General features: G+C 46.3%; 1 protein-coding gene, 1 long non-coding RNA gene and 4 pseudogenes across 7 annotated transcripts; 3 read left to right on the top strand and 3 right to left on the bottom strand.

Moving 5' to 3' along the window:
• Positions 1-7,840: 7,840 nt before the first annotated feature.
• LOC147974302 (putative disease resistance protein RGA4) lies at positions 7,841-8,593 on the bottom strand (annotated as a pseudogene).
• A 7,548-nt stretch (positions 8,594-16,141) lies between these two features.
• LOC125553294 (cytochrome P450 89A2-like) lies at positions 16,142-18,570 on the top strand (annotated as a pseudogene).
• A 7,473-nt stretch (positions 18,571-26,043) lies between these two features.
• Positions 26,044-31,543, bottom strand: LOC147974303 (putative disease resistance RPP13-like protein 3). Its single transcript, XM_087517394.1, has 4 exons — positions 31,159-31,543; positions 30,245-30,460; positions 27,276-28,752; positions 26,044-27,009 (listed from the first exon to the last, which is right to left on the bottom strand). The coding sequence occupies exons 1-4, from the start codon at positions 31,422-31,424 to the stop codon at positions 26,116-26,118; spliced, it is 2,853 nt and encodes a 950-aa protein (XP_087373520.1). The 5' UTR covers positions 31,425-31,543; the 3' UTR covers positions 26,044-26,115.
• Positions 31,544-39,420: 7,877 nt separating this feature from the next.
• LOC147974304 (uncharacterized) lies at positions 39,421-40,052 on the top strand (annotated as a pseudogene).
• A 4,921-nt stretch (positions 40,053-44,973) lies between these two features.
• On the top strand, positions 44,974-46,121 carry LOC125550094 (1-aminocyclopropane-1-carboxylate oxidase homolog 1 pseudogene; annotated as a pseudogene).
• Positions 46,122-48,274: 2,153 nt separating this feature from the next.
• On the bottom strand, positions 48,275-51,051 carry LOC125550095 (uncharacterized). 6 transcript variants are annotated; one of them, XR_015600086.1, is made up of 6 exons: positions 50,990-51,051; positions 50,390-50,459; positions 50,215-50,290; positions 49,694-49,768; positions 49,284-49,347; positions 48,275-48,480 (listed from the first exon to the last, which is right to left on the bottom strand). It is a non-coding gene; the product is annotated as an uncharacterized LOC125550095 (long non-coding RNA). The 6 variants fall into 6 exon arrangements; XR_015600085.1 differs by having other exon boundaries at positions 50,408-50,459; positions 50,990-51,045; XR_015600087.1 differs by lacking the exon at positions 50,215-50,290 and having other exon boundaries at positions 50,357-50,459.
• Between the last annotated feature and the right edge of the window lie 21,038 nt (positions 51,052-72,089).

Raw genomic sequence — 72,089 nt, forward strand, 5'->3', positions numbered from 1 at the left:
TCAACAGCAACGCCTTCAGAAAGGGACGACGCTCAAGCGCCACTGTCACCGGATTCAACCACCAAAGGCCGGAATCTGGGGTTTCACCCTCAAGAACAAGTCTGGGCAATGCCTTCAAAAAGGTAACGACCCAAAAACATCATCATTGCCAGGTTAGCCAACAATGGTTAAACATAGGGTTTTCACCCCCGGAGCTCAAGGTAGGGTACTATGAGAAGTACCACCAAATCGAAGTCCATAATGTGTTGCCGCCACCATTTTTTCACACAAACCAGCAACTACATACGTTTGGCTAAATCAACCATCGGCGCAGCACAACCATATCCTGTGCGTCAGGCCGCCGTCCATAGATTGTAACTCATTGTTGAAGGCAAAATGGTCTGAGTAAGAGTCCCGGAAACTCACAAATGAGCCTTTTGGCTACATCCCGTGATGTTGCCAGTATGCGCCGCCGGCAACGTCCACCGAATCTGACGTCTTTGTTGCTCGGAGCACAATTGGACGTGTGAAGTGTGAAGGCTCTACGATGACTCCCCCGCGAAGGAAAACGGCAACGTCGGCATTGTAGTCGTCGATGCCAACCTACACGGCATACGGCTTTCAGCCGCAGGCTCAAACAACTACCGGACTGAACCAAGTTGTACGCCAGGGCCGTTACCAGTATGAGTACATGGTCCACAGATAAACCAGCCGCAGCCGCATACATCTATTTTAGTATGAGTACCAAGATAAATATGATCCACGGATATTTTTTAATGAGTATCAAGATATTTTTTGATGAGAAGTTCCACCACACACCAAGCTTGATCCTCAATAAATGGGAAAAACCCCTTCGCGTCACTTATCAATTCTACAGATTGAACACGGATTGGTAGGCTGCACAACCGCATACCCAACCACTGAGCCAAGGCCCTCTTTGCCTAGTATATACTATTTGAAAGGTATTTATAGACGATCCTATCAAGATGGTCCATGAATTGTTGTTGATAGAAAACCTTGGAAGATTGATTCTCCATGAAAACCCATTATATGAGATATGCAATTGTTTTAGGACACTTGTCGACAATTCATGCGTGCTATAATTTTCTGTTATTTTATCATTACGATATAAAATCATACACTCTAGGTGCCATCATACTGATATTTGTTAACACATACTGTTGAAAAGTCCATATCAATATATCTAAAGATACATAAAGAGTTTCAAACACATGCAAACTACAAATAAGGTACATAATGATATATAATTGCAATTTCCAATGAATTTTTTACTTGTTTCATAGTAAAGGAAGATCCAAATGCAACCAAGGTATTATTAGCAATCTCTCAAACAAAATATCAAAGACCACAAACATAGGTTATGCTATAAAAACATTCTTCATGTGGGGCCAATGTATATGCGAAAATAGACATCAGGATTTTAATATAAAAATTGAAATTTACAACTTAATAGCATGTGGATAATCGTGCAATAGATATACTATAAAAAATAATTAAAATCTTATGTTAACAATTAGTCATAAAAGAAATAAAAAAGTTTGGTATAAATAAACAAACAATGTGGTAGACCTGACCATGAACTCTAGCGCATGAGGTTGGCCTATGCGTCTCCTTAGTGGGCCAACACACACGCAATTGTAAGAGAAAATTCAATTAAGTGTGTCTATGGTTAAATCTAGGACTTAGTAGCCTAGGACTGGGATGCATCCATAATAGGAATTCAACATGCATCTTCCGAGGAAGTCTGAGCCCATGGGCGGTCCCGGGGCATGGGCGGCAGGTCCCTGATGTCACAAAATTAGAACTTTTTTGAAAACCAACTAGCAAACATGCAAAAAAACATTACAAGTCCCTAACCCAACATGTCTCGACACCCGCCCTCTGCACACACATAGGTCCATGTCATAGAAATTTACTAATATAGCAGCCATGCGGGACATGTCTTTAAACCCTTTAGCCTAGAAATCTATCATGAACAAAAAGAGGAAGCTCATTCATCAAAAAGAAAAAAAGGAGGAAGTTCAGATGGACAACACTACCATCTTATATAGTAGTCCCACACAAAACCTCCTGCCTGTAATGTGTTTATCCTGAATTTCGTCCATAAATAGTGCCTCTAATGTGCTCTCTCTCTCACTCTCTCTCCCTCTCTCCCTCTCTCTCTCCCTCTCCCTCTCCAGAACAGTGGGGAAGAACTACTTTCCCCTTATATAGACAAATACTAGAGGGTCAGCTCATAGCAGCCTAGCTAGTTCCTCCCAGTGATTTGCTGGACTGCATCTTTATTATCTGATCTTCTAGCCGATTCCCCTACATCAGTTGATATTCAGAGCAGTTGTTCGAGCCCATGGCCATGGGTTAGATAAATCAGAGTTGAGCTGACTAGCCGGCGGCGGCTTGGGTTGATGCCGCGGGGCTGGACAAGGAGTCTGGGGACGAGGCTCATCCAAGGTACTGGAACATGCACTACTAGGGAAAACCTTATACACAAAACTTTAGCAGTAGAGCGTGTCAAAAAAGCACGCTGTTGCTAAGTAGCAGTAGCACGCCTGTGCAAACCGCGCTGCAGATAAAGTTCTAGCAGTAGCGCGTCTTGTTCTAAACGCGTTACTAATAAAATTCCCACGGCTTAGCCGATAGGCTATACATAGTAGTAGCGACCTATATCGAACCGCGCTACCGCTACTTTCTTTGTAGCAGCGCGTTTTAATCTAAACACGCTACTGCTAAAGGATATAAAATTAAATGGAACACAAATAGAAAGGTAATTGAAAATGAAAGAAATAAAATAAGGCGAAAGGAAAAAAAATAAAATGTGAAGAAAACTAAATGAAAAAGGGGGAAAAAGAGAAAGGAGTAGCAGTAGCATGTATCCCAGAACGCGTTGTAGCTAACGTAGCAGTAGCGCGCTTTCTGGGACGCGCTACTGCTACTTCTGACTTAACCACGGGGTCCGGCCTTCCGCACGGCCACTTCCCCCAAATCCAACTCTCCACTCTCGCCGCCGCGTGCCGTCGCCCGTCGGCCGCCGCGCGCTCTCCGCACACCCTCTACGCTGCCCCCGACCCCAGATTCAACGCCGCCCCCGTCCCCGACCTCAACGCCGCCCCCGACCCCGACCTCGACGCCGCCATGCGCCGCGCGCCCGAGCCCCGACCCCGACCTCGACGCCGCCTGCCCCTCCCTCGTCGCAGGCACCCGAGGTGAGCATGCCTATTCCTCCCTCTCCCCTACCTCTTCCTAGGGTTTCTTTATATTTTAGTTGCATCAAATTAGTTAGGGTTCATGTAAGGGTGGAAACGAATCAGATGCGGATGCGGCTCAAATGAGTTAGGATTCATGTAAGGGTGGAAACGAATCAAATTTCTAAGATGAATCATAAAACGACTAAAATTTGACCACTTATTTCACTTTATAGTTGGATAATTGGAATATCCGCTACCACTTTCCACCCCTAGGATCATCAAATTAGATGGTAATTAGGGCAGTAGTTCCTAGGTACTAATTAGTTAGTAAGAACTAGGTACTAATTAGGTACTAGTTTATTTTTATTTATAGTAAGTTTATTTTTAGTAAGAACTAGTTGAATAGTAAGAACTTGGTGCTATTTTTTTAGTTAAAGCAATTTTTCCCGCATCGACGTGGATGATGCCTATCCCGCATCCTCGTCGTCGAGTCGGCGGAGGACGACACCTGCTTGACCATATGGGTCATGTCCGGGACTGGGCTCCACCGGGGTGGTACTGGGAGGCGCTACCTACCGGGGGGTGCAGGTTGGTGAGGAGCCAGCCTGTCGTTGACCCGAACCTTCTTTGGTGGCGGTCGCGTGGGCTAGTGACGGTCCAGAGGCTCGAGGACCCCGCGGAGGTGGTGCGTCACCGTGTCAATGAGGAGGACGTGCACGTCCGTCGCTACTTGTTTGCGTTGGAGCACAGGTTCTCCAATACCTGGCAGGTTCTCCAGGGATCTCACTGGAGCTATGATCCCGTGATGGTTCCTTCTCTGTGGGTGTCCACCGCCCAGCCGATACCCGTCGTGTGCTAGGGTTTTAGTTGTATTAGTGATGTTATATGTATGACACTATTTGGGATGTATTAGTGATAATATTCGACGATGTACGGACGCATGAGATGATTTACTTTTGCTTATTGAATGCATGCTAATTTGAGTCCTATAAGATATTTTGAAATGTATATCTTGTGTTTCTCAAATAGGATATGTGCTTGCCCAAGTGGCCGGTCATGTTTGCAGGTTACACCTCCGAGTGGCCTATGTTTTGCCGGAGTGTTGATTCATTTCCGGTCCGGCAAATTTCAGGCGCTCGATATGTCCTATTTTAGCAAAGGTCATGCCAGATTTTTCCGTGAATTTTGGCATAACTTGTACCATAATATGTAGGAAATATCGAGTGCCCGGATTTGTGTGTTGAGTATCCTGGTAGTTGTATTCGATCGATTTTCAATTAATGTTTTAACTATGAGCATAGGAAATGTCTGACGACGAAAAGGATTTCGATATTTGCAAATACTGCCAAGACGAGTGCGACCTGTGCGACGAAATCTTCCTAGATGATGATAGGCGCTTCAGCATCAAGCTGGACGAGAACTTCAAAGTGGATACAGTAAGTCACAACGACAAGTCTTTTTTCGTAATTAAACATGACATTTGCTTCATTTGCTTCAACTTATAATTTAAGCATGACATTAAGCATGACAAGTCTTTTTTTTTACTATTCTACTAGTGTATCCCCTGCCAAGCAAGAGTTTTTGTATTGGATAAGATAGGTTTCAGTCGTATTATGGAGGGAAAGAAATTTTACTTGAAGACCGAGCATGGTTATATTTTCAACGTAAAATTATATACAATTCAGACGAATACACCTATTTTGGATGCAAAAGATGGCGATCACTATGTAAGACTTATGCATTTGAGCCTGATATGGTTATCACCTTTGATATTCGTTCGGAAGATGATATTCAAGGTAATACCGACATCTGGGTCGATGTGAAGACGCCTCTAGTTATACCATTATGTAAGTTTCTCAATCATATTTATGTCTTTGATATTGTTTATTCAAAAATAGTTGACAACTAATTTGTATTGTCAGCTTATTTCGGTGCAAGCAAACATGTCCAGCGCTTGGTAGACAGGACCTACTACTGTCCCGGGGCTGAACTAAACTGCGAGGAGCTAAGTCATTATGTTTCATGGCTTGAAGATCTTAATACTGTCAAGACAAATTTTCTTCCTGCACTTAAAAATGTTAGTACTGAAAACGTGCGACCAATAGTGTTCGTAATGAACTACGGTCACATCTATTTAGGAAGGATGGTAAGATTTTTACTATTTGTTCTCAGTGCATCTTTTCCATACATTATTTTTGAAGCCAAACTTCATTGTTAAGTATGTTACCATACGATGTTCTTCAACAGGGACTCCCGATGAATGTTGTGCCGTATGGGATTGAGACTAAACGTACCATGAGTATTATTAGCTTACGGCCAAGATATCCTACAGATTACTTAAGTGCATTCAAGATTAGCGACGTATGCTTAATAATGCAAGACTGAACCAAATATGTGATGGGGGAGCGCAGAGAAGTACTAGGGGGCAACAAACAGATGCCCTACCCACGATTAGGAGACAGGTTCATCTATGCATGCTCCAACTTGATCAAGGAGGAGAGCTACACATGTTTTATGTTATTTTACCTAAGAGAGAGCAGGGGGAGTGATTAGCTAGCTAGAAATGAGTTTGAGGATGATGATGTGCTACACTATTATTATAATGATAAAATAGCTAGTGTTGGTGGTAATGACTATGATGATTACTATTAGCTAGTGTTAGTGGTGATTAAATAAATACTGTTGGTGATAATGACTGTGATGATTATTAAATAGCTTGTGCTGACGGATTATATTTAAGTGGAGGCAACATGTGGTACACATCGAAAGTACTACTAGCCCAAACTAGATCAAGTTTGGATTAGTAGTATACTTTTGACATGCACCACATATTGCCTCCACTTGAACCTAATCCACCTTCATTTGACACACTGTTATGGACATAATGATGTAAACCTCATAACTGGTATTGTACCAATATTTGTAAGATGGCGCATAAATACACTAAAAATAAAAAAAATAAAAAAGAATAGCGATGGAGAGAAAACACGCTGCCAGTAGTTACATTAGCAGTAGCGTGGGAGCTAACAAGCGCTACAGCTATTTGTCCTAGCAGTAGCACTTGCGGGCACGCGTTACTGCTAAGCAATAGCTGTAGCGCCTTATTAATAGCGCGCCTACCCGCGCTACTAGTGAGCACAAAACCAGCGCTACTGCTAGGGTTTTCCTAGTAATGATGTGGGACATCGATGCTGATTTAAGGGATCAGAATCAAGAGTTGAGACGGCAAGTTCAGGATCTAGTGCAGCAAATGGCAGCCATGGAGACACAGATGGCCCAAATTGCTATCACTATAGCTATGCACCAAAGGGATATGCCAGAAGACCAGAGCAGTGGGGATGCTTCGTTTGGCAGCGATGTATCTTCAGCGAGCTCCTTGAGGCGTCCTGAAGTTAACCCCTTTCGTGATAGGCAGCGACACAGATGGATGAATCACGCTACTTCTGAGCGCGAGCACCGGAGGCGGCAGTGCTTTAGAGTTAATTTTCCGGATTTCTCGGGAGGGCGCTCTCCTGATTGGTGGGACTTGTTCCTGCAGTGGCAATGCGACTAAAAGGGCACACATCTGTTTGGTGGAAAAATCTATAAGCAGAGTTGTAGAGTTCATAGCAAGCAGAAGACTGATTCCTGGTGGTTTGCTATGATGGAAAAGAGGCAGAGAGAGTTTGTTCCCTTTAATTATGTGAAATTATATTCCATGATGGATATATTAGTGTCAATTTCATGTTATCAATGTGGGTAAAGTATCGTTATAGCCAAGCTTTGAAATATTTGACTGACCCATGTCCTAAGATAACCTGTATTCAGAAGGAATATAAATTATACACTACCTAAATTAAATGATAGTGGAGAAGTTTAAAGTCATGAATACACCAATATTCCTTAATTAATTGTCAACTAAAGCTCACATCATGCACGCATGTGTATTATGCATTTAATTTTATTAATGTATTTCAATTGTCTCATTTATTATTGTAAACACAAAGACCTCAAGTACATGTATACAATATGAATACTTCGTCTACTCCTGACTATATGTTTTTTAGGACACGACACCGTCCTCACGTTGATACATTGACCATTAAGTTATATGCAGCTTTGTTGCCTCACATTAAGTAATATGCAGGTTTGTTGCCTCACATTACCTTATATAAAAGTATAATGTCAATCCTCTACCAGGTTAATCATTCTTGATACTAGTTAATCAAGTGAAGACATGTACAATGACGAACTATAAAGTATGCAGGGAAACAATAAATTATCCTTAACTTGATTGTAAGACACTGCAGTCAATAATTTGTCTCATATACGTTAACTCGGAATCACAACTTTTTAAGTGAACAAAGATACATACGTAACAGTGCACATGCTACTAAAAGATCTTGAGTTTGAGGTGGTAAAAACCTGATTCTTGAGCAATGACCATGCATCTTCAGGCCCTAACTTGTCAACATGGTGGCAGTGTGCAGCCTTAATGTTTCTTGCAACAGTTTCATGTCTTGTGGTGATGAGGACTCGACTGTCCGGGCCACCATAGCCAAAGGGAGTCATTAGCGGTTTGTCGCATGAATCAACTCCCCACAGATCATCAAGCACAAGAAAGAACTTCTTGTTCTCAATGGCGTTCACAAGAGCATCGACAAGTAGGGCCCTATTTAGAGCCCCACCACAAGTAGGGACCTCAACAACTCAACATCAGTGAAATCATGTGTGATGCTAAGCCATATCTTCTTAGTAAATGTTCCTTTGATAGCTTCGTCATTGAAAATCTTCTTGCTAAGGATAGTATTGCGAATCCCACCCACACCAACAATGGCAACCACCTTGAGGCGACTAGTCTTGTCACCACATGTCTCCCTTGTAAGCACCTCCACAAGTGCTCTTGTGTCCTCCATGATATTCTCGCCAACAACACTTGAACGCTCCATCAATCAATCTGTTTTGCGGTCAGTGGCGAGAGATCGAGCCGTCCTGTGCTCTTCTTAACTTTCCAGTTTGGCAAATTTGAATTTATTGCTCCGCTCACAGATGCTATCTAGATCCTTGTTAAGTGCCTTGATGCGGGTGCCGATGTCATGGGTGTGGAAGGGATTCCGCATGCAGAAGAGGAGAGGGTTAAGGCACCCCAAGTCCTTGGATGGACCCTGCTCCATGGCCTTGAGCTGACATAGGTCGACGATGTCGGTGGCCTGGTACATGGTACGCTTCATTTCCCCATCCAACTCCGCACACTCGTCAGTGATGTCCCTCCTATCAGCATCCGCAAGGAAGTTGTTGAAGTCCCTGATCTTGATACCCAGCTCGTCGATCTCACCGGAGACCCCGATCAGCATGGCCACCTCATCTCTGGCCATGTCGGCGAGCATCTTGGTTACATAAGATGCCAAAGCATTGAGAACCCCCGTCATTTACTTTCAAGGGTTTTGTCACTTGAGTTGGTATTGAAGAGCTACACATACGTGTAAAAAGGAGGTAACAATTGATTGGTGACTCGAAATAAAAGCAAGGCGAGCATCACGAATGCATATCCTAAATTTACATGAGAAATAGCTACCAACTAGAACCAGCAAAGGTAGAGTGTTGTGTAGCGGAGACAGCTAAGATCACCTTGAATGGATGAGTTGGAGAGACGCATGGATGGCTCGTCCTTGGTTCTCTTGCCGCACCTAAATGGCCTCAGTGCGTATGAGCGCAGGGAGGAGGTACCGTTGGGCGCCGTGGTGGCGTCGACAATAGCTAGACCGATCAAGGTTGATGCATCGGTACAGTTTTGAAGATGGAGCGATGGCAGTTGGCGGCGGCGGCCTTTGAGAGCACGCCGGACTGGCGAGACCCATGCCCGGTAGGCGTACTGGATGGGTCCTTAGGTCTTAGATGTTAGGTTTGGCTGCGATGTCTGTTTGGTATTAGGCCGAGGCTATCTGCGCCCCTTCATCAACTGGATAGGTGTAGCGACAGTTTGTTGCTTAGACGGCGGCTTTAGTCTCACTGTTGTATTACTTTGTAAGGTCTTGTGAGAATAATTAATAAAGTGGCCGTATGCATCGTCCAGATGCAGAGGCCATGGGTCATCCTCCTTTTCTAAAAGAAAACCTAAATGGCCTCAGTGCATATGAGCTTTGGACATTACCAAAGACCATATCTTGCTTCCGGCGACCGGCGTCTTGTTAACTCTAGTTTAGCATTGATTGTTAATTCATCTGATATGGATTGATCCGCACAATCACAAAATTACGAATTTTGTATGTAAATTGGGCACATTAGCATTGAGCATTTGTTTTTTTATGTCACTCAGGGGCATAGAGCATTTTTGCATCCAATAGCCTGACATGTTGTACCTCGTGCAGTGTTTAGTAGCTAGATTAATTGGAGAATCATGGGCTCATCAGTGTCTCATTAATTCAGGCTGCAAACTTTACCAAATCATGCAATGGATTCAGAGTTGCATGCCTGTCTATGGAGCCGCCTGGTGTGCTCTTTTGTATACTGCTACTACCTGAATTTATCACGCGACAATGTGCAGATGTACTACAGTACTAGCAGTACTATCTCATTCATACTCTGGTACATACTATATCAAAATGGGTACTATCAACATTAATTGCTGCTCTTTTTTGGGGTGGGATTTACATATGTTTGATCCTGTCCAGGCTACTAAGAGACTAGCTGCAGATACTAGTAATATTCTGATTGGAGTAATCACGCAACTTGCTAGCAAATCTTGAAAACCTGTTGCACAGGGGGTAGTTAGCGATCAACAGAACTGGGCTATGTGAGGCTATGGTATATAGGCCGACCCAAATTCGCACAACAGGATGTGGACTATCCGGTCCACCCTGCAGGTCATCCACTGCTTTTCCTCTATGGCTGTACATCCAAGTTAAATTCCCATTCTGGATGCATCCTAGTCCTAGAATTATGATCGCTAGCCCCAATGGAAGCCACACACGGATGGAAGCACTAGTAGAAAAAGGATCAAACGTGAAGCACAATAGTGCCGGTTTGAATTAGAGCCGGCACTAATGTGTATATTAGTGCCGGTTCGTGGCGGCGATCAATAGTACCGGTTCGTGGCGAACCTTTAGTACCGGTTCATACCACGACCCGGTACTAAAGAGGCTGTGTCAGCCTGCGGTCAGGCTATGGCCCCACCATCACCATTTAGTGCCGGTTCATACCACAAACTGGTACTAATGTGGTTATGGTAAGCTGTTTTTAGTCCCACCTCGCTCCCCTAACAAGGCGTTTACCACCTTAAATATGTTACTTCTCAAACTATCACAAGCACTTGGTCTTCATTGAACTCTATGTGTAGAATTTGTGGCCGCAATATGAGTCTTCACCAGTTCCTATACTGGTGAGGACTCATATTGACAAATCAGATTGTACACAAAAAGATCATTGATGATCAATGTATTTTTGATGTATAAGAGATCATATTGACAATTTAGACTGTAAAGAAATATAAGATCATGATCTAAATGCTCTTATATTTCTTGCGTTCAGTATGCACCATTCAAAGCGACGCCATCAACTTTCAACCATTTGTGCCTTCATTTGCTATTTTTCATGCATTTAATGATTGGTTTTGAGAACTAAATGACCTGGAAATTGAAAAGCACTACAAATGAACTCTGAAAAAGTTGAAACTTGGCATGGTATCATCATTTCACCCACATAGATTGTTCAAAAAAGTAGAGAGGGTTACGGCAAAAACTGGATACACTTCGTTTACAAACTGGACAATCTCTTTCGAAGTATTCAGGTTTCTGACGAAATTAAACTCATCTGTTACAAAGGCATTTCATTTTTTTAAACTTATTACAACTCCAGAATTTTTGTGCATTCAGTATGCACTATTCAAACCGACGCATAGCACCACATTTAGTACCGGGTGGCTCCAACCGGTACTAAAGGGTGACCAGTACTACAGTTTCTCAGTAAGCTGTTTTTTAGTCCCACCTCGCCAAGAGAGAGGGACTAGGAGCGGTTTATAAGCCCTAAGTGCAGAGACGATGAAGAAGAGGCTCAATGCTCACGTTGCTTAGCTTCAAGCCTTCAGGAATATGGTAGATTGCACGGAGCTACGCGCAGTGCAGTTTAAACTATTCCGAAAGGCTTGATGCAAATTAACGAGCATTGCACCTCTTTTTTATTTTTAATAACTTATTACAACTCCGGACTTATTACACTACACGTCGACATTTCTTTTTTTTAAACTTTGGTTATAACTCCAGACTTTGACCATCAAGTTTTGCAGAAAAGAAAAAATAGTAGAAAAGAAAAAAAACTATAGCTGAAAAGAAAAAAGCTATATAAAAAAATACTCCAAAATAAATAGAAGAAAATAAATATAGCAGAAAAGAAAAAACTACTCAGAAATAAATAGAAGAAAAAATAAAGCAGAAAAGAAAAAAAATATTTGCTATATTTTTTTCTTTCACAAAATGACCGTGAAATTGAAAATCACTACAAAATGAACTCTGAAAATGTTGAATTTTGGCAAACTAGACGAAAAACTACTCACAAATAAATATGACAGAAAAGAAAAAACCATACAAAAAACTACGCAGAAATAAATAGAAGAAAATAAAGCAGAAAAGAAAAAATATATAAAAAAAATTGGGGCGCTGCCCTGTGGGCCTGCTACGCCACGGGCGTGCAATTACAGGCCCTAAAGGCCCAGCAGACTCACAGGGCAGCGCGCAGAAATTAGGCCCACAAGCCTGCTATACAGAGGAGTTCAAAGAGGCAGCCACAGCTGGGTTTATAAACCAGTGCGGCTGCCCTTCGCCCGGCGAGGTGAGACTAAACTTTCGGGTGGTAGCGCTAGGCCTTCAGTACCAGTTTGTGGCACGAACCGGTACTAAAGGGTGGTCTTTAGTACCAATTCGTGCCACAAACCGGTACTAAAGGCCTGCTCTTCCCGCCTCTTTGCCTGGAGCCACCAACCGGTACTAAAGGCATCTCCTATATATACAACACTTGCGAAAATTCAGTTAGATCTCCACTTCTTTCGTCGACTCAACCTCTCGCGCGCGCCCGTCGCCCGTCGTCGCCGCCGCCGCCCGTCGTCCGTCTTCGTCGTCGTCGTCCCCGCCACCGCCCGTCGTCATCGCTGTCTGGCGCCGCCGCCCCGAACGTCGTGCGCCGCTGTCCGTCGTTGTTCGCGGTACGTCTCTCGCGCTCTCCCCGCTGCCGTCCGTCGTGGTCGCACACGTATACGCCGCCGCCCCGTATGCCGCCGCCCGTACGTACGCCGCCCCCGCCACATACGCCGGCGCCCCCGCTCGTACGTACGGGGCGGCGGCGTACGGGGGCACACACACATATACACACACATATATACGTACACGTACATGCACACATACACACACACGTATATATATATATATATATATATATATATATACACACACGTACACACACACATTTTTTTACTTATTTTCTGTTTTTTAGAAAAGTTAATTAGATGATCGAATGTTAGATGAATTAATTAGCTATAAATAGAAAATTATCGAACTAGAGATTTGAACTAGTTGAATAATTAATATAATTAGTTTATTTTTAGTAAGAAAATTGTCGAACTAGTTTATTTAGGTATATGATATTTGAACTAGTTCAATAATTAATATAACTAGTTTATTTTTAATAAGAAAATTTAGGTATCTGAGATTTGATGATCTAAGTAAAATATTATTTATTAATGGGTTTTTCTGTTTATTTAATTTTTTATACATAATTTGAGTTTATATAAATGTTAGATTAATATCGAATGTTAGATGAATTAGATAGAAAAGTAATGTCAATTGTTAAAGATGAATATAGTTAGATATATTAATGTCAAATGTTAGATGAATATATATTTGGCTAGATATATATAGGTGTTTAATGTTTTACCTATATGAACATAGGAAATGTCATCTGACGACGAAAAAGATTTCATTACGTGCGAACACTATGAAGACCAGCGCGGCCTGTACGACAAAAAATTCCTTGTTGATGGTAGGCGCTTCAGCATCAAGCTGAATGAGACATTCGAAGTTGATACAGTAAGTCACTTTGTCAATTATTATTTGAATGCAAAACTTATGCTTCATTTGCTTCAACTTATAATTTTAAATTTTCACTATTCTACTAGCGCATCCCCTGTCATGCAAGAATTTTTGTCTTGGATAAGATAGGTTTTAGTGCTATAGATGATATGGAGGTAAAGAGAGTTTACTTGAAGACGGAGCATGGGTATATTTCCAACGTCAAATTATATAATGGAGACACATACACCCATTTTGAATGCAAAACTTGGCAAGCACTATGCAAGGCTTATGCATTTGAGCCTGCTATGGTTATCACCTTTGATATTCGTACGGAAGATGATATTGAAGGTAATATAGACATCTGGGTCGATGTGCAAACGCCTCCAGTTCTACCATTATGTGAGTTTTTCTCAACCATGCATGCATATGTTTATGTCTTTGATACAGTTTATTCAAAAATAGTTGACAACTAATTTGTATTGTCAGCTTATTTCGGTTCAAGCAAATATGTCCGGCGCTTGGTAGACAGGACCTACTACTGCCCCGGGGCTCAACTAAACTGCGAGGAGATAAGTCATTATGTTTCATGGCTTGAGGATCTTAATACTGTCAAGACAAAGTTTTTTCCTGAACTTAGAAATGTTAGTACTCAAAACGTGTGACCAATGGTGATCGTATTGAACTACGGTCACATCTATAATCGAAAGATGGTAAGATTTTAACTATTTGTCCTTAATTAGTGCATCTTTTGCATACATTATTTTTGAAGCTAAACTTTCATTGCTAATTAGTATATTAATTACTATACGATGTTCTTCAACAGGGACTTCCGATGACAGTTGTGCCTTAGTGGATCGAGACTAAAGGTGACATGTCAATGGTTAGCTTACGACCAAGATATCCTACATTGCACATGAGTGCATTAAGGATTTCTGAAAGCGAAGAATGCTTAATAGTGAAAGATTGGAGCAAAATTGTTAACGATCGCAGAGAAGTACTAAGGGGCAGCAAGAAGAAGCGCAACCCAAGATTAGAAGACAGATTCATCTGCATGCTCCAGTATGATGAATCAGGAGAGCTATACATGTTCTATGCTATTCTACCTGAGAGGGAGCAGCAGGAGTAGCTAGTTTTCATGCTCTTAATTAATTAGTACTTGTCTCATTTCCGTGTCCTGAACTTTGATGTTGGTGATGATTATGTTGAACTCGATGATATCTTTGCTTCTGTTAATTACAAACTGAATGTTTCCTCTTTAAGCTAGCCAGTGTTGGTGATGATTAGATAGCTAGCTGGCGACTATGATGATTAAATAGTGGTAATTAATTAGACGACTACGATGATTTTTAGCTAGCTAGAGTTTATTTTTTTTATTAATATGCGATGATGATGATGATGATGATGACTACTACAACTCATTATAACGTAAAACAATCCTAAATTAAATTGATAACACAAATTTAAATGAAAAAGCAAAAACAAAACAAAAACCCACAAACATTTAGTACCGGCTGGTGTGCCCAACCGGTACTAAAGGGCTCCCGGCCCCCGGAGCTGGCTCGTACCACGTGGTTGCCCTTTAGCACCGGTTCGTGCTGAACCGGTACTAAAGGGGGGGGGGGGGCTTTAGTGCCCACACTTTAGTACGAACCGGTGCTATTGCCCGGTTCTGCACTAGTGAAGCCAAACTAGCCATTTGGTCAATCGATCCATGGGTATCACTATTTTTCTAAAAAGGATGAAAGTTACTTGCCAAGGGTGACATTAATTTTCGTGGGGGTGTCGAAATGGTAAGATGTGCAAGGAGTGGCATGGAGAGGAGTTAGCTACTCCTATTTATAACACGAATATGTTAGGGCAATGGTATAATCTTGTAATAAATAACAATTTTAGCATTTCACTTAGAGAAGTTAGCCACTCACCCGTAGGTGTGTTATTGTGGGCACATTAATCTCAGTAGATCCCCAGATTGTAGATAGTTCTATAAAGTAGATTGAGAATTTTGCACCAAGCAAGGCATGAGTGACTAATAGCAGGACAATAGAATGACAGGAAAAGTTAATTTTACTGGAAGCGATATATCAGGATAACTACTTCAGATTTAGAGGTTGAGAGAAATGCTTTATTATCTAAGAAAAATCTCACCACCGAACGTTCTATACACCATATTCGCTCCAACCAACGGTCCAGAATCCACAAAAATGCCAAATAACTATAATTAAAAATTCATCCAGAACATGGCCGTCATATGTCAGAACTGGAGGCTTAGTATTTTTAGGGCCCATTCTGTTGTTTAGAGTTTGGCCAGTTAGCTCAAGGCCCAAAATGATATTAGTTGAATTGTATGAAAGAATGCAGAATGGCATTGGAGGTGCTCTTAGAGGAGTGCCTTAGACCGGTTTGGCCTGGGTTGGGTCCCAAATCAATGAGGGAAATCTGCAGCTTCTAGTAGAATAAATTGTGAAAAAACATCACAATGACGCGAATCCTATGAGAAAAACCACCTTTTCGCCTACAGTTTGCAAAAAACAGCAATTTTGAGTTATATGTTTGATGGAAGCACTGAACTCTCGATTGAGCACGCTTTGACAGGAAATCTTATACATATGGTACATGTCATCAGGCAGATGCAGCATGGGGAAAACGGAAGGAGGAGACTGACCTCAAACGACCTGGCCAGCCCTGCTTCATCCTCCCTGAGTGGTGTTTGGCATTTTGACAAAGACCTGGAAGGCTCGGTCGGGGGGGTGAAGCTTGCGCGTCTAGTGCACTCCGGCTGCCTACGAAGCCATGACCTGCAGGAGGCAGGTTGCATCTAAGTGACGAGGGAGCTCGCGGGTGGGGCTCTAGCTACCGGAGAATCTAAGTCTCCGGTGCACCCTCAACGCGGCGGTCCTCCACCCGTCACGTCTTGGACACATGGAGCCGCTGCGCCTCGAGGCCATGGATGCCCTCATTATTGACCTCCGCCTCCGGTGCTGTGGCGAGATTGTCGTCCGCGACATCCTCAACGCGGCCATGTTTCCGCTCGTGGCTCGCACGTGCTTCGGTGGCAGCGTGGACGAGGGCCACGTTCGCACCATGCGTGACTTGGTCAAGGCCTTTGTGCTGGCCGTTGATGGCACCAAGGATTTCGCTATCTCCAAGACGGCGAGGGAGGAAGGCTGAGCTTTTCCTCCCTCTCATCAACGCATATCTAGACCTGCGGTGGCCTGCCGGCATATCTAGACCTGCTCCTCGATGTCATAGCTGGCGGCACTAGTAGAAAAAGGGTCAAACGTAAAGCACATTAGTGCCAGTTTGATTTTGGTCCGGTACTAATGGTATCATTAGTGCCGGTTCAAACGGATTTGCATTAATGCTGGTTCGTGTTGAACTTTTAGTACCGGTTCGTGGCACGAACCGATACTAAAGGGGTGGTGGCAGCCTGGCGTCAGGTCGGAGCCCCACGAGCCCCTTTAGTCCCGGTTTGTGGCACAAACCGGTACTAAAGGGCCAACCTTTAGTACCGGTTCGTGCCCCGAACCGGCACTAAAGGGGTCTAACCTATAGTCCCGGTTGGAGACACAAACCGGGACTATAGGGCAATTTTCAAACTTGAAAAAATCATAACTAAATCATCCTAATTCAGAAAAATACATATAATATATCAAAATTTGCAGAAAAATACATACATATATAACAAGTTTTCCATTTCGACAATTTTTTAAAATCACAAAATTCCAAAGGGAAAATAGAGTTTTTGGGCGTTTTAGACGTTTTTAGCGTTTAGTGCTAGGGTTTAGATTTCAGAGTTTAGGGTTAGGTTTTATGGTTTAAACCCGTAGTTTTTAGTGTTTAGCATAGAGTTTCCAATGTTTTAAGTCCCGGGTTTAGGGTTTAGGACAATTTTTGAAATGACAAAATTGTAAAAGGAAAAAAATAGATGCTCTAATTTATGTTTTTTTTGAATTTTGGTTAAATCTTGTCAAACCGGTCAAACAACTGATTCAAGAAATATAGAGTGTTACTAAATAATATTAGTGTTACTAAATAAGTATCTCAGTTTTTTTTGAATTTTGGTCAAATCTGGTCAAACTGTGGTCAAACTATGGTCAAACTACTTATTCAAGAAATATTAGTGTTACTAAATAATTATTGTTTTTTAGAATAATAGTTTCAAATTCAAACAGTGAAACGTGTGACTTCATGCTCAAGCGAAACTCCTGAAGGTTAATAGGATTCACATCTTACTATTGTCAGGAAAACAACAAGTGCAGACTTGGAAACGAAGGAGAATAGAACCTGGAAGTTAAGCGTGCTCAGGCTGGAGTAGTGAGAGGGATGGGTGACCGGTCGGGAAGTTAGATGATTTGGAATGAGTGATCCACACTTGAGCAGTTAAGAGAGGTGATTAGAGACTAAATCATCAAATAATTCAGAAAAAATAAAAATTGAAAAAAAAATCATAATTTTTTTTGCAAAATTTTCAAAAAAAAAACCTTTAGTAACACCAACCGGTACAAAGGTCCCCCATACCAGGGCGCGAGCTCACGCCACGTGGTGGCACTTTAGCGCCGGTTCGTGCCGAACCGGTACTAAAGGGGAGGGCCTTTAGTGACCACCGTTTAGTGCCGGTTATGAAACCGGCACTAAAGGCCCTTACGAACCGGCGCTAAAGCTCCGTTTTCTACTAATGCGGCAAGACCTTGCGCCCTCTCACAGATGACGAGCTGGTGAGCCTTGTCTCAGAGTTCCTCGATGCTGGACCAGGGACCGTCGTGTCCAGCATGGAGTGGACCCTCGCCCACCTGGTGCTCCAGCCGGAGGTCCGGAACAACATCCGCCGCGAGGCCGATGCCGTGGAGGGTGCACTGTCCGAGGCACATGTCCGGCAGATGAAGTACATGCGCGCCGTCGTGCTCGAGAGCCTTCGGCTCCACCCACCGATTCCGTTCGCACTGCGCGACATCCCCAATCAGGCTGTCGCCGCAGTCGCGGGATGCGCCGCCGCCGTGCCAGCAGAGCGGATGCGGGCGCACTTCGACCTGGGCGAGATCGGCAGGGACAAGAATGCGTGGACAGACCCCGACGCGTTCCGTCCGGAGCGCTCCCTTGCTGGGGGCGAGGGGGAGGGCGTGGGCCTGGTGCCGGGGCCCAAGGAGATCTAGATGATGCCGTTCGGCGCAGGGCGGAAGGCGTGCCCAGGAGGAGGGCTCGCCACGATGCACATCAAAAGCTTCGTCGCGGCGCTCGTACGTGAGTTCGAGTGGGCGCCGCTGGCGGGGATTGGCGTCGACCTCACCGAATTGGATGGGTTCTTCAAGGTGATGAAGACCCCGCTCCGGGCGCGCGTCACACCGCGGTAGCGCGACTGCGTTTCACCCATCCGTGTTTGTTCATGTGTATTGGTAGGGTCCACGCCTGGGAACTGCATCGAGACTTCCCATGTTCGTTCATGTGTATTCTTGTGGTGTGTATTTCCTTCTCCTTCCTATGTTCTAATCATCGTGACTTGTTCGCTATGTTGGTTGTAATGTACTCCCTCGATTAATAAATACAAGATGTTTGGAAAAGATTTCTTAAAATAAGACAAAAGACTTGTAATTTCATTAATTAAGAAAAAGGTTTGGCCAACTAACGGGGATATATACACACACAATTACTCTTATGACAATGGGCAGTCTGTATTAAAAGCCAAGATTTCAATATAAACTACTCTTTTCTAGAATACGCGTAAGCATGCGTATCATTGCATTAAGAAGAAGCGTCAACGAAATCGGGTACAAAGCCTTTTGGCCATTACTACACCAATCACAAGGACTAGCAGCCACAGCCACCACATGTAGTACGATACATGCCACACCCAGTCCAACCTCATGCCAATGACAATGTAACAAGCCACGGAGCACCAAGCCACATCAGAATCAACACCGTAGACCTCTACAACATCACTAAGACTCAAGGACAACACATACCAACATATAGAGTCCACCGTAGTTGCTTGAGCAGGTCAACCACCATAGTGAAGGAGTACATCTCGTATCATAGCAGGCGCTACCATCAAACCAGCCAAATCAGGAAGCAGAGCAACCACTGCGCCACCCGAATCGAGCCGCACCACCATCACCACACCCGGAGAACGCCAACACTAGATCAAGGCGTCGAGGCCCAAATTCATTCCATCCAATACCGGTCCACCTCCACCCACCCCTGCCGCCACGCTCGCCAGATCGAGGACCAGCATGCACGTGAGGAAACAAGGCGCCACCAGCACGACCTGGCATGCGCCGTCGGAGCCAGGCTAGCCCGGCCACGCGCTCCCATGGTCAAGGGCGGTGAGAGGCTGCCAGATCCAACATCCCACAAGACGCTGTGCCCACTGGTAGCCCTGGACGGCGCCCCGCTAGCAGTGCTGACCCACGAGCCATTGCAAATCTGCACAAAGGCATGCAGTGGCCAACCGAAGGAAGACGCCCTGCCTTCGCCGGCATCCGCTCCGGTGATGGCATAGCGGGGGAGGAGGGTGTAAGGAGGGTCTGGCAACGTAGCTTAGGGTTCCCTCTGTGTGTCGCCAAAGGATGGAGACGCGGGGGTAGGGGAGGAGGGCCGTGCAGTATGTTAGACGTTACTTTCTTGGTTTTGATCTACTGTTTGATCACTCTCATTGAAGCTTGATCAGAAATATATAAACTATTCTCTCATTTCTGGTTTATAGGGCCGATCTAAAAAAACGTTTTCTCGTTTTATTAGTCAAGAGAAAACTCACAAATGCATGTTGTAGTTCTTGGTCATTTAGTGGTCATGCATGCATGCGTTGTAATTAATGTATTAGTAAACATAATTTTTTGAGAAAAATGAGCGTAATAATTAGGTACTTTTGCAAAGTATGAAATTTATTCAACCACTCTCCGTCTACCTTGGTTGAAGAAATTTTCAAATTGGGCCCTATAAACCGGAAAGGAGGAAGTACATACGGATTGAAGTGAGTGAACAATCACATTACAATAAATCAGAACTAAAAAAAGTTAGAACATCTTACAATAGCGAACGAAGGGAGTAAATGTTACTTAATTCTTAATTATATTGCTTGAGGGGTAAAGTCAGTTTTTACTGATTGAAGGCCGCAACAAGTGGGATACAGACCGGGTCATTTGGTTGGACAAACTACACATGACGCTCGTGAGGTAAAGAAAGATAATGGTTAGCTAAATTATGTGCTTCAGCATTAACAACACGACACTCAAAATTAAATAGACAAGAAAAGGAAGTTGCTCGAGCTTTAATTTCACTAATGATCGATCCATAGCTACCTTGGCTGCTTTTCAGGATGTCACCCACACTTGTTTCGAATCCGAAGCAATGACAAAATTAGGAAGCTTGACGTCATGTGCTAATTATACCGTCTTGGGACAACCTATTACCTCCAACGTTGGAGGATCATGGACCCACACAATGACGGGTGCCAAGCTGCCCAAGTAGTTACAACCGCTGTCCGGATTATATAGTTCGTAAGTATTATTAATATTTGAGGGAAAGTTCGTAATTATATGATGTTTACTTTTGAGTGTTGATTATGGGTGCCAGGCCAGAACGCACGTTAGGGGATGTGGCGGCTACTGCAGCCTATAACAGCTGATCCAAATGTATTTGAATTGTTGATCCAAATGTATACCTTACGTACCCCACTCAGCCTTGTTATTATTTCTATATTTTGAAAAGCTCAACTTTAAAGAAGCAGCCCAATAATATAGAAAACAATTGGTACAGTGTGCAGCAGCGTACGCCGGTTGGCTCATTGCCTGTACCCTACGCACGTCGGCTAATTTAATCGTGTGGCCAAGATTTCACGTACAGCAACCATGCACGGGAGGGAAATGAAAAGCCGTGCAGTAGCCGCCACATCGACTTGCTGCCGGCATTTCAGGGGATTTGATTATTTGCCACCTCTTATTTTAAACTTTGATAATTTACCACCCGTTACTTTGTAATTGATCCAGTGACACTTTTGTTTAGACATTGATCTTTTGCCACTTTTCAATACAAAAACAAATTTTGTAAATAATAGACAACGTAAGTGAACAAAATAGAGGACTATTATGCCCACATACCTGTTTGACCCAAACGTAACACACATGAATGATGAACTCGTTTGTACTGCTCCTCCCCGGCCCTTGCCTTGCTGCTTCTCGCCGGCCCTTGCTGCTCCTCGTCAGCCTTGCTGCCCTGCTGCCGCTGCCCCGTCCTGCACCTCATACCCTGCAACCACTGCCCCAACTAGTACAGCCTCTCCTTCCCTTGTTGTTCCACGTCAAATTTTGGTCAAAATTGCTCAGACTAGTTGAGATGCATGGAACTGTTGAACCGTTGATCCGACTTGGATGAAACTTTCCCAGATTAGTCACGCATATAGGAATAATTTTCTGTAATTTCTTGAAATTATTCTGACAACTTTCAAATTTTGGTCAAACTACAGTAATTGAAATGCATGGAACCGTTGATCCAAATTCGATGAAACTTTCTCAGATGAGGCGCACTTATATGTTTGTTTTTTATGGAATTTTTTCTGGGTGGTTCGAAAAAAAAGTCAAAATTTTGGCAGCAATCTGGCTCAATTTGGACAGCATTTTGACTGTTTTTTGGCTTTTCAACAAATTTGTGCACATAATATCCAAATTTGAACATATATTTCCAGATGGATATATTCATATACCATGACACAATATGAGGAGAACATAGCAAGACAAAGCATTTAACATGTCCATACATCATATCCATATCTCATCTACCAAAAGGCAGTAGTTGCTGCCACGATTACAACCAAAAGTATAAGCCGATAGTTGTTGCCATGTTACAACCAAAAGCATAAGGCAATAGTTGCTTCCATAGATATTACAACCAAAAGCATAGAGAAGATCAAACACAACACTAATTACTTCCTTCTCTTCGGGGTCAACTTTCTAGCTTTTGAGCTTGAGACCATGTCATATGCAATCATGTTGCCCTCCACGGTTGAGGTAGGTTGCTGCGACGCCTCATCAGCAATGCCATAGCCAACATCCTTCTTGTCACAGGATTGGTACTGCCTTGAAGACTATGTGTCATAGTGATCATGTGCCTATTGGGAGTGACAACAACTTCAAGTTGTGGTGCTACATGTGTTGCCTCGATCATCACCCTACGCCGTTGCCAACATCCTGCATGTATTGAGAAATGTAAGAATTGCAAGGAAAAATAGATCTTACTATATATATAGTATGTGGATATGTTACCTTCTTGTCACTGGAATGGGGCTAGCCCCTTCTGCCTTTCCCTCTCTTGGGAGAAAGGAAAGGGGGGGCACCCTCCCCTACCTTTCCCCCGCACCAATATAAGGTCGGGTGGGGCGAGGCTTGGGAGGGACCCCAAGTAGGATTCCTCCTACTTGGGCGCATCCTTTGGCTGCTCCTCCCTCCCTCACACCTATATATATGTCGGAGGGGGGCGCCTAGCATAGAACAGACAATTGCTTAACCGTGTTGGCGCCCCTCTCCATCGTTTTCACCCCCGGTCATATTTTTGTAGTGCTTAGGCGAAGCCCTGCGGAGATAGCTTCACCATCACCGTCACCACGCCGTCGTGCTGTCGGAACTCATCCACTACCTCGCCGTCTTGTTGGATCAAGAAGGCGCGAGCTGAACGTGTGCCGAACGGGTAGATGTCGTACGTTCAGTACTCGACCGGTTGGATCGTGAAGAAAGTTCGACTACATCAACCGCGTTGTGAAACGCTCCCGCTTACGGTCTATGAGGGTACGTAGACATACTCTCCCCCTCGTTGTTATGCATCTCCATGGATAGATCATTGCCTGTGCATAGATTTTTTTTATTTTCCATGCAACGTTTCCCAAAAGTTATCTAGTAAATATAAAACAGGGTCTGTATCTATTTTTCACAAAGAAAAATACATATAGAGAAGGGAGATAAACACGTGGGAAAATAGGAAATACATATAAAAATAGAAAATACATATTATAGCGGAATAGCGCATCTTCAAGCAATCTGGATCCATCTCTTTGATGCTAGAGGCATGTTATCCATAGTGTCGAGCAGGACGGAGTAGCAAGCCACAGAGTCAGGTCCGTCACTATGAAGAAGGTGTCGTTGCTTCGGGGAATGACATTGTGCTGGCACTGATCAGAAAACTCTGTCTTCAGAACACCCCAGACCGATGCCTCGCGGTACTCGGGTAGAATGGTCTTCATCTCTACACGAACAATGCGCGAGCCAGGGACGATGTCGGGCACCATGAGGACAACATCGTTGTTCGCTGCCATTGGAATCGATGATCTCCCGGTCGGTTTTTATAAGTGAGAAAAAGATAAGAGTACTAGAGGGAGAGACGAGTGTCTGCCTCCGAACGATAAAATGGTGGGGGCAACAACATTAATAGAAAGTCAAAAGCTACTTGGTTTCACATTATTTTTTTGTGATAAACTACAATTTCCATATTTTGTGAAGCGTATTAGTGGCGCCGCCCATAATAAAGATGCAACAAAATTTAGGGCTGCAACACCGCTGTTGAGTGTCACCCATAAGTTTGCGTATGGGAATCGTCTACAGTTATTGAAATGGTGGCGCGGATACATATGCTAATGCCAATAAAGATGGTAGCAGTAATGGCAATAGATAGGTAGGGCATCTTCAGCCGCGCCTCAGGAAGGCCTCCTCAGGCGTTTTTTTTTTGCGCCGGCGTCGAAAAATCGGCCCAGTCGTGTCCCCAGGAGCCCGATTTTCGCCGGCCTGGGCCGAAAACAGCACCGGCGGACCCAGGCCGAACCCGGCGCGCTGGGGGGCGCCCGGGGGCGCCGGGCGAACTTTTTTGGTGCGAAAATGCCGCGGGCCTGCCGCGTCAGCGACACGGCTCTCTTCTTGGCCCTTCGTCGTCCTCATCGCCTCGTTTTCCGCGGCGAATCAATGCCAAAGCTGCCGCGCTGCCGCGCCGGTCAGCCTGCGCCATTGATGCCTCACGGGCGGCGCAGTGAAGGCCGGATGACGCGCGTCCCTCGCCCTCCTCCCTCGCCCGCCACGCATACACACGGCAGACACGCCTACGGGCGGCGCCTCAGTCTATATAACACGCGCCCCAGCGCGCTCGGCGATCTCACACTCTCTCGCCATCGTCGTTCCTCCCTCTCCTCTCTCTCGCCGTCTCCAGATCATCACCCATGGACGAGCGCTTCCCAGGCGACGGCGCGGCGGCGAACGGCTTCGGTCGCCGCCATCTTCACGAGGACGAGGCTCGCCTCCTTTTCGAGGCCGAGTACCCGGTCCTGCCGGACATGCGGGTGCCCGGGGCGTGGAGGATCAGCGCTGCGGCGTGCCGGTGCCCCCGGTACCCACCGGCGCGGCGCGGCGTGCGGAGATCGCACGCATCCGCTCGAACCTGCCGTGTGCGGCGAGGGAGGTGCCACGGTACGTCCCGACAGCCCGCTCTGGGAGCCTTATTTCCACTGCCGTCACGCCCGGCAGCTCGAGGCCACCAACGGCGTCGTTCCCTCCGGCAGGCTCAACGCCGCCGGCCGGCGTCGGTGGTGGGGCGTGCCCGGGCGCACGTTGGAGGCCGTCCTCGAGTACATCGAGGGCGGCAACACGCCGCACCTCGAGTACCCCGCTCCCCCGTCCTTCTCACGCCGCCGGGGAAGCTCCTGGACCCCGAGGCGCATGGAGACCGGGGGGTCCTCCTCCTCGTCCGGCGGCTCGCCCTGCCTCCACCTCCGCTCCGTCGAGCCGGAGCCCCAGGGCACGCCGGTCAGCGCGCGCACCCGCAGCTCCGGCGTCCGCATCGGCGACAACGCCTCCCCACCCACCGGCCGCTTCGTCCTCGTCGAGCCCAAGCCGGATCCCGTCCTCCCCGCGGAGTACGAGGAGATAGCCCGGCGCGGCTTCTCCGACGAGGACGCCCTGCGGTGGGCGCGGGACGACTACCTCCGCGACGAGACGGTCCGACAGCGCCGGGCCCTGGAGGAGATCGCCGCCCGCAAGCGTGGGCGCGAGGACGAGCACGGCGTTGTGGTCCTTGACAGCGACGATGACGACGCCGCCGCCCCCGGACCGTCCAACCCGCCGCGCCAACCGGGGGAGGGATGCAGCAGGGACGGCGGAGGCGCGGGCGACGACGACGACGACGACGGCGGTGACTACACGCGGTTCTACAGCCTCCTCGGCATGTAGAACCGCGTGGGCGGGCGGCGAGGGAGACGACGGGGGTAGCCCGCAGTAGTTTTTTTCCTTTTTTGTAAAATATGTTTAAGTTTGAACGAACTCGCCGATGTTTGCGTTAAATTTAAGTCATGTTTGCGCCGTTTTTGATTTTTTTTGACTAACCGTGGGTGCCGCGACTGGAGGGCATCACGCCCCCAGTGCGCGGTTTAACGCCGGTGCACCCCTAAGGGGTGATTTTTTGCCCCTTCTGAAGGGCCAACGGCTGGAGATGCCCTAAGAGACGCCGATACTATTTATGTGGGCCAGAGATGAAGTGCTTGTGGCGTTGGCTCAGCGGCCAGACGCAACTACGTTGTAGCACTTCGTGGCGTTTGCGCCAGCCAATGCCAGTACTATTTACACCCGCTAGGGTCCACGTACTACTGTCGTTTGTCGTGAAGTGCACGCCTGGAATGTGCTCATGTCAGTGCAGCCTTAGCATATATCAACTGATTGACAAAATGGATTGGAGTTAGGGATAACCAGATTAAGAAAATGGATTGGAATGATCCAATTATTATTGATAGATGAACAATTTACACACACACATACAAATAAACAAGCTGACATAACATGTAAGATTCACACATGCACACCATCACACAAGGAACACTCAATCTTAGTAATTAACTAGCACAGACAGGGATATGTATATACATTAAATTAATTAATCTATGATTTTGTCTGAATACGGCTCACAATCGGACGAGCCCCGCCGGTGGCCGCCATTAGACGATTCAGTAGGGCCTGCAGAGAACCTCTCGGCACCTCGGGCGCGGGATCCACCATACCACGGATGTATTTATCATCGATCTTTATCTTGTCCTTGATGTCGGGTTTCTCAGAGATATGAACACGGATTTCAGGGGAGTAGGCGACGATCTCCACCTGCACGAGGTTATGGCAAAATGCGGGTCTCCGGATCTCGACCCGCAACAGCTCCACGTCCAGCGTCACGTACTTGATGCTGTGGAACCCGGTATTGAAGACGATGCTCTCCGTTTCACAAGCGCCTTCTAGCAGGACGAGCACGGAGAGGAGTGGCAGGCCAATTCCCAGCTGGTCGATGAAGGATTGCGGCACCATGGTGTTCTTCAGGAATAACTGCGTCAGGGTCGGGAGTGTAAAGTTGCGGCCCGACAATGTCGGGGATTGCTCCATCTTCCCGGCTAGCCGCATCATCTGGAGGCGCGGGAGGTTGGATCTAGTGAACAGATCTGAGGGGATCACTGCCTGATCTCCAGAAGCGAGGTTGAGGATCACGAGGTACTTGAGCTTGTAGATGGCCTCCACATTGCTTGCGGAGATCCCGTCGACGTGCAGCGTGTTGAGGCGTACCATCCTGCAGAAGGTTTTCTCGTCCCAGGCACCGTTATTGCCATGGTTTACAGTCGTCAAGTTCCGTAGCTGCTCCAGGTTGCCGACTCGCCTGGGCAAGAGGATGGACCCAAACACGTGCCGCAACGTCCTTATTTTCCAGAACCCTATCGGGAGCACGTTGACGGCGGTGCCTCGGACGTCCAGCGTCTGGAGCCGGGTCAGCTTCCCAATTGACGACGGTATTACCTGGACAAGAGTTTTTCATTTGAACATTTTGTTTAAACATGAGATCGCACACTTTTCAAAATTTTCCAAACTAAAAAACATGACTAGATCCAGTCGGCTTCTCGAAAGTCAACATGCATTCGAGTTGGCTTTTTAAATGCCGACACTATGCCCCTGTCAGCTTTTGACAATCCATGAGGTTGGTATTTTAGAATATTTTAATTTTAGTCTAATATAGACTTCAAATTTTGAAAAATAATATTTGAAAAAGAAAACAGCTCAATTACCTTGAGGGAGCAGGAGGTGATGGCGAGATGCTGCAGGTGCACCACGCTCCCGATTTCATGGGGTAACTCGATGCCAATGTCTAGGCCATCTAGACTGATGACACGGAGGAACTTGGAATTGCACAGGAGCCTCTTTATGATCTTCTTGGGGTCCATGTTGGTGTTGTCGGGGCTCCCAAGAAGATGAGGGAAGACCCGAGCAGTGCTGGTCTTTGTACCCTTCTTGTTCCGGTCACCCGCAGCATCAGCCGCCACCTTTGCCGTCCCCGTGCCTTCTTTTTCAAAGCTTGAGAAGATGGACCGCAGCTTGGGCAGAGGGGTGGCGAGGGCAGCATACTTATCACTGTGATTCTGCAGCGCGAGGCGGCGAGTGGTGGTCAGCATCGGGACATCGTCGCCGCCGTGGACCTGCACGAAGCTGGCCTCCTGCGCCTCATGCAGAAGGAAGTCGTGGACCCTGGACTGCACAGTGACGCTCTCGAACCCAGGGTCGGCGTACTCCACCGGCGGGATGTTGATGAGGTGCCTCTGGGCCAGCTCGTTAAGGAAATGGCTGCCCACCTTCTCCATCGTCATGCCTCCCCTGGGGCTCAGGAAACCCTCCGCCATCCACATGCACACCATGGTGCGCGCCTTGACCAGCATGTTCACCGGGAAGCATGCCAGGTAGAGGAAGCACGATTTCAGGTCGTGCGGGAGGTCGTCGAAACACATGGAGAGTATGATGTCGTCCCGTTTGGACTCGCCGGACTTGTCCGTGAGGTGCTCGAACACGCGAGTCCATTCGCCGGGGAACTCCTTGGTCTGCAGGAGGCCCGCCAGCAGCACGACCGACAGCGGGAGACCGCCGGTGACGTCGTGGATGGAATCCAGGTGCTTCTTCATCTCCGGGTCGTCGGCCGAGATCCTGTTATACTTGTCACCACCCCTGCCCCGGAGGAGCGCCTTGCGGAACAGCTCCACGGACGTGCCCTTGTCCAAGTGCGTAAGGAGGATATCCCTATCCACGAAGCTGGAGGACTGTGCCACCGGGTCCGTCCGTGTGATCCTCACCACTCTGCTCTTGGCGCTGCTCGTCCTCCCGAGGATGGACAGGATGCCGTTCCACTCCGTGCTGCTCACCTCGCCGTCGAGGACCAGCAGGTAGATCTTGGCTCGCAGCGCCGCTTGTAGCCTTACCCCGGGATCATTGTCGCCGTCATAGCTGCTCCTGGTCGGTTTCAGCGCCAGGCGCAGGAGGACCAGCTTGAGGATCTGCGAGGCGCTGAGGCCTGGCGCGAAGCTCACCCACACGCGCACCCTGAAATGCTCCTTGGTTACGGGATCCTCGTAGATCGCCTTCATCAGCTTCGTCTTGCCGAGGCCGCTCTCCCCTGCCAACGTGATCACCATGGGGTGCTCGGTTTGCTCGTTGAGCGCCTTCCTCATTTCCTCTTGCTTCTCGTCTCGTCCCACCAATGGTAGCGTAAAACGACCCCTATGCATGTTCAAATTTTAAGTGTTATTAGGGTTTCTATATACACATTTATTACATGACAGTAAGTTTAGGTGGACACCACGGTATATATAAACTCTATTTTATTCATTAAGTTTGGAATAGTAAAATAAAAATATGTTACAACTTCTATTATATGACATTGAATGCAACTCTGCTTTGTATATTAATTCGGAATAAAATATAAGAAATTGTTTTTTTAGCTGGATAATGAGTACAACTTTGTTTTATTTGTTAAATTTGAATAATAAAAATAGTAGACACAACTTTTATTAAGTTATAATGTAGAATACTCACTTCGTTCCAAATTATTTGAAGTTTTAGATTTTGAATAGAAGGGGAGGCCTGGCACAGCGGTAAAGCTATTGCCATGTGACGATGAGATCACGGGTTAGAGTCTTGAAAACAGCCTCTTGCAGAAATGTAGGGAAAGACTGCGTACTATAGACCCAAAATGGTCCGATCCTTCACCTGACCCTACGCATGCGAGAGCTATATGCACCGGGCTGCCCCTTTGAGATTTTGAATAGACGATTCTATGTACCTAGCTACCTTGGATATATATCTCTAAATTCATTAACATTCATATAAGCCTGTATGGAGGAAACGAGATCCAACACTTCAAATAATTTGTAAGGGAAGGAGTACAACTCTATTTTATTCATTAAATTTGGAATAATAAAATATAAATGTATTACATGACAATGAATACAACTCTAGTTTATATACTAAATGTGGAATAAAATATAAAAAACATGTTTTATCAGTTAGATATTCAGTACAACTCTATTTTATTTATTAAATTCAGGAATAAAGTAATATGCACGTATTACAAATCATATTACATAACAATTAATACAACTATGACTTATTTGTTAGATCATGCTTGACAGGATGATAGTACTTATTTAATTAATTATAATATTTCAGATAAATCATTTTTATTTTCGTACAAATTTTATACAAAATCCAGAAATATCTAAATTTGTGATAAATTATGTATGATAGTTAAGAGTATATTTGATTTAAATTTATTTTCATAATAATTTTTATTATCGTACAAATTCTATACAAAATCCAGAAATATCTAAATTTAAAGTAATTATGGAGTCATTAGAAATTTATAATAACAATGTAAATTCTATAGAAAATATAGCAGTGGAAAAAAGATGTATATGTACAAGTAAAAGAGAAACTGCATACATAACTTGTTTATTTTGTTTGAAGTAGCACGAGATTGCACTTTATCTTTATTTGTTAGACATCAATGTTTGAATACATTTTTCCATATTTTAATGATATATGTAAACTATTATAGTGGTGAACTGAATTAAATACTAGTTGGTGAACAAGTAAAATAATAAAAGATCATATTAATGTGAATTGAATAATGAAATCTAGTTGCGGAAAAACATGGATCAACTCGCTAGTTTTATATAGAATGAAAAAGAAAAATATTGATTCGACAGCTCACAGATTTTCAATAGCAGCACTGATGTCAGTGGACGGCCTCCAGGTGGTGACTGATGAGGAATCCTGGTCATCGATCTTGTACTTATCCTTGTTCTCGATGATTCTCTCGAGCCTTTTGTTGATGGATCCGACTCTCCTTGAGAGGTCCCTCCGCACGCGGACCTGCGTGGTCAATCCGGCGAAGAATTGGACGATGGCTTGGCTCCAGCCTGGGTACCTTCAGAGTTCAACAATAGTATATATAATTTAGCCCTATTAGCCCTATTATATATATATATATATATATATATATATATATATATATATATATATATATATATATATATATATATATATATGTGCGGTTCAATCAACCTGCAGCTCATTTCGGAGCCACTTTGGTTCCTGGAGTTTTAGGCCTCTGTTGGATATACATTCTATGTAATTTAATTTTTTCAAATTTGTAATTTTATTAATTTTATATTTTAAATTACTAAAGTTGCAATGTTTTTGTAATTTTAGTACTTCAAAGTGTGATACGTGTTACACATTTTGAAGTATTAAAATTGCATATTGACTAAGTGGTAAGGATAAATCGGGCGGCTGGGCATTAGCAAAACCGTTATAAAATGGGATGTCTCGAAATCTCAGTTGACTGAGATTTTTTCTATGTCTAAGTCAATTTATTTTTTGTATAAATTTCGTACTTCAAAATGCACAACTTCACTGTCTGCTCATTTTAAATAACTAAAATTGCACCTTTTTTGTAACCTTAGTATTTTAAAATTTAATAATTATAGAGACATAAAAAATATCTTTGTTAACTGAGAACAATTTTACATTTAAAAATAATTAAGTTGTATAATCAATTGAAATATAAAAGAAATCTCTCTAAAGTCTAAGAATTAGCAAAAACCATGGACATCAGAATCCTACTTGGAGAGGTCGATCTTGAGGAAGTAGCGGTCAACGGCATCCTCGGCGTCGAAGACGGCACCACGTATCTGGTGGAGGCAGACCCTGGTGAGCTCATCGTTCCTGGCGCGCCGCCGGGGCTCGGCATCGCGGAGGAAGGCCTGCAGCCACATGAGCTTGTCCCGGAGGTTCCGCACGTCGTCGTCCACTGCCGCCATCGCCTGCGCCTCCTTCATCACCAGCTCCTGCAGCGCCCCCAGCAGCGGCCCCATCACCGCCTCCGCCATGATCGACCCCTCTCTCTCTCTGTCTCTCTCTTGTGCTGGATGAAGAGCAATGGGTTAAAGAAGGACCTACGGTTGGGAGACCAATGGCTTCTTTTGCTGCCTGGTCATATAGTAGTTTATATATCACTCAATTTATAGTATGGGCCTGGCTGGCATTGATTCCTTGCTCGGACTAGTGCAGGCGTAGCTTTATTTGTAGTTGGAAACGATGGATTACATAGGATGCAAGTAAAGTAGGGTAGCATCCAGGGGAAAAGAAGAGGATGCCATGCGTGCGTGCGTGATTGATCGATCCAGCACATTTTCCTAGGGTGTGGCATACTTTACTTGGGCTGGGTCGTTTTTCCTTCTTCTTTTTTTCTCTATCTGATATATGGGCTGAGCCGAATCTTGTTAGTCTAAACCATGCTTCGATGATGGAAGGACAGTATTGGGCGACTACTTAATTTAGAACCCACATTGACTTGTAACTGTATATCGGTAGTACTCCTTCTGTTCTCAAATATTTGTCTTTCTAAACATTTCAAATGGATTACAACATACAGATGTATGTAGACATATTTTAGAGTGTAGATTCACTTATTTTGCTTCTTATGTAGTCACTTGTTGAAATCTTTAAAAAGACAAATATTTGAGAACGGAGGGAGTAGAAACTAAAGAGATCGAGAATGACAAGACAAACGTCTGTAGTCATCCATGATATAGGATTCCCAATCATGACTTGCAGTAGTTCGGCTGAACCCAACATGCATGGTACTAATTTGCACCATAAGAATTCAGAGAGTTGTGCTATACAAAATCTGTTAGAATTGTGTCGAATATTATTGTACAAGTTAGGTTACAGCTGGACTTAGAGTCGTACGGTGTGTAGACATGATACGGAGTCGTGTCCAAGTAGAACACTTGTATCCTAGGCCTCTCATATATAGCGGGGGTAGACACACGATGTAACCTATGCCAACATAATAGCACTGAAACGCAGGGGTGCCGGCGTCCAGGGCGACCGGGTGCGGTATTGTAGCGGTGTCATGAGTAGGAGCGCCCATAGTCAGGTCCCGGGGATGTAGCCATATCGGTGAACCTCGTTAACAAATCTCGGTGTCGTGCTCTTGTGATTGCCTGATCCTCGGTAGATCGACGGAGCGCCTCGGATTTATTCTAACAAGTGGTATCATGAGCAAGGTTCGATTCGAGGAGTTGCTGGATCGTTGATTTAGAGAAGAGCGATGAAGACCAGCTGCAGATGAGCACGGCTTGCGTGCGAGACGTCGGGCAGCAATCGGAGATTGTCGCATGTAAAGCAATCAAGAGCAACACGCAGCAGATCGATCCGATATGGAGGCGGCGTAACGTGCGCGGTGGCCAACGCACGTGATGGGAGTAGCAGGAGTCCGCGTACAGCGGCGGCGCAAGCAGCTCGATCGGGCGTGCGGGGCCAGGCAGCACAAGCGGCGTATTGGATACAGGCGATTGAGTGTCTCGGCAGGATTCCGATCGGACTCGGAGGCTCGGGCGGTGTGTACGCGGGTGGTCTACGTGGGCGGTGCAGCATTGGATCACGTACAGCAGAAGACGCGCGTACGAGACAGCCGGAGGACAAGGTGCTGCGTGTTGGGACATACGTTTGAGATTTGTTTGGTAAAAAAAAGGAATATCTTCGCGGACAACGGAGGCTTAGTCAGGGGATCAACTTTTATTGGCAAAGTTTATGCATGCGTCGCGTTAGGTACAGGACGCCGTGGCTGGTTGAGGCCTAGGAGCCGGTGCATGAGGTTGCTAATTGAAGCATCAGGAGTTTTTCTATGGAAAATTAGCACAAATACCCAGGGTGTCTTTTGGACAGAGAAGCATGTATGCATGGCGTGAGTGCAATGCGTACGAGAAGCTGCTTGGATCAAAATAATTTCTCGGATGGAAGTGCGGTGTGATGTAGAGTTGGTCAAGATGGAGCACGTGCGAGGTTGGCGACGTGCGTATAAGGCTCGGAGGAGTCTAGAGCGCGTCGTGACAGGATCATGCAAACACAGGGCGTCAAGGCAATGCATAGATGTGCGAGGCGGACACAACGCAGGGTGGAGCATGGTTGCAGTCGGGTTATTTCGGCTGGGTCGGACTGGATAGTCTGATGGACTGACGTGGATGTCGGTCAAAGAAGAAGACGGCAGTGATTTTAGCGACGATGACATAGGAGCGTGATGCTGATGGTGGCCGACTTCTGGGGCGTGGAAACACGTGGTGCAGGCTCGAGGGCTTGTGCGGCTTCGACAAGACTATGACGCAGAGTTTATTCAAGATGGTGCACACATGAGAGAGCTTGAAGTCGTCAGGGCGCAGGGTAGCATAGCGCAGCTACATGGAGTCATGTTGAAGGTGAAGCTGGAGTCTGATGGACGACTTCACTCTGTGTTGATGGAGGGGCTACGGCGTAAGGATCCGGAGAATCGTAGCCTATTTCAGCGGGATAGCGAGAGACACGTGGATCGGACTGGGGCCCAATGGTCTGATGGAGACGTGATACTCGGCATCGGTCGGTGATGATCGATGGTTCTCTGCAGTGGGGGTTGAGGCAGTGTGGGCAAGCTACCCGGGAGACTCGATCAGGACAGCAGAGACTCAACGCGGTGATAGCGGCGAGGCGTGCGGTAAGCACGGGACACAACGACAGACCAAGGCACTAATGGTAGACATGTGGTTAGACAAAATTGTGCAAAGGGTGCTGAAGCAGTGTTGACGAGTACCAGATTCAAGTTGGTGACTGAGTCTATCGGTACCGGAAGATGGACAGGAGTTGACCATGGAGAATCTGAGAAAGTGACGGAGAGTCTGGAATTGTCAAAAGCTGAGAGAGTACATGGCCGTATATTCTGTGGTGTTCAGTGCACAGGGCAAAGTGCGGATGACAAGACAGAAGGAGGCGGAGTGCTATAGCGGTGGGACATGTCAGAGACTATCGGAAAAAAAGGATGAGACAACTGCGAATTTGACTCAGGGTGACACAGGGCGACGGTGAAATTCCTTCAAGTTTCAGACAAGCAGTACAGAAAGAGCAGTGACGTTGAGTTCACGTAACTCTTATACGTGGCGTCCAATATGTGAGTGGTTCATTTTTCACGCAGACAGTGATCGGTGTGTGATGTCGTTGAACGGATACTCTGGAAGTTGGAAGCACAAGGTAGAGTAATGAGGAACTTAATTTTGCTCGAGTGTTGACTGTGAAGAAGACGAAAAGGGACTACAGTTGCAGGTGGAGTCACATGGAGTCTGGGAGTAGCAGTGGGGCTCATGGCGTATCTCAAGTCCAATGTACATGAAGGTTCGACGCACGGACGAATTCAAGGTGGTGGAGAATATTCGCCAAGATGGAGTTTGTTAGAATTGTGTCGAATATTATTGTACAAGTTAGGTTACAGTTGAACTTGAAGTCGTACGGTGTGTAGACAGGATACGGAATCGTGTCCAAGTAGAACACTTGTACCCTAGGCCTCTCATATATAGTGGGGTTAGACACACGATGTAACCTATGCCAACATAATAGCATCGAAACGCAGGGAAAGCCGGCGGCATGTACCGGTGTCCAGGGCGACCGGGTGCGATATTGTAGCGGTGTCATGGGGAGGAGCACCCATAGTCAGGCCCGGGGATGTAGCCATATCGGTGAACCTCGTTAACAAATCTCGGTATCGTGCTTGTGTGATTGCTTGATCCTCGGTAGATCAACGGAGCGCTTCGGATTTATTCTAACAAAATCGAATGATGGTGAGCTATAGACATGATAAAATTCGTGGCGTGGCGTGGCATGGCCTGGTGTACATGTGGGTCCGGTGAAGATGATGATGGGGTTCAGCATACTTCCTTTCCAGATCACTCTGTCAGAGGAAAGGAACAATTGACGATCCTTTTCTTGCCCTACCAAAAAGGAAAAGAATATGATGATACATGGACATCATGCATCTGTCCGCCTTGGCAGGCTTCCATGGACCCACACTGTCACTTTACCTCCGAGTTTGTTGACAGTACAGTGCTATTCCTATTACAGCCGTTGCACAATCATTCGAGAACCTGAATGCAACTTTCAAAAAAAAAAAAGAGAACCTGAATGCAGAAATTCACCCCCCCCCCCCCAGGGTGCTTTGTAACTGTACTGTACATCATAGAAAATTGATTAGTCTGGATTCTTCAGTAGTACAATCAAATGAACTTTAAGGCCATCTCCAACGGCAACCCGCATATTTCCTTCCGCATTCGCTCGCGGACTGACCGGATGAAATTCGTACAAACAAGGCCAACTTTTATATAAACATAACGAATTTCATATAAACACGCCCGGATTTCATATAAACATGATGGACTTCATTACATCTACAACAAAATGGTGCTAATCCGACTGTAAAGGTATAATTAATTCTAATCTAAATGGTCATCGGCGCCCGTTCCCTGTCGGGCCATCAGCCATGAGAAATAAAGCTTCGCCGTCTCCACTGCCGCCTCGACATTCTCTAGCTCCGCCTCCGGAGGCCCGGGATGTGAAACTGTCCGCCTCCACATAGTCTGCTAAGCGACTAATCGCCCGAAGATGGTGAGCCCACCAAGCTTGGCGTCGATGGGAGGGGAGGAGCGGTGGCTTTCCTAGGACACGAGAGGCGGCGTCCTACCGTGCACTACACTTCCTCTGCGGCGCCGTAGACGTGCCGGCTTCATGATCACCACGGCGGGGCGCGGACTCGGGATATCTTCCTCGTCATAGGTCTCGCCGAACATCGCCTCGCCCGGATCGTCGCTCTACTTATAGGCGTCCGCCACCTCCGCCACCCGCTGGCGGATCTCGCAAGCGGAGCGGTAGGACTCGAGCAACGCATGTTGCTCCGCCAGGTCCGCGTCTGGCCCGACAGCCCTGCCGGCGGCGAGCTGCTCCTCAGCCTGCACTTGCTCCTGCGGGAGGTGGTGGTTGCAGGTGGGAGTCGGCCTACGCCTCCCAAAACATCTCCTCCCCCTCCTCCCGCCCCATGTCCATGTAATGGCCACGGGCCTCGCCGATGGTCAAGGTGCAATGCACAGGCGAGGTTGGCATGGAGGAGGGGGAGGGTGGCGCGGAGGAGGAGGGTGGCGTCGGTTTGTCGACGGCGGCGTTCTCCATTGGGATGTCGTCGTCCTCCGACTGCATGTCGGCTAGCCAGCCTGCAGCAATGGCAGCCATCTCTTTCTTATGGTCCGACGTCAGACCGTCCTAGAGAGATTTGGCGTGGAGGGATCCATGGTGGGACTCGTGTGGAGAGGGATCGGAGGTGGATGACTACGGCTATGGCTGGTGCATCGGTTTTGATAGCAATGGTGGGCAACAGGGGGACGGGCGGGTGGCGCCGGAGGAGACTCCTCGACAACCACATGCCATCAATGTGGGCGGCAGATGGATGGACAGTCGGCCGTTTTGTTGTTTAAATGCACGACAGTCTACTGCACAACGAAGCGCGGACGGCGTGCCGCTTCAATGCCGGTGCCAGTGAGCGGTCGCGTCCGCTCTGACCGGGCATGAATGCGGACGCCAGCGCTCTAGAGCGGCGCTGATCGAAAACGCGTGGGAGGGGGAGGGGTTTTTGGTGGGCCAGTGCGGTCAGAAGCGGGACATGACAGCGTCCGGACTCCTGCAAACCTCCTCACGTTTGTCTCCGGTTTGCTGGAGAAAACGTATATGAACTGCACCGCGGACCGATACAGGCCAGCATTGAATGGCTTCCGTGGTCCTGACAGCATAGTCCGGAAGGATACGGAGGTTTGAGGGTCGATGTTAGAGACGCCTTAAGTTAGCATAGACTGGATGTAATACAGTGTAGAGACAGATTTTGTGCATCAATCTGGCGTATCAATAGAACTTGCCAGCTACTCGATTCTTTCATAGCCTTTAACTTTGGATTTGCCGGACTCGGTACGAGCAAAGCACAGTAAAAAAGTTACACGGAGGGAAAGAAGGAATAAATTCCTTTCTTACCCTGCCAAAAAGGAAAAAAAAAGGAAGACATCACCTTTTCGCATGTTCATCCTAAGAATTCTTTCTTGTGCCCTACTAAAAAACAAAAAGGAACATATTATATATCCAGCCTTGATGGATATTTGAGTAAAGAGAGGAATCATCTTTTGCCTTTGCTCATCGAGATAAGTAAGCATCTATGCTGCCGCATTGAGTTCCACACACGAGCAGATGTGGAGTTTTTAAGCTCGAGCTCAAATGCTCCTGCATGAATAATAAACTAATAAAAAGGAATAAAAAACAATTCTTATTTTTTTAAAGACTTTAAAGAATGTTTGAAGTGCACGCAAAAATTCATCACAAAATCAAATTGTTTCAAGGCGTGGTAGAAAAAAAAAACAAAATCAATAATCTGAAAATGTTACTTTCAAACGCATTTTGCAGCTCTGATTTTTTTTTGCCACGACTTGCTCCCATGTGATTTTCTGATGACAATTTGCATGCACTTCAAACATTTCTTAAAGATTGTGACACAAAAAATCAGAATTTTTTGAACATTTGTTCTATTTTTCTGATTTTACTATTCATGGCAGGAGCATTTGAGCTCGAGATTAGAAGGATACCTTCGCTCTGGAGCTCTGGTCTCAAATGTTAAAGCGCAAGTTGTTCCAACAAAATCTTGGAAGAGCTAGAGAAGGCAACACGTTGTTTTGATAAAGATCTCATTTTTGGCGGTGGAAGGCATGGCATTGTTTACAAAGGAATTTTACGGAACCAACATATTGTGGCCATCAAGAAACCCAAGAAGGTGGTACAGAAGGAGATCGATGGGTTTATCAATGAGGTAGCTATCCTATCACAAATCAACCATAGAAATGTAGTAAAACTCTATGGCTGTTGCCTTGAAACTGAAGTCCTGATGTTGGTCTATGAGTTCATATCTAATGGGACCCTTTACGAGCATCTTCATATCGAAGGACCGAAATCATTGTCTTGGAATGATAGGTTGAGGATTGCCACTGAGGCAGCAAAATCTCTCGCATATCTTCACTCAGATGCATCAATACCTATTGTTCATAGAGATGTCAAGTCTGCTAACATACTTTTGGATGATACCCTGAAAGCAAAGGTAGCTGATTTTGGAGCTTCACGGCACATTCCGATGGATATATCTGGGGTTATGACAATGGCCCAAGGTATGAGAGGATATTGGGATCCTATGTATTTTTACACAGGACGGCTAACTGAGAAAAGTGATGTTTATAGTTTTGGGGTCATCCTTCTGGAACTACTAACCAGGAAGAAACCATTTTTGTATTTGTCCTCAAATGATGAGAGCCTTGTTGCACATTTTGTTACCTTGTTTGAAAAAGGAAAATTATTGGAGATATTAGATCCACAAGTTATGGAAGGAGGCAAAAAAGTCGAAGAAGTGGCTACTATCGCAGTTGCATGCGTCAAATTAAGAGGAGATGATCGTCCTACCATGAGACAAGTGGAGTTGACACTCAAAGGCGCACATGAGTCTACGGAGCAAAGTTCAGATAATGTAAATCCATCTACAAAAGGCGAAAGAAACACCAAGGGGTCGACCAGACAATACAGTATGGAACATGAGTTCAACTTATCTGCAGAGTACCCTCGGTAGTTTCACTTACATGTAATTAAGATGGACACATTTAAATTTGTATTAGTGATTTCATTGCATTAAGTTGACTTAGACAGAGTATGCTGTGGTCCCTCAGCAGAGGGGGACAGCGAAGGATCCGGTGGACGGGCAGCCATGGCCTAAGGGCATCTCCAGCCGTTTGGCCCCCCAGGGCGCCTAAATAGAGCGGCCTGGGGGCGTGCCGGCGCTAGTTCGGCCCCTGGGGGCGACCTAGCTCCCAGTCACGCCCCCATGCGCCGGTCCCAGGATGCGGGAAATTTAAACTTGATCGTTCCCGCTCTCAAAAGACGTCACAAATCTGGCGATCGAACGTAGTCTGGCGTTACAAAAAACAGAGCGCCGCACGCCGCAAGTTCGCGTGCGCAATGATTCACTCGGCGGGGTCGGCTACAGGCGTTGGCGGAGTCGGCGTGCGCGGGCTCGGCGGTGTCGGAGCTGCTTCGGTGCTGGGCTGTGTCGGCGCGGCTTCGGCACTGCTGGGCGGCGATGTAGAGGCGTCCTTCGGGCTTGGCGTCCGTGTGGTCGTGGGCGCGGGAGCTTGCGTCGTCGGCGTCGTCGGCGTTGCCGTCTGTATCTGGTTCAGGATGAGGCCGCGCTCCGCCATGTACCACGCCTGAGCTGCTCGTCGTTGCTCTGGAGCATGTCCGCCCCGCCCATAAGAAAAGCCATGTCGGTGTTCCTCTTCTTCGCGGCGACGTTCGTCCGGAGCAGGTCAAGCTTGATGGCGCTGTTCTTCATCCGCGACGACCACCGCGCCTTGGTCTTCTTTTCACGTAGGACGGCCCGGGCCTGGGCGTCGGCGAGGCAATGCTCGATGGACTTCTGCACTCGCGCGGTTGCCGCGTCGGCGTTTTTTCCCTTCTTTGCCAATTTGTGGCCGTCCGGCCGCCCCTCTGACGCGCCCGGAGTCGTCGCGTCCGGCTTGTATGTCTCCTTGGCCTTGTCGAGGGTACGTCGGACTTCCGCCCACTTCTCGCACTTGTCAATGCGTTTGTAGACGTGGAGGTGCTTGAAGTCGGCGTCTTGGTTGTCGCGCCGATACATGGTGAACATACGCAGCAGCTGCGCGGAGAAACAAACAGTTGGCGGGCGACGGGCGTTGACGACGAAGAGATGCGGGCGGACGGCGTGCGTACCTGATCCTCAATGCTGGCGCCGCTCTTCGGGCGAGCCGCGACCTCCTCGACGATTCCATGCCATTTGTTGCACGCCAACTGGATACGCCCCCAATGGTTCGCCATCGCCTTGGAGCCGCGCTGCATGTAGACGCCTTTGAAGTACGGCGAACTCGGCCTTGATGCGGTCCCAGTACATCTCGAAGCTCTGGTTCGTGCCGATGGTCGGGTCGAGGCAGACGACTTTCCATGCTTCGGCGAGGCATTCCTCCTCCTTAGATGTCCACTTGATGCGCGCTTTGCCTGTCCTAGCCGCCCGCTTCTTCTTCTGGCGCCCCTTCGTCGGATCAGGAGCTGGCTCCTCCTCGTCCTCGTCCTCGTCCTCGTCCTCCTCCTCGGGTTCCTGCACTTCGTGCGCGTCCTTGCCGTAGACGTAGCCGAGCTCGGCCTCCATGTCGCCGCTGAGATCCACTATCTCGTCCTGGGTGGCGAACCCGGGAGACGCGGTGGCCGCGGTCGATCCTGTCACGATGATGTCGTCCATGTCGGCTCCTGTGTCATCCGTGTCGCCGAGATGCGAGAAGGGCAGCGGCCCATGGCGGAGGTGGGGCGTCGGTGGGGACGCATAGGCGGCGGGCGGCGAGTAGTTGTATGGAGGGTACTGCACGCCGACGAAGGCGGGTGAGGGTGTGCGCGTCGCGGGATGGCCATGGGGGAAGGTCACGTTTGGGTTGAACCCCCCGTGCGCGTCGCCGTCGGCGTAGCCGGGCGACAACGATCCCCATGGAGATCCGACGCCTTGCTGTCCCCAGGGCGCGTACTGGGCGTGGCTGACGACGGGTGGATTCATCATCCCCGCGTGGTCGACCGATGAGGAAGACGCCGCCGCACGCGCCACGTTGTCGCGGGCCTTCTTGGCAATGGACCTGTTCCGCCGGTCGGTGGTGACTGCGTCGCGTCGCTGAACTTCCACCCTCCACTCGGTGTTCGACATGCCCGGTGGCTTCGATGGCGGCGCCCTTGGCTTACTCTGCTTCGGCTGGGCCACGGTGCCAGTCGTGGTTGCCGCCGCGAGCGGCATGGCGTACTTCTTCGGCGGCATGACGGCGACTGGAAGGCGAGCTGGAGGGGGTTTGGCGGGAGAAAGGGAGGGAATGGTGGGAGGAAGGCGAGCGAGCGGAGGAGATGCGAGGGAAAAGCGTCAAGAAGCGGCGGGAAAAGGCCCTCGGGTCGCCGCCAGGGCGGGCCCACGCGCCTTTTTCGCTTGTGCCGGCTCCCCAAACGCCCCCCAGGGCGCCGGGTTCGGCCTGGGTCCGCCGGCACCAGTTTTGGCCTGAGCCGGCGAAAAACGGGCTTCTGGGGGCGCGACTGGGCCTTTTTTTGACGCCGGCGCGGCAAAATCGTCTGGGGAGGGCCTGTTGGGGGCGCGGCTGGAGATGCCCTAAGAGGCAAGGATGACCGGAAAAAAAAAAGATGATTGCAAGCACGAGCAGGTGGTTTGTTAGCTCGAGTGAAAACTTCACGGCTGCATGTGGCGAACAAAATGTATTTGTTCCCTTCGGATTGTAATAATCTGCATCGATCAACACTGGATTTTGTTTCTTCTCTATGGTTTGTAATAACGTGGAGTGGTGAACATTGTGTTCATCTATTCCCTATGGTATGGCCGTGTGCATCATGGTGATGCAGAGGCCGAGCATAACCCCGTATTATTTTTAAAGTCTATTCCCTACGGTTTGTAACATTACGGAATGATGAACACACAATGGATGGGTTCAACTGCTTTTACAACTGGAAACCAAGTCGTCCACGTATGATTGTGCTCCGTATAGTTGGTTGTCTATATCTTGTTTACTGCTGCATTCTGCTGTACTATTTGTGCCTACATATGCATCCTCAGTATTAGTACGAAATCCTCAGTATTAGTACGGATGCTAGACTTGTGTAAATCTCTGAATAATCTGGAACGGTGTCAGTCTGCCACAATGATGGATCAACCTGAGATGGTATCCTAAACTCCACTAGTTGCACTGCAGAAAGAATAACCTGCCACAATGATGGATCAACCACCGCACTGATTGCATAAAGAAGTGCAAGTTAGGTTGTCTATTTCATAGCAGTTGGGAAGAGTAAGGTAATGGAGAAAATTAATAGTGGATCGAGCTTGCCGATCTCGCACGCTTTGCACTCTCATCGGGAAGCCTATTTTATAACTGTACATCATTGAATGAAATTAATTCGATGGTTAGCTGGGTTTATGTTCCATTTTTTCCCGATAGAATCAGATGAAGCTTAGGATGGTGTTGCTTTGAATTTTTCTGGATTATTTGTTGTTCAGTTTAGTTTCAGGTTTCACATAACAGAGCAATTGATGAGTAGCACACATGAGTGTTTGGTTCTATACTGCCAGATAGACTCACCCCAGGAGCTATACACATACAAGTGCAAGCTAGCCTAGGGAAGGTAGGGAGTAGCACACATGCAGCTTGATTGATTTGTGGCAGCAGGCGATCGTTCGTAGTCCCACGCATGAGCTACATGTGGAGCTAGCTCGTAGATAGTTTCGATCGATTTACTTCGGAGCTCTCGACGGAACTACTGTGTAACTTAGCGAACGAAACATCGGAAAACTTTTTGATGGCCAAAGGCTTGTATCGAGCCTTTGTATTACTAGCTCCACCCGCAATTAACTGACACTGAAATGAGTGTATCTAGATGCGGAGATACATTCATTTAACTGTCGCTGAAGTGAGTGTACCTTGATGCATAGATAGACGCATTTAACTGTCGCTGAAATGAGCAAGGTACACTCATTTCTGTGACAGTTATTTTTGAAGCCTCCCACGTAGAACAAGGGAATTTTTACGGTACATCATACTACTCAATGTAACGAGTGGTATTAAGTTAATCCGATGGTCAGCATAAGTCTGTCAGATTTTGGCGTAAGGACATGTTGGTAATTTCCTATTAGTAATTCTATGTTTGGACTAATTAATTAGACTAACCGACGCCGATGACGCTGCAAGCGTCCGTCTCTAATCTCTGCCATCCTGACGCTACCAATAATGAGCAGAGCAATCTGCTGGTCGTCGGCCCATGATATCGGCCATCCCGACGTAGGCTGCAGGCTGCAACACTTAGGAGCTCCACCATCCCGACGCCGCCTGCACTCCTCCCCGCTCATGCACCGCACAATGAGGTAGCTATCCTATCACAAATCAACCATAGAAATGTAGCAATGGTTGTTGCCTTGAAACTGAAGTCCCAATGCTGCCTTTACGAGTATCTTCATATCGGACCGAAATCATTGTCCTGGAATGATAGGTTGAGGATTGCCACTGAGGTAGCAAAATATCTCGCATATCTTCACTCAGATGCATCAATACCTATTGTTCATAGAGATGTCAAGTCTGCTAACATACTTTTGGATGATACCTTGACAGCAAAGGTAGCTGATTTTGGAGCTTCACGGTACATTCCGATGGATATATCCGGGGTTATGACAATGGCCCAAGGTACAAGAGGATATTGGGATCCTATGTATTTTTACACAGGACGGCTAACTGAGAAAAGTGATGTTTACAGTTTTAGGGTCGTCCTTGTGGAACTACTAACCAGGAAGAAACCATTTTTGTATTTGTCCTCAAATGATGAGAGCCTTGTTGCACATTTTTTTACCTTGTTTGAAAAAGGACAATTATTGGAAATATTAGATCCACAAGTTATTGAAGAAGGAGGCAAAAAAGTCGAAGAAGTGGCTAATATCGCAGTTGCATGCGTCAAATTAAGAGGAGATGATCGTCCTACCATGAGACAAGTGGAGTTGACACTCAAAGGCGCACATGAGTTTACGAAGCAAAGTTCAGATAATGTAAATCCATCTACAAAAGGTGAAATAAACACCAAGGGGTCGACCAGACAATACAGTATGGAACATGAGTTCAACTTATCTGCAGAGTACCCTCGGTAGTTTCACTTACATGTAACTAAGGTGGACACATTTAAATTTGTATTAGTGATTTCATTGCATTAAGTTGGCTTAAACAGAGTATGCTGTGGTGAGAGCACTGTTCAGGAGTAGTGGAGCAGTGGTGGTCCCTCAGCAGTGGAGGGGCAGCCAAGGGCTAAGAGGCAAGGATGACCGCAGACACGGGCAGGTGGTTTGTTAGCTCGAGTGAAAACTTCACGGTTGCATGTGGTGAACAAAATGCATTTGTTTCCTTTGGATTGTAATAATGTGCATCGATCTGCACCGGATTCTGTTTCTTCTCTATGGTTTGTAATAACGTGGAGTGGTGAACATTGTGTTCATCTATACCCTATGGTGTGGCCGTGTGCATCATGGTGATGCGGAGGCCGAGCATAACCCCATTTTTTTAAAGTCTATTCCCTATGGTTTAGAACGTTACGGAATGATGAACTCACAATGGATGGGATTCAGCTGCTTTCCAACTGGAAACCCAGTCGTCCATGTATGATTGAACTCCATATAGTTGGTTGTCTATATCTTGTTTACTACTGCATTCTGCTGTACTATTTGTGCGTACATATGCATCCTCAGTATTAGTACGGATGCTAGACTTGTGTAAATCTGTGAATAATCTGGAACGGTGTCAATCTTCCACAATGATGGATCAACCTGAGCTGGTATCCTATACTCCACTAGTTGCACTGCAGAAAGAATGACCTGCCACAATGATGGATCAACCACCGCACTGATTGCATAAAGAAGTGCAAGTTAGGTTGTCTCTTTCATATTAGTTGGGAAGAGTAAGGTAATGCAGAAAATTAATAGTGGATCGAGCTTTCCGATCTCGCACGCTTTGCACCGGCCTTGCGGAGTTGATTCACAGGAGCAGCAATAATCATCTAGTGGAGTAGTACAACAATTGATGGCCTCTGCCTCCGATCGTCTTCGTGCCCTCAAGGCCTTCGACGACACCAAGGCCGGTGTCAAAGGCCTCGTCGATGTAGGCGTCACCACCATCCCCTCCATCTTCCACCACCCCTTCCCGCACCTCCAAGAGCACACAGATCACCACTTCACCATCCCAGTCATCGACCTCGCGCCTACCACGGGTGGTACTACTACCACACCATGCATCCAAGCGAGCTGAGCTGGTTGCAGCAGTGAAGGCAGCCGCGGAGACGGTGGGCTTCTTCCAGGTGGTTAACCATGGCGTGCCCAAGGCGGTCATGTCGGAGATGCTCCCGGCGGTGCGGTGCCCAAGGAGCATTGCACCCAAGTATGTGAGGATGATGCAGCAGCTGGGACGCACCCTGCTTGAGCTGCTGTCTAAGGCGCTGGGCCTTCGGAGTGGCCACTTGGAGGAGGACGCCGCATGCCTGGAGAGGCTCGCCGGCCACTACTACCCGCCCTGCCCAGAGCCGCACCTGACACTGGGCACCACGCGCCACTCCGACCGTTGCTTCCTCGCCGTGCTTCTCCAGGACGCTTTCGGCGGTCTCCAGGTCCTTCTCGAGGAAGATTGCGACGCCAGCAACAACAACAATAAGTCATCGGCTGTGTGGGTGGACGTACCGACGGTGGAAGGTGCGCTGGTGGTGAACATCGGCGACTTCCTGCAGATCGTCTCCAACGACAGGTTCAAGAGCGTGGAGCACCGTGTGGTGTCCCAGAGCGCCGAAGGCAGGACGCAGCCACGTCCACGAGAGTGCTAGCACCAATCCTCGCCGATGGCGGAGCTGGTCCGGCACAACAGGGCCAAGGGCCTCGACGGTAGCTCTGCGCTGCAGCATTTGAGGCTCTAAATCCATCCCATCAAAACTAGCCAGCATGCATGCGATGCATGTAGTGTCAGTTGCTCAAAATTAAGTTCATGGACTGAACAACAGAGCATGCATGCATGCAGTTTCAGTACCGGGTACATATGTAGCTCTACTATGGAAGAATCTCAAAAAATGAAAATAAAATGAGTTGATTGAAGCAACCAATAATGAAAATATGACCACGATGCTTACCGCCACTGCTTAGACTACAATTCCCGGAACAATAAATAAAAATAACAGGCCAACAACTTGTAAAACATAACTACTCTCTTGCAAAACATTGCTGAAAAAATACCAAGATCTACTAGTTGATGTCACATGCCTTTACCCCCTTCAAGTTCCCCAGATCAATCATTTGCCGCAAATACCTTGCACAACTAAAATAATTCTTTCTTCACTACTTAGTCATACATGCATGCAGTTAGCAATTGGTGAACGAACCAAATGGAGATTCAACAGAGGAACCATGATTCAGACTTTTAGATATGTGCTGAAGATTATGGCGGTAACACGGCTAGATTATGGGAAGATAAATGTTTAGGGGAGACGCCACTGGCCACAAAATATCCTTCCCACAGTTTGTTGGCTGATGACATGATTATTTTTACGAACACACTTAAATACAACCTAGTACTCCCTCCGTTCTTATTTACTCCACATATTAGCTTTGTTTGAATATATATACAAAATCAAATCAATACCATCAGATTCATCATTGAATATATTCTCACCTCATATAACTTTTTATTGTGAATGTTTATATTATTTTCTAAAACTTGGTCAAACTTTATGAAGTTTGACTTTGGTCAAAGTTAATATGCGGACTAAATAAAAACGGAGGGAGCATTAAATATACTCTAAGGGTGTGTGTGTTGTGTGTTTAATGCCAGTGCTAATCAAGCGTCTTCTGTCTAATCACATGCATGTATTCATGATTCAGTCTTAGCATACCAAGTAGTTAGATAAAGATGATCTCCCAGAACTTACTTGGAGGGGCATGGCATATATAGCTTTGTCATGACATACAAGTAGTCGGATAAAGATGATCTCAAAAATTTACTTGAAGGAGTATGACATATATAGATTCCACCAATTGTAAATTGAAGCAACAACATTAAAATATACTCAAAATAAATAAGCTAATAGAAAAAGATAATTTTTGAAGTCAACCGACTACTATCGAAATGAGAAATTAAAAACACGGTGGGAAAACCGATGAAGATGATAGAGGGAAAACATGTTGCCCTAATGATTATTTGATGTAGAAAATGAAGATCCTAAGTTTCACAACTCTATAGGACTCGGCGCCCCTTTTTCACGGTCGCTGGCGAGGCGCTGATGAGTGAGCAGCAGAATCCTTAGTTACATTGCAGAGTAATCTAAAACCTTGAATCGATGGAGCTAGCTAGACGCAGTGGCACTTGCAGTAGGCAGTGCAGCAGGATGTGCAGGCACGGGAGTAGTTTTCCTTGCAGGCGGTGCACGTCCGCGACTCACCGCAGACGGCGCCGCACAAGCTGCTTTGGTTGCTGCAATTGCCTTTGCAGGTGGTTTCGCAGTCGTATGCACCCGGTGTTTGGGCATTGCACGCCCTCAAGCACCCTGACATGCACTTGCCTTGGTAGTAGGAGAGGCAGCCCGAGCATCTCGGCGTCGGGCTACAGTCGGCGCCGCATGGTCCATCACCGGCAAAGTTGGCGGCGCTGCACGTGGAGTTGCACTGCGGCTTGCAGTCCTTGCATGCCGTCATGCCCGCCGCCGGGCATCCCATCCCCAGCAGCACAAGGACAACCATCACGGCTAACACAGTAGCACTGCTACTTGGTGAAGGTGCCATTACTTACTTGCAAGGGGCAGCTTAGCTAGCTAGTATTAGTATATGGCAGAGAGCAAGAGAAGAGACGACCTCAGTGTCCATGGGATAGAGCACCTATCCTCGCTATTTATAAGACAGGGGTACGAACAGGGGTACTAGCTAAATGCAACTTGCAGCTACCCATGCATGTTACTAAAGTTGACCGGAAGAGGAGTAGCCGCTCCATTCGATACATACATACACTACCAGAAACTGAATTTTTTCTGTGAGCCCAAAACCGACAGGGAAACAGGGTTAGCCGTCAGGGATAGCTTGACAGGGAAAATAAACCAACCGACAGGAACTATATTCCTGTCGGGTTTTCACATTTCCTGACAGGTTTGGCCCTACAGGGTTATATAGTATATCCCTGTCATACATAACCGTCAGGAAAAAAAGAAACCCAATGAACAAAAAAAAATTAATGGTTTTAAAATAGCTATTCCATAACTCATAATATTTAAAACATAGAAACATCACTATCAATTGTTTCCATCAACCAGAGATACAAATTCACAAGTCTTCGGATACAGTTCCATAGAATTTACATACATGAATCGAAGGTCAATGAAAACAGAGTTGCAACATCTAAAAACACACAAGTGCATCAACTAAATATGCACTTTTGTTGCAGCTTAAGTTGCAAGCTTCTCTTCAAGGATACCCTGCAATGGACATATAATTGAACTTGTAAGAATCTGCAAGTGTCAACAGTTTGCGACAAAAAGGTAACGAGAAACAGGAACAATATCTGTAAGGTATAATAAGCATAATCTATTTGGTATCTCAGTTTCTCACAATAACATTGGCATATATACCCAACTTGTTTTTGTCTCAGCAAAGTTACCCACTTCTACACCTTATAGACTAATAATGGCGTAATTTTTTCTACCATCATATCTCAGATTTTATACAAATCATGCGACTGACAAAATCCACTTAAATGACAACCTAAGCACATGCTACTGGATTAGTTTGACAGAATTATCAGCTAACTTCCGGAGCAGATAAGTCATTAGAGACTTCTTGCAAGAAATTAAACTACCAATGTCAATACTCTTAAGTCTATCCATTTCAAATGTTCAAAAAAATGGGCAGAGTCATCATCATCTCCTTAAGAATAAAAAATCCAAAACATTATGCAATAATTTAATAATGTAACAGCATGGAAACTGTACATCATGGTGAGACAATAAAAGACCACAAAGCAATAGAAAGAGGTTGTGTTCAGACTAAACCAACATAGCAACTACTGGGTCAATAATGTTGGTCTCGTGATCTTGGGCACACTGGACATAGCATGATATGTTCTCAATAATCGCAAGAAAACTAGAAAAATAAGACCTCAATCAGGTGTTGATCAATATTTAATCTCTAGGTTCATGTGCATAGAACAACAAAATATGAAAGGAAATGGTGCCACTTCATTTGGAAGAATCTTATTCAATTTCTTGAAATTGAGTGATACCTCAACCACCTGCTTTAACCTCTATGTTACACTAATGATGTTCATTTAATTCTTCCCAAAAAACCTAACATAATGAAGGAGACTAAAATAAGAAGGCATGGACAAACAAGTTAGGGAGCAGAGTGTTACTGTACTGGATAGTAAGACAATAAAAAATAATAAGGAAATAGAATGCAACACTACTACAGAAAGGTTTGACCCAAACAGAGGATAGTTGTTACTTGATGCTTCAGTAAATTAGTACAGAAGTTCAGAACAACAATGTAAGGAGTGACATCCATTCATCTATGCAATGTACTGATAATTGTCAGAGCAATGCAATATCTACGGGTCATCGCACCCAAACACTTGCATCCAACTTGTACAACTAAGAGCTACAATCAACTAGTTCCAGCAATGTACAAATATACCATTTTAATTGATTGTGTGCAACTCGGCAAGATTGTGCACCTTCTCCAGCAGGAACAACCAATTGTGTGCTTGCACTGCAATTGTTCAATCTTCAATATAAGAAATAAAACAAAATAACACTTAAGGGAGAAGGAAGAACACGGTGAGCTCAAATATGAGGAATACACAAGAACTGTTAAGTACTAGATAATAAGACAATAGGAAATTCCAAGAAGCAAGTAGTAAAAGGAGTAACTAAATTAAGATGACATATAGTATGGCCTATGATAGGAGCCCCTGAACATATCTTTGTCATGTTAATTGTTATAACAGAGCATTCATATCTTGAGAATAGCTGCTGGTAATAAGCCTTTCCTGGTACAGTTTCATTGTCACTACTCTGAAATATAATGTCTAGGTGCATTTCAGATATTCTTGAGCAAACTGAAGATAGCATGATCTTGCAAGATAGAAAACTTGAATCGAAATTAACCAATACATGAAGTTGGAGACAGGTGGGAAATAACAGTATGCACCATACCATGTCAAGGGCAGAGGATATTCCACCTCTTTTAGTTGGATCATGAACCATAAATCGTACTCGTGATCTGGATGAACTGTAACTAGGAAAAGGATATCTCAAATGGGTGTTCATAAGTATCAAAGTGGGGAATGGTACATACTATTTGGAAGAAAAACATGAGACTATTTCTTGCCGTTGAGTGAATCTCAACTTCTTGCATTGATGAAGCTCCTCGTATTTCCAATGCAGCAGCTCAGTGCTTCCTGAATGTCAGCATATTAAAGGCAGGTAAAATAAAAATGTATGGACAAAAAAATAGAGATTGAATTATTATGGTGTTGTACAGTAAGTCAATGAAAAAATCCCACCAAAATAGAAAGAAAATTGTCATTTAGGCTGAAACAAGATTATACGCAAAATTATGGATATGTACAGTTGTATCCAACCCGTTCATACTTAAAGTTTGAGAACTAATTGAAACTCCCCAAGTATCCCACCATTCTTAGTAAAATTTCAGATCCCGTGGATACATACTGTTGCCTCCAAACCAACTGAAGTAATAATAAGGCAGCAATAAATGGTTGCAATTTCTTCAAAGAAAAAGCTGAAATCTAAAACGAGATTTGAGGTCCAAGGAGCTGCACCAGTTTTGGGGATTATTATGCATCCAAACCACAGTTCTATAGATCAGATCTGAGGCCGGATTTGGGGATTCCTAGAGCTGCACCAGATTTGGGGATCCGGAGATGCCACAAACAGGAAACATCCGAGTTTTGAGATTTAGGTCACGTACCTCCATGACGCCGGTGAACTGCTCGAGTTGGGGTGGATTCTCAACGGTGGCGTCGATGGCGGCGTGGTCGGAGCAGGGCCGTGTTGGAGGAGCAGGTCAAGCCTTGGCGTGAAAAGAGGGCTCCATGGCAGGGGCGTAGTTTCCAGATGCGCGCGGCTGAAAATTCTTCGCGGCCTAGTGTTTCGCGGGTGGGCCGAAAATTATATTCCTGTCGGTACTTACTCAGTCCACAGGAATATTAGACATATCCCTGGCCGACAGCCCAAGTGTTTTTCCTGTGGGCTAGTTGCGGGCCCGACAGGAAAATTAGTCGACCCACAGAAATATTACGGTTTCTGGTAGTGATATACAGTATGACTTGCGCTGTTAGATGTCATGTCAGTTCCTGTCTGTGTGGTAACTTGTATGCAAGTGCCATCGTACGTAAGGATGAATTAATTGAGGCGTGTCAACGCCTTGAGCTTAACGAAGCTTTGACAAGTTCATTTGGGGTCAGCGAATCTATGAACTTCCAGTCAATGCCAGATCTGACGATTTAACATCAGGAGCATCTTCAAGTTGTGGCATTTAACACGATGATTTAACATCATTAGCATAACCAAGCCCAGATGGATTGAACACGTGATGGATCCGAGGAATCTGCGCGATAGCATCGGATCCACAACACAGCTAGCTAGGTGCTCGTCAGCATCTCCCGGGAGCTCCATCCATCCTATGACGAATCACACGATTCTTAACCTGATTCTTTCTTTGATTGGCCAGTTTAGCTGGTACTTCAGTGGTGCATGCATGTGCAGTCCTGCCTAGGATCCATCACTTGGTGTACTTGGATATGAACGATCGGTTTACTGATCGATGCAACGTCAACCTGTTGGATCCCGTGAACGACTCAACACACGAGTAAATGTATCAACACCAGCCTGCCCAGCAAGTTATATATATACATGACGTACTAGAATGACATAGCAGGCATGCATGGGGCTCGACTCATCATCGTTGACGCCATCAAATACTGACGTCACATGGTGCACCCACGAAACAACAAGTGGCAAGACTTGTGGAGTAAGTCTTTTTATTTTTTGTGCCATTTGCTCCACCGACACCCCAACCTCCCTTCGGCTTGCCATGATCCACGTTAATTTGGTTTTCAACCCATTAGGCCATGTAGGACACCATACAGTGTATTACAGTCAGTTGTCCGTAACACATGTCACATAGGAAATTTTTATGATGATACTGTTAGAGTTAAGCTTGTTATTTAGTTTTCATCATATTTTGTTTCATGCATACTTTTGAGTCATGCAGGTAGTTGTAGCTGCGGCAAGCTACAACAGTATCGTCTTTAGCCGAGTCAAATGCATACATTCATGGGTTAGTTAGTAGCTGCAAGGATAAGTTGTTAGCTGACTGGAGAGATTCCAGGGTAGTTAGCTAGTTGGTACGTGCGTCAGGCCTGCCCCTGTTGTATATGTGTTGCATATATCAAGTAATGAGAGATAGAGGTCGTGAGGGATGAGGAAACAATGTAGCATGAGTGTGCATGAGTGTTGTGGTCTCACACAAATTTTCATGAAAGAAGAGAGAGATTTGTGTGAGGCAGCAAGATGAAAAAGAAGCGGCGTTGCGAGAGGAGGTGGCGCCAACAGACACATGCTCTTTATTTCCCAGAGAGCTAGCTTATGAGGTTTTTAAAGAACTCGAAATAGGCTTTCACCCCGCTTTATTATATTATAAAGCAACAACCGAATAGACTACACAACCAAATGATACGAGGTGGAGAGGTAGCCTTCTTAGAAAGCCGATCCCACAATGTTCGGATCTCGTACAATGCAAGTTACTGTGCTACCGAAAAAGGACATAGGAGGATCCGAGTACAACACCGCGCTACATGTAAACACACCTAAGCTCCACGACAACGCCCTTATGAGGGATGTCGGTGTCACGCGTCGCCGCTGTCGAGTCCCCAATGGATAAAGGTTTTCACCTGGAACCCAGACATGTAGGCGGACACCACGACGACGTCTTCAAGAAGAGAGCGTCGCCATCGTTGGCGCCAGAGCGTTCCCGGTGTCTCCCACGTGCTAGCATAAGGTCTTCAGGACAAGAATGATGAGTTCAGATCCTCGAGGAATCACAACGGAAACCGAAACTGCGCCCAAGACACCTTCCGCTATGCCTCACACCGCCCACAAGACCAAGAGACAATGCCACCACTGTCGTGATGGTGCGGGCTGAAGAGACTACCACGCAGACCAGGGCCGCCGCTTCGACATCTATGCCATGAGACATCACCAATCATCTGCTTTATAGTGCACAGGCCGCGGTTTTCAAAATCCCGGCATCTGCCCCTAGGCTAGTCTTAGCGCCGCCACAATATGGGCATCCAGGCTGAAGTCCCGTCCAGTCCTTGTGGACAAGGGGGCATGACCCAGTGGCTGCCAATGGTCATCACCGAGCCATTAATGCGGACGATGACGCCAAATCCGTGGCCGTCAGCACCGATCAGACTGTTGGCACAACGTTGCCATGACCACCACGGCCACGGTCCTCCATCGACAACATAACATGCGGACGCCCCTAATCGAACCAGAAGGTCATACGTTGGCCGGAACGGGTGCAACCTAGAGCCGTGCACCGAGTCCCACACGACCAAGCACCGGACTTCACACAAGTAGCAACGAACCGCGGGTAGGAGATCACGTCAAACTCCCGCACTAGCGGCAAGTCGGAGTTGCTGGCCTACTGCCAGCCAATGCACCCGGGAGAGGCGTACCTCGACCCATCAGATTTTGGTCTCCCATATAAAGATGGTAGGACGCCCAAGGCAGCCGGCAACCGCCGATTATAGGAAAGTGTGATGGTCTACCACTTGTTGTAAAAGTGATGGGAGGGCTCCTATGCCAGAGGGAAAAAGAACAATGTGCTTAGAAAAAGGTTATAAATGATGCTATATGGTCAGTATCCCAAATGCCAGAAGAGCTAAATTATGCAATATTTCTTAGCTATGAGGACTTCCCTCTTGTTTGAGGCAATGTTTTCTCCATTTCTCCATTAACCTAAAAAGAAGGATATGCCATCCTATGAAATTGTCGGCAAGTGGGTTAGTGAAGGCGTTGTTCATGGAAACTCAGATGGATTACTACGTGACCTTATAGAGCCAGATCCAGAGGACATTGGTCTAGATATTTCCAATATGCATGATCTTGTTCGCTCATTTGCTCAATTTTTAGCTAGAGATGACGCACTAATAATTCACAATGGAGAAAATATTAATCACAATATTAGTTTGCAAAGGTTTTTTTGGTTGTCTGTAGAAACTGAAGGATTGGAATCAAATAAATTCAAACTGAAGGATTGGGAGTTTCAAGATAGAGTTAGCAATGGCGGAGATATGTGTATAGCTGAGGGGGCTGTGCCCCCCCCCCCCCCCCCCCCCAGCCCAATACAAATTCCTGAAGGAAATTTTTTCGGGGTCATAATTAGAATAAAGTATTCTCATGAGCACCTCCAAACTGCATACTTTGCTTTTTGCCCCCCCCCCCCCCCCCCCCCCGTCCGACATTGCAGTCAAGCTCCGCCACTGAGAGTTAGATGATTCATTGGGATCCTTTTCAAGCCTACAGACGCTATATATAGAATCCTCCAATTTTGTTTCATTGGCTGAATCTCTGTATAAGCTTAAACATTTGAGGTATTTGGCGTAAAAAAATGTAGTTGTTTAAATAGACTACCCGAGAACATCCATAGGATGAAATTCCTACAACACATTAGCCTTGAAGGTTACGAGAATTCTGTGAAACTTCCCAATAACATTGTAAACTTAAGGGAACTGAGATTTCTTGACTAGTAAGCCATCAAATACTGACGTCACATGGTGCACCCACCAAACAAGTGGGTTAGTTAATGGCTGCATGGATAAGTTGTTAGCTGACTGGAGAGATTCCAGGGTAGTTAGCTAGGCGTACATGCGTGCGTTAAGTGGTGTTTAGTGGCCTACCCCTGTTGTATATATGTTGCATATACAAAAATAGGCTTTCACCATGCTTTATTATATTATAAAGCAACAACCGAATATAGTACACACTCAAAACGATACAAGGTCTAAAAATATTCACTTCCAATAAATAACAAAAAAAAATCAAAATTCACATTTTTGAAAGTAGTACAGAAAATTCAAAAAATATTTTTGTCTTTCAAAATAGCCTCGAATGTCAAAACACAAACATTTTTTAAAAAGACCAAACACAATTTTCAACACGAACAGTTGAAACAAAAATCATTTTACAAAAACACCAACTTATTTGGAATTTCAAAAGAAAATAGAAAATACAAACAAAAATTTGAGACCAATTTTTTTTATGAATTTGTGTAGAATTTCTTGGAACATAAGTACAAACAGGAATATTTTTTAAATTCCAAAAAAAAAATGAACATGAATATTTTTTAAATTCCAAAACAAACAAAATGAACAGGAATATTTTTCATTTCCCGGAACAAACTACGAACATAAGTATTTCTTAAATTCCAAAAACTGAGAAAGCGCGAACATTATTTGAAACTCTCCAAACTTTTATTGATTTTTTGAACAGGTTTGAAAAAAGGAACATTTTTTAATATACAACAAATTTTGAAAATAGGAACTTTTTTGAACCATCGAACTTTTTTCAAATCCGCCAGCCCTTCGGCCGGGCCAACAGGTGCCCAGCAGGAGCGATGTTGTCACCTAGTTGGGCCATGGCCTAAACCTGTTAAAAAATTGAATGTTTTTGGAATATCATAATAACACATTTAAGTAACTGTTTTAAGTTGATGTCATTTAAAAAATATATCATGTTCAACGGAGGGTGTGCGGGTTGGCAAGAAGGCTCCGTAAGAGAGCATGTTGTTTATCGAGATCCTTGAAATGAACTCAACTTTTTATGGCCTTGTATGGCAATTCCAAGGCACCAAGCCTAGTTGTTTGGGTTTTTTTTTACAATTTTTGAATTTCTTGGTAAAAAAATGCAATAAATGGCACGACGTGGCACAACTTGCACATGGTTTTGGAAGTCGTTCTAACCTGGTATGGATGCCTACCATGGGCTTGCCCACCTGATGGTAAAAGTTGGGGTCATTTCAGGAATTTCCACAAGAACACCATGTTCAATGCGGGGTGTTTGGCTAGGCTGGAAGGTTCTGCATGAGAGCATGTTCTATTTCGACATACATGAAATCCCCCCATTTTTTTGTGTCCTTATATGACCAATTCCAGGCACCATGCCAAGTTGTTTTAGTTTTCGACAAATTTGCATTTTTGTGAGTTTTCTCCGTAAAAAAAGTTGATATATGGTTGGACATGTCGCAACTTGCATATGGTGTCAGAAATCATTGAGACCAGACATGGATGCCTACCATGGTATTCCCACCTGTTTGTAAAAGTTAGGGTCATTTTAAGGATGTCCAAAAGTAGACCATGTTTAGTGTAGGGTGTTTGGGTAGGCTAGAAGACTCTGTCTAACAGCACGTTGTTTCTCGACATATTTGAAATGAACCCAATTTTTTCCACGTCATTATGACCAATTCAAGGCACCATGTTTAATTTTTTAGGTTTTTGAAAAGTTGCATTTTCTGGAGTTTTTCTGTTGAAAAAAGTCCAATAAAGGGCCGGACTTGCCAGAACGTGCAAACGGTGTCAGAATTTTTTCAATCTGATATGGATACCTATAATGGGCATGCCCATCTGCTTGCAAAAGTTGGACTCATTCATCCATAGTCTAAAAAAACAGTTGAGAGGAGTGTGCTAACTAGGCCAGATGGGTGCATCCGTGAGCATGTAGTTTTTCCTAATTTAATTGTTTCTATGATTTGGATTTTCTGTCATTATCAATCAACATGGAATTTTTCTCATGTCATAACCATTTCTTGAATTTTTGACTAATTTGGAATTTCATATTGTGCATGGGAGACGAGGCAGGCAGGCAGCTGCACGGCGGGAGGTAGAGGAAACCCTAGCTAGAGCTGGTTGCAATGGGTGGCTGACGAGCGATGATCCATCTTATTTTTAAATTAGTCCAAAGTTTTCTTCGGATGCAACAACTTGGTTGCATTAGCATCAAGACCGTCATTTCCAAATGAGTGGAAGAGACATATCATTCAGATAGGGGGGGGGGGGGGGTACTAGTATGCAACCTGCAATAATTGACTTTTCTTTACCGGAAATACTTTTGATCTATCCATCAATCGTTAAGGTAGTAAAAGAACACTAGATGTAAGAGGTACATCTAGGTTTGTAGACTACCTAGAGACGACAACAAGGATTAGAGATATGAAGGCGCGTCGCCGTCATCCCCCCCTCCCCCCCCCTCCCCCCGTCATCGGAGGGGGGCAAACATTGTTGTGGTAGATAGTCGAAAAGTCATCGTGCTAAGCCCGCAGAAGACTATCACAGCAGAACACTAACCGCCGCCGATGAAGAGAAGTGTAGATCAGAATGATCCAACCTGTAGACAGATGAACATAGAGGAACGAAGACCAGATCCAAGTGGATCCATCGAAGACAAACTTCAACCGAATCCTATGAGATCCCATGGAGACAAAGTTCAACCGAATCCTACGAGATCCCATGGAGACAAACCTCCAAATGCCCTCCGAAGGCAAGAAGGCTATTCGGGGGAGAACCTTATTCCGTTTCAAGAAGCCGCGGCCTCATCTTTTTGAGCAGGACACATACCCTACCAAAACTAAAAAAATTTATCTAGAAACGGAGTCCTCCCACCGGCATGGACCGGGGTTGACTACACCTCCTGACCCTAAAGGCACAGAAGATCGATGGGGCAGGCTGGCGGCTGCACGCGGGAGGCAGAGGAAAAACTTTACGGGAAAAACTTTCGATCTATTCATCAACTATTAAGGTAGTACAAAGAACATCAGAAGTTAAAAATATATTCAAGTTTGTAGACCACCTACCGACTTTTCTTCATAGGAAAAACTTTTAATCTATTCATCAACTATTAAGGTAGTACAAGCCCTTGAGCGAGCCTTAAGCACGCCGCCTTCATCACCGTAACGATGCAAACCCTGTTGTAGTAGACAGTCCGGAAGTCGTCGTGCTAAATTCACAGAGGGCCAACACAGCAGGACATCAACTGCTACCGATGAAGAGAAGTTTTGATGCGAATGGTCTAACATTTCGACACATGAAAATAAACGAACAAAGGCCGGATCCAAACGGAGCCACCGAAGACAAACACCGACCGAACCCCGCGAGATCCGTCCGAGACAAAACTCCACATGCCGTCCGAAGGTGCTAGAAGCACCACGAGGACGGGGTTAGGCAGGGGAAACCTTATTCCATCTTCAAGAACCAGCCGACTCGTCTTCCTAAACAGGATACAAACTCTACCAAAACTAAAAAAAATAGAAGCGGAGTTCTCCCGCTGGCATGGACAGGGGTTAACCGTGCCTCCTCGCCCTAAAGCTACAAGAGATCGACGAGGCCGTCCGGCGGCTGCTCGGCAGGAGGCAGAGGAAACCTTAGCTAGCGCTGGTGGTCTGGGAGCCTGAGGAGCAATGATCCGTCTGAATTTTAAATTATTCCAAAGTTTTCTTCCGATCGATGCAACAGCTTGGTCGCATTGCATCACGTTGTGCCGACTAGCTACTGAGGGTTTTGAAAATCTCACAAATTAAAATATGTGGATTATTAGCTTGTGAGAGATCACAGAGAATATAATGACATGCAGTCAAGTGCCATTTGCATGCAGCAGGTGGCACGATCGGCCCAGCGCTCCAACAAACTTACATAGAATACAAAAGAGTTACGCTGGCGGGATATCATTGGTCCGCTCGATGTCGACGGGAACACTTGCTCCTATAGAATAGAAATGAGTCGGGCGCTTCGTCGACGTTCGGAGCATGCGGCAGGAAAGTGCTGAGCTATCTCATTCTTAATCTCATCCTCCCCCGTTGCCCGCTGATTTTTTGGAACCTACTTAAGATTTAAGAACGCTTCAAAGCACTGCTACTGTACTACTCGTCACTAAAGAGCGAGAGCAAGGAACAGAGTTAGAGAAAGGAAGCCAACATGTGTCGTGGCGCGATCCTTGCCGTGCTCATTCCGACCACACCGGCGGTGGCTTCATGGCGGCTGCCAATGCCGGGCAACGTAGGAAAGCGGATGAGGGTAGAGGAGATGGTGCTCCGCGGCAGCACCAAGCCGGCGCACTACAGGGGAGTGCGGCTCCGGCCTTGGGGAAAGTGGGCCGCCGAGATCCGCGACCCCATCAAGGGCGCACGCGTCTGGCTCGGCACTTTCCCCTCCGCCGAAGCCGCCGCGCTGGCCTATGACGTCACCGCACGCGGCTTCCGCGGCTCCAGGGCCAAGCTCAACTTCCCTGCCTCGTCCGCTCCCTCAGCCAGGGCAGCACCGGTGGCGGTGGTCGACATCGTCCACAAAGACACCCTGCAACTCGATATCGAGCAGCTCCGCAGCTGCAGCGCCCTCAAGCGGACGAGGGCAGAGGCACTTTTCGACTCCCTCATTACTAGGGAAAACCTTATCAGTAGCGCGGGTATTTTGCCTATCAGTAGCACGGGACGTCGTGCTACTGATAAGGCGCTACAGTTAACATGTAGTAGTAGCGCCTGTCGTCCCACGCTACAGCTATAGATGGATAGCAGTGCGCGCTTTAATGAAGAGCGCTACTGATTATATCTGCAGCGCTTTTTACAGGGAAGTGCTACTGGTAAGGCAGCGCTACTGCTAACTTTGTTCCCCTTGCTACTGCTAGTTTTATTAGTTTTTTTTCTGCATATTTGTTTTGTATTTCAATAGGCTTTATATAATAATCTTTAGCATATCATATACATACAAATATAATCATAGCATATACATACAACTAGTCTCATCAAATCATGTCATCATCATAATCATCATCCAACACAAAGTGGTCTCTCGTCATCATTTCGAAAATAGCGATACAAGTCTCGATTACTTGCAACTACATTATCATCCATCTAAACAATGATATACGCGAGAAGAGCTATCACTTTGAGTGAGAGCGAAACTATGCAGTACATGAGTTCGTATCCCTCTCTCGCATTAGCGTGAACCTAACCTAACTACTGCCTGTCGCTCGGAAACCGGAAACCGGTACACCTGAGCCTGACACTTCGGCCACTCGTCGTATATATACTCCTGGTGTAGCACTTCTTCGCCATCGATGATCTACGCATCTGCATCATCACATGAGTCGATGATATGCAACATATATAGTTGAGCAACAAAAAGAGACAGACTTGGCAAAAATAGAAGCAACATATCATAAGCATAAATAACAAAGTTGATCGTACCCAAAATGCCATAACTAGAGTGATCGTTGCTAGTCGAGGAGGACGGTTTAATTACATCACAAATAAAGTTTCATCGTGCATAACTCAAAGCTTCGTCATACAGAAAGTATGGACTAAACGGACACATTGTCATATATCGACAATCACTCCACCATGTCGTGCCATCCATCCAAGTCAGGGAGATAGTCCCCGAGCCTAGTGAAAGGCTTCAGGTCGAGACACTGAGAGGCTACCTGTGTTCGGACGTCTTCCCGCGACATTTGTCCATCTTCGTAGAATGTCCCTATTTTTCCGACGACCTCCTTCATGATGATTTGGGCAAGTTCGCGCTGGATGTGATAGAACTCAGCTCGAAGTCGATGATCCTCGATATCTCCTACATTCTTTGCCCATTGTAGAATATGGGCATCGCCGGATGTAGGTGACATGCGAAGGTTCTGGTGACCCCGTCTGTACTCCAGCGTGTGGTGTAGGACAAAGAATCCATCATTAAGATAATCATTCGGTTGCTGGATGCAGCAGAAGTCGGTCTTATGGCTGAAGGCGGGCCTGCCGCCCCTTCTCTTCTTGTCCTTGACCTCTCCACCCCGTGCGTCGTAGTAAAACATAGCACTGTCGACAACATCCTTGATGTGGGTGTAATCCTTTTTATTAATGTTCTTCGACGAGTCCAAGTAAAGAGCGTGGGAGTATCGGGGGTAGAGGATGATGAGGATGGCGCGCCCGCTGCTGCGCAAAATAAGTACACCTCAAATTAATTAGCCTCCACCGTGCAAATGAATGATTGAAATCGAAGGAAGGATATCCGCGCGGATGACTTACAGGGGATGATAAGGCACGAGAATCGCCTCCTTGTCCTTATTGGCGAGCATGAAATTGACGATGTATTCTCTGGCGTATTCATGGTGCTTTGCGCTAACTCCCAAGAAGCCCTCATGCATGAAGTACGTGTCAGCGACACAGATATGAGGTATCTACTCAACCCCGATGATGTAGTTCATGTGCAAGGCATAAAGGCGGACAAATGTAAAATCCAGCTTCTTCACGTGAAACATGTCGAATATGTAATCGAATCGAAGAAAGAACTTCTCTGCGGGGAATGTGTCGACGTATGATAATTGCCGCGGAACGTTAACCACGTAGAGTGGGTATCCTGGATCTTTCGAGGCGATGCGGCCTTTCTCTTTCCGCAACACATCGTCATGAAGTCTCCTTAGATCGCCGAATTTGGCCCCAAGCACTGCTGCAGGTAGGATTGATTGACCGGGGATAGGCCATTTATCCGCACCAGGGATATCTATACGGTCTTGAACCCGAGGCTGCTGAGGCGGCTGGATCATAGAATCAGCTTTTTTGCCTTTCCTCAATCTCTTCCTAGACTTCTTTACTACCGGAAGGTCGTCCATAATACGTTCAGCCTCCGGAGACGGCAATTCAGGCACCAACTCATGACTCTCAAACCCTAAGTAGGCGCTAATATAGACATACTGTTGAGTTCCATCGTCATCCTCATCCTCATCTATGGCGACGTCACCAGCGACTAATGGAGCCTTTTCCTCATCCTTCCTCTCTCACCCAGCACGACAGCCGATGCTAATTGGGTAGGTGAGGTGTTGATGTTCATACCTAACTGCGTGCTCGTGGGTGTGCTCCCGGCCGCCTCCAGACGAAACATACTCTTTGGCCACAACAGGACCCACCCATTGCAACAATCACCAAGTTGCCGCGGGGTCTCGTCGTCATCCCCCACTTGTACCAGAGGAGGCAAATTCTCGTGGCCCGGTTTGACACTGGCCACGGAAACCTTGAAGACGTTCGGGGGGATCGGCAGGCTGTGGAACAATGGTTCCTTCGGCTTCAATAACGTCGCCTTCCCCACGTCCACCTTCTGGTCGCCGATGGTGTATAATATGGTGCACGGGGTTTCGTCGGCCTGCCAAGAAAAGTCTGCGACGTGAGATATCCGAAAGGCAATGAAAACGGGAGATTATACGTTTATTGAAGGGGCCCGGTGTGATAGATACCGTGAGGGCGTCGAGCTCAGGCAAAGACGAAGCACCGCCGAGCACGTCCGATGCCGGAGCAGGTGCGGGAGCCGGTGCGGGAGCAGGTGCAGCTGCAGGTGCTGGTGCAACGCTAGTCGAGCTGCTCCCCAAGAAGTCAGCAAGGGGAAAGTCCGCTGCATTTTTTCTGGATTTTGCCTGGTCCAATTGTAAACGGACGGAACCAAGAAAGTAGACATATCTACAACCACATGTTTTGCGGCAGTTACCGCTGTTGCGACTGTCTGAGTTGATTTCTTCGCAACCGCAATCTCAACCTTCTTGTCGATGTTTTCTTCAGTTAACCTCTGTCTTTCCTTTCTCTCCACCGTGGTCTCACGGTAGTACTTCTTCCACGTGGCGCCGTCTCTGACACCGTGCATGCGTCCGTCACTGATGTCAAAAAGAGCTTCGGCTGATACCACGATGCCGGTTGCCCATATATTGTCCCACGTGGCGGTTAGTGCGTATAAGGTCAACGACCCAACTCAGATCAAATACCGAGAACTCGTTAAGCGTGTTATTATGAAGTAACCACGGACGCCGACCAAGGCCAGGCCCACCTCTCATCTAGGTGGTCTCAACCTGCCCTGTCGCTCCGCCACAAAGATCCACCCGGAGGGCCGTCGGGAAAGTATGTCCTTTCAGCCCCCAATCTGTGAATCAACCGCGGGTACTCAACGAGCCGACCCGACTTTAGTCACCACATGTATCATGTATATGTATGTAAGTATATACCTGCGATCACCTCCCGAGTGATCACGGCCCGTTAGTATAGCATGGCAGACGAAGAAGAATGTAGGGCCACTGATGGAATACTAGCATCATATACTAAGCATTAGGATAGCAGGTAAAGGTATCAACAAGTATAGCAACAAAGACAGGCTATGCAGCAGAATAGGATTAACCAAAAGCAGTAACATGCTACACTACTCTAATGCAAGCAGTAGAGAGAAGGAATAGGCAATATCTGGTGATCACAGGGGGGGGGCTTGCCTGGTTGCTCTGGCAAGGAGGGGTCGACAACAACGTAGTTGATTGGGGCACCAACAGTGGCGTCAGTTTCGTAGTCTACCGGAGAGAAGAGGGGGGAGAAACAATGAATACATTGCAAACAGATGCATGACGATGCATGACAAAGCAAACTGCGGTGCTAGGTGTGCCCTAACACGGTAGGAGGTGATACCGGCGAAGGAGGAAACATCCGGGAAAGTATCCCCGGTGTTTCGCGTTTTCGGACAGACGAACCGGAGGGGGAAGGTTGCAGGTTTGCTATGCTAGGGACGCGTGGCGGACGAACGGGCTACATATCCGGATTCGTCTCGTCGTTGTGAGTAACTTTCATGTACAAAGTATTTTCTTCCGAGTTACATTTTATTTTATATTAATTTATAAAGATTTAATCATTTTTTGGGGATTAACAGAATTAATTTAAATCAAAATTTGTATACTGCATCAGCATGACGTTATCGGTCAACCCTGACTGTTGACTCGGTCAACTAATGTGTGGGGGCCGTTTGTCATTGTCACAGCTTAACAAAACATGGTTAATTAGTTTAATTGAGTGATTAGGTTAATTAAATAGACTTAATTAGTTAGTTAATTAACTATTTTCTTTTTTTGTTTATTTTTGTGTGGCCAGGGCGCTGGGCCCTAGCAGTCAGTGGCCCAGAGGCCAAAGCGGGCGTCCGTTATAGGGCGTGGGCATGGGCGAGGCCGCAGCCCGCCCGGCAGTGAGGGGAGGCGAAGCCGGAGCGGTGCCGAGCGGCGCGGCCGACGGAGGCACACATCGAGCGAGGCGATGGCGGGCAGGGGGCCTCAGCGGTCGGAGCGTGCGAGCGACGGCCGGAGCGGGGAGGCTGCGGGGCGCAGGCGGAGAGGCAAGCAGCGACAGGATGGCGCGGGCGCATGATCTCGCTGCAGGGGGACGCGATGCGAGGAGCAGGGGCGGCCAGTGTGGGGGCGCGCGCGGACGGCGGCAAGCGGTAATGGCAGAGGGAGGCGGGCGAGCGGTGGAGGGCACCGGCAGGGGGCTGCACGGGAAGTGCGACCGGGAGCAAAGCAGTAGCAGGGGGACGGCCACGGCGCGGGAGCAAGGCGGCAACCGGGCGGGACAGAGTGGAGGCTAGAGGCGACAGGGGGGTGCGGGCGAGTCGGGACGAGGCTAGGGGCACGTGCGCGCGCCAAAGGGCGCTGCAGGGAGGCTCGTCGGGCGCAGTGGCTACAGTGAGCACACGGGCGAGCGCGGCTAGCGGATGATGACCCACAAGTATAGGGGATCTATCGTAGTCCTTTCGATAAGTAAGAGTGTCGAACCCAACGAGGAGCAGAAGGAAATGATAAGCGGTTTTCAGCAAGGTATTCTCTGCAAGTACTGAAATAAGTGGTAACAAATAATTTTGTGATAAGATAAATTGTAACGAGCAAGGTGGCCCAATCCTTTTTGTAGCAAAGGACAAGCCTGGACAAACTCTTATGATAGGAAAAGCGCTCCCGAGGACACATGGGAATATCGTCAAGCTAGTTTTCATCACGCTCATATGATTCGCGTTCGGTACTTTGATAATTTGATATGTGGGTGGACCGGTGCTTGGGTGCTGTTCTTACTTGAACAAGCATCCCACTTATGATTAACCTCTATTGCAAGCATCCGCAACTACAACAAAAGTATTAAGGTAAACCTAACCATAGCATGAAACATATGGATCCAAATCAGCCCCTTACGAAGCAACGCATAAACTAGGGTTCAAGCTTCTGTCACTCTAGCAACCCATCATCTACTTATTACTTCCCAATGCCTTCCTCTAGGCCCAAATAATGGTGAAGTGTTATGTAGTCGACGTTCACATAACACCACTAGAGGTTAGACAACATACATCTCATTAAAATATCAAACGAATACCAAATTCACATGACTACTAATAGCAAGACTTCTCCCTTGTCCTCAGAAACAAACGTAACTACTCACAAAGCATATTCATGTTCATAATCAGAGGGGTAATAATATGCATAAAGGATCTGAACATATGATCTTCCACTAAGTAAACCAACTAGCATCAACTACAAGGAGTAATCAACACTACTAGCAATCTACTAGCACCAATCCCGGACTTAGAGACAAGAATTGGATACAAGAGATGAACTAGGGTTTGGAGATGAGATGGTGCTGGTGAAGATGTTGATGGAGATTGCCCTCTCCCGATGAGAGGAGCATTGGTGATGATGATGACGATGATTTCCCCCTCCCGGAGGGAAGTGTCCCCGGCAGAACAGCTCCACCGGAGCCCTAGATTGGTTCCGCCTCGTGGCGGCGGAGTCTCGTCCCGAAAGGTTGCTTATGATTTTTTTCTCATCGAAAGACTTCATATAGGAGAAGATGGGCGTCGGAGAGCCACCAGGGGGCCCACGAGGTAGGGGGGCGCGCCCAGGGGGGAGGGGCGCGCCCCCACCCTCGTGAGCAGGGTGTGGGCCCCCTGGCCTTCATCTTTGGCGACGATTTTTCTTTATTTATTTTAAGATATTCCGTGGAGTTTCAGGACTTTTGGAGTTGCGCAGAATAGGTCTCCAATATTTGCTCCTTTTCCAGCCAGAATTCCAGCTGCCGGCATTCCCCCTCTTCATGGTAAACCTTGTAAAATAAGAGAGAATAGCCATAAGTATTGTGACATAACGTGAAATAACAGCCCATAATGCAATAAATATTGACATAAAAGCATGATGCAAAATGGACGTATCAACTCCCCCAAGCTTAGACCTCGCTTGTCCTCAAGCGAAAAGCCAATAACAATAAATATGTCCTCATGTTTAGAGGTAGAGGCGTCGATAAAAATAAAATATGGACATGAAGGCATCATGACTATTCTCATAACAGCAACATATATAGATTTGTCATATGATTACTTATGTTCAAGTGATGATCTTTTCACAAAGCCAAAGCATGAATTAGAAACCTTATTGAGCATCAACAAATTATAACATCAGTCATTGAAACAATTGCAATTTATCATAACATCGGAAAGAGTCTATGTCAGATCTTAAAAGCAAGTCCACATACTCAACTATCACTTAGTCCTTCATAATTGCTAGCACTCACGCAATACTTGTGGTTACGGAGTTTTAATCGGACACAGAGAAAGATAGGGGCTTATAGTTTTGCCCCACAACCTTTTACCTCAAGGGTAATGTCAACAATAATAATTCATGCCCCCTACATCCAATTAGATATATATATCATGTTCGTTCCAACATGCTGAGCTTGCCAAAGGATAAAATAAAAAGGGAAAGGTGAAGATCACCGTGACTCTTGCATAAGGTAGAGGATAATAATAAAAGATAGGCCCTTCGCAGAGGGAAGCAGAGGTTGCCATGCGCTTTTATGGTTGGATGCACAAAATCTTAATGCAAAAGAACGTCACTTTATATTGCCCCTTGTATGTGAACCTTTATTATGCAGTCCATAGCTTTTATTGCGTCCACAACAAGTTCGTACAAAGCTTATTTCTCTGCACTAATAAGTCATGCATATTTAGAGAGCAATTTTTATTGCTTGCACCGATGACAACTTACTTGAAGGATCTTACTCAATTCATAGGTAGATATGGTGGACTCTCATGGCAAAACTGGTTTAAGGGTATTTGGAAGCACAAGTAGTATTTCTACTTAGTGCTGAGAATTTGGCTAGCATGAGGGGGAAAGGCAAGCTCAACATGGTAGAGGATCCATGACAACATACTTTATCTCAGATATAAGAAAACATAACTCATTATGTTGTCTTCCTTGTCCAACATCAACTCTTTGGAATGTCATATTTTAATGAGTGCTCCCAATCATAAAAGATGTCAATGATAATATATCTATATGTGAAACCCCTCTTCCCTTATTACTTCCTATTAATTGCAACGATGACCAAAGCTATATTTGCCAACTCCCAACAACTTTTAATCATCATACTCTTTCTATGTGGAGTCATTACTTTCACTAAGATCAATACGAATTCTCTGTTTCTTTTTATTCCTTTTCTTTTATTCACCCAAGACCATGGCGAAATACACAAGCCCTTGACTCAACACTAATCTTTATTATATATAGCTCACGGACTTGATTGCATAAAGGGATCGTAAAGCAAACTTCAAAACTAGATTATGCCATGACTTTATTCTACTAAATCAAGATACTACTAATAGGATCGAACTAAGAAAAAGGGTAAAGATAGGAGTTGGCAGTTGCCAAGGGGAGTGCCCATACCCATGTGATTATGTCTCCTTCTTTGTTGTTGGCGGTGGAGGTGTTGTTGATGACGCAAGCTTGTCGTCCCCTTCCATGGCATAGGCTCACCCTCATAGAAGGATGATCGAGTCTCCGGAATTCTCAAATCTGCAACGGAAACAGCTCGAAACGAAAACAGGGGATATTTGCGTGATACGGGGGTCAAAACCTTCGGGAGAATATATAATGAATTTTTACCGACCAAAATACATATCGTGCAGGAAAATGTAGTCCGGAGGGCACACGAGGTGCTCACGAGGTAGGGGGCGCGCCCAGGGGGGTAGGGCGCGCCCTCCACCCTCGTGGAGGGCTCGTGTCCTCCCTGGACTGCTACCTATTTTTCTATTTTTCTAAATATTCCAAAACGGAGAAATATTGCCTTAAAAATTGTTTTGGAGTCGGTTTACTTACCATACCACATACCTATTTCTTTTCGGAGTCTGGAACATTCTGGAAAGTGTCCCTTATGTATTCCTCCGGGGTTACGGTTTCAATAACATTGGTTTCAACATTTATAGGATTACCTGAGATATAGTGCTTGATTCTTTGACCGTTTACCACCTTCGGATTTGTGCCTTCGAAATTGTTGATTTTTATGGTACCGGAACGATAGACCTCCTCGATAACGTAGGGACCTTCCCATTTAGAGAGAAGTTTTCCTGCAAAAAATCTTAAACGAGAGTTGTATAGCAATACATAATCGCCTACATTAAACTCACGCTTTTGTATCCTTTTGTCATGCCATCTTTTAACTTTTTCTTTAAACAACTTGGCATTTTCATAGGCATGGGTTCTCCATTCATCAAGTGAGCTAATATCAAATAACCTCTTCTCACCGGCAAGTTTGAAATCATAGTTAAGCTCTTTAATAGCCCAATTTTTTTTATTTTTTCCTTCAAGAAATTGTTTTCTTCTTCAACTAAATTTAACCTCTCGACAATAGGGTCGGTTGGAATTTCCGGTTCACATACCTCCTAGATAAATAAAATCTATGTCACGTTGGTCGGAATAATTTTCATAAACAATAAAATGAACCAATTGTTATAAAGATAATATATACCACATCCGAATCATAGACAGGACGAGGGCCGACGGGGGCGGATACCAAAACCATCGCACTATATAAGATGCAATAATAAAAGTACGAAAATAATACAAGTATCTATCTAAACATACAAGTAAGAATATTTTTCCTTTCAAAAAGAAGATAAGAACAAGAGGCTCAGTGTCGGTATCAAAACCGGCAGATCTCGGGTAGGGGGTCCCAAACTGTGCGTCTAGGCCGGATGGTAACAGGAGACAAGGGACACGATGTTTTTACCCAGGTTCGGGCCCTCTCGATGGAGGTAAAACCCTACTCCTGCTTGATTAATATTGATGATATGGGTAGTACAAGAGTAGATCTACCACGAGATCGAGGAGGCTAAACCCTAGAAGCTAGCCTACGGTATGATTGTTGTATGATGGAGTTGTCCTACGGACTAGAACCCTCCGGTTTATATAGACACCGGATAGGGTTAGGGTTACACAGAGTCGGTTACAATGGTAGGAGATCTTGAATATCCGCATCGCCAAGCTTGTCTTCCACGCCAAGGAAAGTCCCATCCGGACACGGGACGAAGTCTTCAATCTTGTATCTTCATAGTCCTGGAGTCCGGCTGAAGGTATAGTCCGGCTACCCGGACACCCCCTAATCCAGGACTCCCTCAGTAGCCCCCGAACCAGGCTTCAATGACGACGAGTCCGGCGCGCAGATTGTCTTCGGCATTGCAAGGCGGGTTCTTCTCCAAATCCTGTGCACCTATTGAATAATGTCCTTTTTTCCTCTCCTGTAATGTGGCGCCCCTTGGCTTCTACGCCCAATAATGACTGTCTTCCACGTGTCAAACGAATGCGAAAAGTCGGGGTGTTTTTACATTCGCACCCCTAGCCGCATAAACAAGCCACCTATTTAATGGGATGGGGATTCAGATCCAAACCACGCCTTCTCCTCTCCGCGAGTAATCATCAGAGCGCCTCCAGCCAACGTCCATGGCCAGCCATCGCAGCCCCTCCTCTCGCCCTTCCAGTCCTAAACCTGGAGACTGGGAGAAGTGTTCCATCCCGCACAGCGAGTTAGTGTCACTCCAGGCCAAGGGATTTCTTCCTTAGGCCTATACGGTCCCGGTCCGAGCCGGACTCGCCACCTACAATGCTTAAAAAAGATAAGTATTATGCGGTGTACATGCAAATCTGACAAATAAAATTGCAGATGGCGCCGGATTAGATCCGGAGAAGCAACAACTCCTATGCTAGTTAGAAGCTGGTGAGAGCGTGCTTACAAAAGTCAGGCGGGAGAAGAATGATCTTCAGGATGCCAACACAAAGCTGGACGTCGAACTAAAAGATGTTCGTGCCCAGCTGTCGGACTCCACGAAGGAGAATCAACGGCTGCGACGCGGCATATTTAGTAAGTGCTTTAAACGAACTCTTGAAAAAGGAGTTCGGCGAGGGAGCCGGCTAACAGAGTTATGTCTGTAGGTGTGCTAACAGGTCGTCCTGTAGAGGAGATGCCCGGTTCTACGGGTGACCTTCTTCCCGAGCTTTTGCAACTGCACGAGCGAGTTCGGCAGGCGATGCGAGGCATTGTCCAAGCCTTATGGCCCTCCCGTTCCATGCCCGAGGGTCTTGGAGAGCTTGCAGAGAAGCTAAAGGGAGCTCGGCGGCGCTTCCGGTTGTGGAAGATATCAACCTGCCGTCAAGGTGCTAGGGAGGCTTGTGCCATGGTGAAGACGCGGTAGACGAAGTATGACCCAAACCACATGGCCGAGGTCGGACCTGTGGGCCCCGATGGGAAGGAGATCCCTGTAAGCTTAGTGTACGGCCAAGTAGAATTGGCCGCGAAGTATTCCCAGCAGGACTGTAAATTAGACAGCCTGTTAGATGGTATTGAAGAGGAATACAATCAATCATAGTGACTGTGTAATTTCAATTGACATGTGTAATGCCTTCTAGCCGGATTGTAGATCGTTTGTCGTTGCCGACCTTTTCGCTTCAACCTCGGCACCTGACGGTCCGGAGTGTGTCCGAATACCGTAGCGGTTATATAAGAACCGGGGTATGCATGGAGACCAGGCGTAGGGGTCATTAGTGCTTTATCAGACAAGTGCCCAACTAGTTATGTTATATTACATGGTTAGTAAGAAACATCTTCCAGAGAGAATAGTTCCGTTAGGGGTTCCTTTCGCTGGGAGGCATGCCCTAAAGTGCATGTCCGGACTGCGTGAAAAAACGCGGAAAAAGGCATCTGGGGGCGCATAAGATAAGTAAAAAGATCATCTTTAATTCACCGACCGAATATTCCCTTAAGAACGCTAGCTTTCGGCTTCACCCAGTCTGAGGTACACATCTGGCTGACCCGGCAGTAACAATCGCAGAGGTGCTCCCTTTACCGCCTAGCCGAACAATCGGGAACGTAGGGGTAAGCACAGGAGCCAGACAACCCAGCTTGGCCAAAACTTAAGTCATATCGATGCATATAATGGTGAAAAAAGGTACATGCGGAAGTTTGACACATGTGTTGGGCGTGAAGCCCGTATAAATAAGCTTCTGTTAAGGAAGCCCCCAGGTTTAATGAGCGCGTGTAGCGCATCACTTGATGAGCCTTTAAGGGCTATAAAAGAAGAGAGAGGAAGGAGAGAAATATAAGACAGAAAAAAAGAAAATAAAAGATGGACAGAGGAGGGAGACGAACACAGAGTCCGGCGTTAGGCGTAGAATCTTCAGAGACGGGCTGCGTTCCATGGGTTCGGCTCGAGTCGGTTATCCGAGGCATCTCGCAGGCGGTACGCTCCACCAGTAAGGACTTGGTCGATTATGAAGGGACCTTCCCATTTGGGCTTGAGCTTGTCCTTTTTCTTGTCCGGCGGGCGTAGAACTAATTCACCAATGTTGTAATTTTTCGCCCGCACTTCTCTGCTTTGATATCTTCTAGCCTGCTATTGATAGAAGGCGGAACGAGCTTTTGCCACATCGCGCTCCTCCTCCAAGGCGTCCGGACTGTCCTGCCGATCGAGCTCGGCTTCTCTTTCTTCGTACATGCGCACTCGAGGTGAGTCATGAATTATGTCGCAGGGCAGAACTGCTTCTGCGCCGTACACCATAAAGAATGGTGTGTATCCGGTGGTGCGATTCGGCGTGGTCCGTAGCCCCCAGAGTATGGAGTCGAGCTCCTCTACCCAGTGCGTGTTAGATTCCTTGAGGGACCGCACTAGTCTGGGTTTAATGCCGCTCATGATAAGACCATTTGCACGTTCGACCTGGCCATTAGTTTGTGGGTGATAGACGGAAGCATAGTTGAGCTTGATGCCCATGTTTTTGCACCAGAGTTTTACCTCGTCGGCGGTGAAGTTTGTACCGTTATCGGTTATGATGCTGTGGGGGACGCCATAACGGTGTACAACCCCGGATATGAAGTCTATCAC

The sequence above is a fragment of the Triticum urartu genome, chromosome 4A (assembly GCF_056163025.1).
Source record: "Triticum urartu cultivar PI428250 chromosome 4A, HENAU_Tu73, whole genome shotgun sequence".
In the NCBI taxonomy this organism is placed as follows: domain Eukaryota; kingdom Viridiplantae; phylum Streptophyta; class Magnoliopsida; order Poales; family Poaceae; genus Triticum; species Triticum urartu.

What these genes read in the sequence shown, in the direction of transcription:
- LOC147974303 (XM_087517394.1), bottom strand. Translation starts at nt 31,424, where the DNA reads ATGGCGGAGGCGGTGATGGGGCCGCTGCTGGGGGCGCTGCAGGAGCTG. An exon ending in AGTGCTGCTATTGAAAATCT is followed by an intron (nt 28,753 to 30,244) that starts GTGAGCTGTCGA and finishes GAACATGCATAG; the next exon opens with GGGTCGTTTTACGCTACCAT. An exon ending in TCACCTCCTGCTCCCTCAAG is followed by an intron (nt 27,010 to 27,275) that starts GTAATTGAGCTG and finishes ACTCTTGTCCAG; the next exon opens with GTAATACCGTCGTCAATTGG.